This window comes from Lagopus muta, chromosome Z (assembly GCF_023343835.1).
Source record: "Lagopus muta isolate bLagMut1 chromosome Z, bLagMut1 primary, whole genome shotgun sequence".
NCBI classification, from domain to species: domain Eukaryota; kingdom Metazoa; phylum Chordata; class Aves; order Galliformes; family Phasianidae; genus Lagopus; species Lagopus muta.
In genome coordinates, this window is record NC_064472.1 from 30,857,619 (window position 1) to 30,929,707 (window position 72,089).

Consider the following 72,089-nt stretch of genomic DNA (forward strand, 5'->3'; position numbering starts at 1 on the left):
TAAAGAATTTCCCGTTGACATCCAACCTAAATCTCCCCTCCCTCAACTTAATACCATTTCCCCTCGTCCTGCAGCTATCAACTCTTTCAAAGAGTTTATTCCCCTCCTGTCTATAGGCTCCCTTTAGGTATTGAAATGCTTCAGGGAGGTCACCCTGCAGCCTTCTTTTCTCCAGGCTGAATAAGCCCAGCTCCCTCAGCTCATCTTCATAGGGGAGGTGCTTCAGTCCCCAGATTATCTTTGCATCTCTCCTCTGGACCCTCTCCAACAGCTTTCTGTCTTTTTTGTACTGGTGGCTCCACACTTGGACACACTATTCCAGACGGGGCCTCACAAGAGCAGAGTAGAGGGGGACAGTCACCTCCCTGTCTCTGCCGGCCACCCCTCTTTTGATGGAGCCCAGGATACCATTTGCCCTCCAAGCCGCAAGAGCACACTGTTGGCTCATGTTAAGTTTTTCATCCATCAGGACCCCCCAGGTCCCTCTCTGCAGGGCAGCTCTCAAGGACCGCTCTTTCCAGTCTAAGGATGGCTGAGATTCCTCCAGCCCAAGTGCAAAACTCTGCACTTTGCTGTGTTGAATCTCACTGGGTTCACCTAGGCCCAACTTCCCAGCCTGTTGAGGTCCCTCTGAATGGCATCCCTTCCCTCCACCATGTCAACTGCACCACTCAGCTTGGTGTCGTCAGCAAACTTGCTGAGGGTGCACTTGATTCCATCATCGATGTCATTGATAAAGATCTTAAGGAGCACCAGACCCAAGACAGACCCCTGGGTGACGCCGCTATTACCAGCCTCCACCTGGACACAGAGCCATTGATGACCACCCTCTGTCTGCAGCCTTTCAACCAATTTCTTGTCCATCGAGTGGTCCACCCATCAAATCCACATCCCTCCAATTTGGAGATAAGAATGTGATGGGGGACCATGTCAAACGCCTTGCTCAAATTCAGGTAAATGACTTTGGCCGCCTTTCCCTTGTCCACCAATGCCGTCACATCATAGAAGGCCACCGGATTGGTTCAAGCATGACCTTCCTCTGGTGAAGCCATGCTGGCTGTCTCTGATCACACACACATTCCTCATGTGATCAAGCATGTTGTCCAGGAGGATCTGTTCCTGGATCTTCCCAGGTACAGAGGTGAGACTCAGTGGCGTGACCCTTCCTCCAGTCATCCGGGACCTCACCTGGCAGCCACAACTTTTCAAATATGATGGAGAGTGGCTTGGCAATCACCTCAGCCAGTTCCTTCAGAACCCTGGGATGCACGCCATCCGGCCCCATAGACTTGTGCACATTCAGTCTCATGACGCAGTCTGAGACTTGCTCTGCCCCAACAGTGGGGGTGGATTTACTGCCCTGGTCTAAACCTAGAGGCTTAGGGATGCAGGGCTCAGGGACATGAGAAATACTAGAATCCTGGCTGCCGGTGAAGACTGAGGCAAATAACTCAGTCAGTACCTCAGCCTTCTCTTCATCTGTTGAAGCCAGTTCTCCTTTTACATTTACCAAAGGAGGTACACTCACTTTGGCCTGTCTCTTCTGGCCAGTGTAGCTGTAGAATGTCTTCCTACTGTTTTTCACATCCCTCACCAAATTCAGTTCTGCCTGTGCCTTGGCTTTCCTGATCCCACATCTGCAAGTCTGGATGGCATCCCTGTATTCTTCCCAGGTGACACGTCCTTGTTTCCAGAGCTTGTACACACCTTTCTTCACCCCTCTCAGGGTCCTGATGCCACTCTTTGCCAGGCCCACATCCCTTGAGATCATGAACTTGACCAGGGAGTGGTCACTGCAACCCAGGCTGTCTCCAACCTTAACACAATTAATGATTTCCCCCACATTGGTGAGCAACAGGTCCAGAAACTCTTCACCTCTGGTCGGTCTGTCCAACACCTGGACCAGAAAGTTATCATCAACACATTCCAGGAGCCTCCTAGACCTCTTGCAACTCGTTGTGTGGTCTTTCCAACAGATACCCAAATGGTTGAAGTCCTCCATCAGGACAAGAGCCTCCTATGAGCACGAAGTCTCCTGCATCTGAAGCAAGAAAGCCTCATCAACAGTCTCCCCTTGATCAGGTTGCCTGTAATATACTCCTATCACCAGCTGGCTTTTGTTAGACCCATCCCTAAATAGAATAAGATCACTTTAACTTCTCTTAAAAATAGAAGACATCTAAACTAATGAACACCCTGCCATACTGCACAATGATGAAGTGAGGAATTGAGCAAATGAATGTGTAATGCTTAGCTACCTGCCTGTTAAACAACACCACCTTGGATTTTAAGTAGTATTTTAAGATAAATCATATTTTATCTTAAAATAATGGTTTACTTTACAAAAAAAAAAAAAAAAAAAAAAGACCAGGTCTCTTGAATGTCTCACATCTTGTATAAGCCAAACTCATGAGATATATTCTATGGAACATGAGGCATATAGAAGGGAATTGAAGAAGGCCCAGTTGGGCACAGAGGGTTGTCAGACCATGCAGAGTCTCAGCTGGACTATGTTGAAGGTAAATCAGAGCCATTTGAGATCCTTATTATATTTAAGCACACTCACAAAAAAAAAAAAAAGTATGCAAGTAATTTATTCAGTACTGAGATACACAAATATTTGGACAATAGAAAGGTGAACAATTATGTTGGTTTAGTAATGCTAGATAAAGGAACATCACCGCACCGCTACCACTACTCCTCCTCAACAGGAGGAGAAAGAAAACATGATGAAAAATCTTCTAGGTTGAAATAAAGACATGGCAATTAGTCATCAATAATCAAGGGCAAAACAGACTCAACATAGGGAGATTAGTGTAACTTATTGCATACTGATAACAGACTAGAGCAGCGAGAACTGAAAACACGCTAAAAACACTTTTGCTAAATCCATTATCTTCTGCTTTCTCCCACTAAGCAGCACAGGTGAATGATGAATGGGGGTTGTGGTCCATCAGTAACACCTTATTTTTGCTGTTACTTCATAGCCAATCTCTTCCTCTGTTTCACTGCAAAGTACCTCCCAAAGTCACAGAATCACAGAATCACCCGGGTTGGAAGGGACCCCAAGGATCATGTAGTTCCAACCCCCCTGCCTAGCAGGGCCACCAAACATACACATTCAGATCAGGTTGCCCAGGACCCCGTCCAACCTGGCCTTAAACACGTCCAAGGACGGGGCATCCACAACCTCCCTGGGCAGCCCGTTCCAGGGCCTAACCACTCTCCTAGTAAAGAACTTCCCCCTAACATCCAACCTAAATCTTCCCTCCTTCAACTTGGATCCATTTCCCCTAGTCCTGCTGTTGTCAGCCCTTCTGAAGAGTTTACTCCCCTCCTGGGTGTAGGTTCCCTTCAGGTATTGATAGGCTGCAATGAGGTCACCCCGCAGCCTTCTCTTCTCCAGGCTGAACAAGCCCAACTCCCTCAGCCTGTCCTGATAGGGGAGGTGCTCCAGCCCCCTGATCATCTTAGTTGCCCTCCTCTGGACCCTTTCCAAAATCTCTATGTCTTTCTTGTACTGAGGGCTCCACACCTGGACACAGTACTCCAGATGGGGCCTCACAAGAGCCGAGTAGAGAGGGACAATCACCTCCCTGTCCCTGCTGACCACCCCTCTCCTGATGGAGCCCAGGATCCCATTTGTCATACCCTAACTGATCCAAGGGGACTTCCTGCAGGCTGCTGTTCTTCAAGAATTTTTCCAATATTAATGTCCTCAAGGAAAACAGTTTTCCAGCATAAGTCTCCATGCCCCTCCAGCCCTGGGCTGCTCCTCCAGCGGCGGCTCTCCAAGAACTACAGCTTCCTTCAGGCCACATCTACTGTTGTACCATGTGATCCTCCATGGCTGCAACTGGAGATCTGTTCAGCATAGTGCCCGTAGGACAGACCTGTCTTCTGGTCAATGTCCAGAACACCTCATTCCCTCTTTCTGCACTTACCTTGGATTGTGCAGGGCTGTTTCTCTAAACAGTTTCTCCAAACAGTTACTCCTCTCTCCCTGTTGTTGCTGAATAATCGCATTTCACTTGCTGAATACACTCTCATAGACATAACCACTGTCATTCACTACTTCAGTTTTAGACAGTGGAGAATGGAGACTAACATGGCTATTTCTGGGCACATCTCACAGAACTGATCTCTACAGCTCCTTTACTATCAAAACAAGACAAGGGGAAATGGGTTTAAAGTGAAAGAGGGTAGATTTAAACTAGATATTATGAAGAAATTATTTACTGTGTGAGTGGTAAGATGCTGGAACAGGTTGCCCAGAGAGGCTGTGGATGCCTCCTCACTGGAAGCATTCAAGTCCAGGCTGGATGGGGCTCTGAGCAACCTGGCCTCGAGGGAGCTGTCCCTGCCTACAGCAGGGGGATAGGAACTAGATGTTCTTAAATGTCTCTTGCACCCCAAGCCATTCCACAGTTCTGTAAAACTTCGCCTCATAAACCCAATACAATAAGACATCACCCACAATTTTTAGTTAGTTTCAAATGTTCTGAGAAATACGAACCATGTGATCACACTGAAGTGATTGTGACTGACAGAAAAAAAAAAAAATTATGAATTTCAACCATTAAGACATGCTTTTACAATATTATCTTTTGTACTGTAGATTATTCCATTTAATTGAATGCTTGCTTTTCCTCCTGCTATCTACAAACACTTTTGTACAACCAATGAATGTACAGATGTTATAGTTATGAGGTAAACCAGAGAGCTTGGCTATATAGTTATTACACCAAAGCAGAAAAGAGAGGATGCTTACCCCTATCCTGGGCTTGCTTATGAAACTCCAGCAGAGTGGATCTCCAGAAAAGATCCTTCCCCACTGGTAGTCAGCTCTTAAACAGGTCTAGGAGAGGTGGAGCCAGGCTCCACCCCTTCTGGCAGCACAGGTGAATTGCCTTCACCTGTGCTCCCGTGGCTGACTCATTGCTCGCCTCAGGTGATCAATCAGAGGTTCAGGCCATGATTCAGCAGTTCCCATACAACTTTAATATCAGATACTTGTATAAGCAGTTAGACTGCACTTTAGCAGCAATATGATTCTTCAGTAATGTGGAAGGTGATCATGGTCCTGTGCACACTGAAAATACATGTTTGTATCTTTACATAAGTGAGAGGGGTTGTTGTTGTTTCTTTTTTCATTTTTGTTTTAAACATGTATTCCAACTACTTCAGCAGTTTATGCAAAGTAACAATAATAACTGTCTTAACAATTTTACAAGAGGTCATTATCATTCAGGTAACTTGTCATGTATCTCCTAACAGCAGGACTTCTCTTTAGTAACTTAGCATTAATGAGAGTAAATTAGTAATATACTGTAAGGCTTTTTGCCTGCACTTTCTGCCTTCCTATTTTACTACATAAGCCTTTCTTTATTTTATTTTGTTTACATTGCCCCAGCTTTCTGGTCTTCCATTTTTCTTTCAAAAGTTTATGGACTAACACTAGACATTTCATACACATCCAAATGGATTTCTAGTATTGATCTGCATTGAAAGGTTCCTACATCATGCCACCTCAATGACCACTGTATTCCCAAAGAAATACCAACTTCACTTCCCCAGGAAACATTTTTATATTTAGTGGCAGACAGAAGATTTATAGAATGCTCTGTTGCTTTTCTGTGATATCTTTATACGACATAGGTTGGGATGAAAACTTTCAAGCTATATTCCATGATTTGTTATGTTACAAAACATAACAAATTACTAGTTACTTCATTCTGTGAAATTTCTGTTACCACACTATTTTCAAAACTGTTGTTTTAATAACCTGGAAATTTTAAGGCTAATAATCTTTTTTTTTTTTTTTTTTTTTTTAATTTATAAATTCAAAGTGGATTATACTTGCTTGTTTTGTTTTGTTGTTTTGTTTTCATATTTTATGACACCAGCAACAATATACTATTGAAAAATGTCTTTTCTGTGTTACTTTGGACTTTTCTGTGTTACTTTGGATCCATTAGTGGCAAATAAACATTAATCAGATCACCTCTCAGTCTTCTTTTCCCCAGGCTGAACAGATTCAGGTTACTCAGCACTTCCTCACATAGGAGATGCTCCAGGCCCTTTATCATCTTTGTGTGCCTTCGCTGTATTACTTCTAGGAGATCCCTATCTTTTTTGAACTGGGAAGCCCAGTAACGGACACAGTAGTCTAAATGTGGCCTCACTGGGACAGAGTAGAAGGAAAGGATCACCTTGCTCAACTGCTGGCCATGCTCTTCTTAATGCATCCCAGGATGCCACTGGCTTTCTCGGCCACAAAGGCATACTGCTGGCTTATGGCCAATCTACTGCCCACCAGAACACCCAGATCCTTCTCTGCAGAGCTCCTCTTCAGCAGGTTGCCTTCTATCCTGTACTGATGCATGCAGTTATTCCTCTTGTATGCTCAAGACTCTACGCTTGTTCTTGTTAAACCTTATCAGGTTCCTTCCTGCTCAGCTTTCCAGTCTGTCCAGGTCTTGTTGAATGGTAGCACGGTCTTCTCACAGCTTTGTGTCACCAGCAAGCCTGCTGAGGATGGACTCTCTTTTCATTCAGGTTGTCAATGAAATGCTGAACAAGACTGGATCCAGTACTGACACCTAGGGAACACTTCTAGTTACAGGCTTCCAATCAAACTCTGTGCCTCTGTTGACGTCCCTCTGAGCTCTTCCAGTCAGACAGTTTTCAATCCACCTTATTGTCCGGTCATCCACCAGCTCGAAATTTCATATGAAGGATTTTGTGGGAGATGGTGTCAAATGCCTTGCTGAAGTCACCCAACATCCACTGCTCTCTCCCCATCCACCCAGCCAGTGATGATGTCACAGAAAGCTACCAGGTTCTTTGAGAATTATTTTTCCTCGGTGAATCCATATTGACTATTCCTGGTAACCTTCTTGTCTTCCAACTCTTGGAGAATGTAGCCAGAACAAATTATTCTATCACTTTTCCAGGGAAGGAGGTGAGGCTGACTTGCTTGTAGTTTCCCAGATCCTCCTTCTTGCCCTTTTTGAACACTGGTGTGACACTGACTACCCTCTAGTCTTCAGACACCACTCCCATTCACTGAGACTGTTCAAAGATGATAATTTCAGCAACTACCTCTGCCAGCTCTCTCAGAACACATGGTGATATCCTATCAGGGCCCATGGATATGTTTGCATTGATTTTGGCTAGACAGTCTCTGACCAAATCCTCCTCAATCAACAGGAAGTTTTCCTTTCCCCAGACTCTCTCTCTTATCTTCAGAATCTAGGATTCCCATGGGCTAGTTTTAGCACTAAAGAGTGAAGCAAAAAAGGAATTTATAATCACTTTCTCAGTGTCCCCTGTTGCCAAAGCACCTACCTCATCTAGTAGGGAACCCGCATTTTCCCTGGTCTTCTTTTTACTTTTGATATACTTAAAAATCCTTTCTTGTTTTCTTTTACCTCCTCTACAATATTTAATTCCAAGAGTGCTTTAGTATTTTTATCCCTACAGGCCCTGATAATTTTTCTGTATTCTTCCCAAGTGGACATGCCCTTTTTCCACATTTCATGAACATTCTTCTTTCCTTTTAGTTTATCCATCTGTTCCTTGCTCATCTATGCAGGACTCATGCCATCTTTCCCTCATTTCTTAGGGATGCACAGACCTTGAGCAGATGAAGTGACATTTACATGTCAACCAGCTCTCATGGGCCCCTTTACCTTCTAATGCTCTAGCCCATGGGAAATTTCCAAGTAGATCATTGAAGTAGGTCACTGAAGATGTCAAAGTTGGCTCTCCTGAAAACCAGGTAGCAATCCTACTTATCGCTTTACTGCTTCCACACAAGATCTTGAATTCAATCATCTCATGATCTCTGCATTCCAAGCTGCCCCCATTCTTTACACCCTTGATCACCCTTCCTTGTTAGCAAAAACATCAAATAGCACAAATCTCCTCACTGGCTCCTTAAACAGATCAACAGTCCTGCATAACCTGGTGTAATCTGCAGACTCTTTGATGAAGCACTCATCAAAATCATAGATAAAAGTTTTAAACAGATCTTGCTCTGGGACTTGCCCTCAGTTTTGGGACTGATCTCTTGTGACTTCCTGCCAACCACATTTAACACCATTCATACTGACCTTTTGGGCTCTTTCGTACAGCCTGTTTTTATCCACAAAATGGTGCATCAGTCCAACAACAGGCAGCTAATTTCTCCAGGAGAATGCTGTTGGAAACTTTATCAAATGTTCTGATAAAATAAACAGCATCCATAGCATTTCCCTCTTTCACTAAGCAGATCCTCTTATCATAGCAGGAGATCAGTTTAATCAAGCAGGGCATGTGATTCATTAATCTATGATGACTTGGTGCAATCACCTGATTGTCCTATGCGTCTTATGTGATGGATGTCAAGATTATTTGCTCCATGACCATCCGTGGCACTAAAGTCACAGTGACTTTAAGGCCTTAGATCTTCCTGTCCTTCATATAAACAGGTGTCACATTTGCTAACCTCCGCTCAAGTAAGACTTCCCTGCTTAGCCAAAACGGCTGGTAAATTAATAAAAGTGGCTTGGTGAGTACTTCTGACATTTCCTTCAGTACAATTAGATGGATCCTGTCCTGCTCCATAGAACTGTGCTTATGTTACCTTCTTTGTGTTCCATATGATGTATAATAATTAAGTAGAAAAGGAAAACTAAATAAAAAATACTTTGCTAAAAGGCAGATAACGTGAGAATTACAGCAGTGAAGGCTTTCTATTTATTCACAGCTGCTTCATGATACATCTGACCAAATGAAAAGTTTGTTTGGACCTTAATAAGGTACTCTATGTTAGGTTGAACTACTTTAAGGGGAAAAAAAGCTGCATTGCTATCTGGCACAGAGAACAAATTGTAATATACTTCAGGCCTTTTCTGAGAAGAACTTGCACAACTCCAAAACAGATTTATCCATTGCCAATAGAAATAAGTAAGTAAGTAAGATTTCACTCATAAATTCAGAGTTCTTTTCAAGTAATTTATTCTGATTCAAACATCACAGTGTAGCAGCCTGTAGTACAACCACTTGAACTGACATATTAATTCCAGTCTTACATTCCCACGTAGTCCTTTTTGTCACAAATATCCATTGTTAATAGCTAAAGATGACCAAATTATTCATGGCAGATTCTTCAGAAAGCTTTATTCCTTCTCTCATTTCTATATTACATACTTATTTACTTGTTTATACTTGCCACACAATTTCCGATTGTCATCCTTTGGGAATCTCTAAATGGGGAGATAACAGTGTATTTAGTCAATTTCTACCAATATACCATTTGTACTTGAATTCCATACTGTATTTAAGGCCACAAAAATAAATATAAAATATTTCAATGCTCTAAACCTTGATCATTCCGAAGTTTTCTATTACCTTACTTAATATACATCATTCTCAGAACCAGAGTTCAAACTGAAATGCTTAATTTTGTGTATATAGTTTGTATAATGAATCTACAATATTCCCTTTAGCCAAAGTCATCATAAAATTTAAGCAACTTTTTTGTCAGTCTGGAAATTAGTCAGAATTAATGAATTGTGAATACTGTTAAGAAGTCATATTTTGCTTTAGTTCCCTAAAAAAGATAATTTTTCCAGAATTCTGCAGTTTTACTGACATTTCAGAATTTAATTCAGTATTCATGGTTAACCTCACAGTGTTTAAGCAATTTAAATTGTCTTTGTTCCTAGCAAATGATTAAGTAAAATACCCCAGAAAGTCCAATGTATTCATTTTTCACACACCCACAAGAAACTTCCTGAGAAGATACAGGTTCAGTTTTGCATACAAAACTTTTCCTAGAGATTTCGTGCCAAGTTTGTTTAATTATCGCTTGGCAGTGATAGATCCCAGCTGTTACATGCCAACACAGCACATGGATTGATCTATTCAGCTTATACAGAACTTATATTATTTTTTGTCAGGCAAATGATCAAGAGAATTTGCAAATATATTAAAAAAGAAAAAAAAATGTAATGTTATAAGTAATTTTACTGAGAACAATGAATTGGCTAAACGGGAAGAATAATTTGAATTGCCTCTTCCAAGAGGAAAGAAAAAATATTTAACTGAAACCATGATACAAAATCTTGAAACTATAAAGGGAACATACAGACTTCTATGGCAGCCCAATCACTGCTAAGAGAAAAGAAAGCTTATGCTGTTGTTGTCTGTGCTGTATATGTGACTTGTGTAAAAGATATATTTCCTAAAGATACCTTTCCTATTAAGTCAGCATGTTCCACTAACATATCATTTAAAATGAGTGTAAAATGCTTCTAAGGACTAGTGAAAAGGCATTTATATTTCTTTTTTGTTAAACAAATTCAGAGAGTTTACTTTGTGGTTGAAAACTCCCCAGCTTCTTCCAGCCTCAGGATCTTATCAACCTGATCTAAATTCAAGTCTTCTGCTTTACAGTGTGTTGTGTTGTTAAAGACAAGAAGGCTGGATATCTTAGAAATCTGTTTTAAAGAGTTCCCCAACGATGTGTATTACACAGTGTTGTTGTTAGGGGAGTATTTATGGGCTTCTAAGTCAATAACTGAATCCAGGCTCCATATGCCAAATATAACCCTGCACCAGCTGGTTGAAAAGCTATTTCTCTCCCTCTCAGGGAGCTCTGGGTAAAATATTCATGACTTGAAAGGAGGCCTTGGAAAATATTGCTTTTGTAAATGGACAGTAAAATTAATCCTATGCTTAAAGGACAAAAAAAAAAAAAAAAAAAAAAAAAAAACAACCTGTAACTTCTGCTTTTCCCATATGAGTTTAATTTAAATAGTCAATTTATGATTTTTAGCCACTCCTATCTTTTGTCTAGGAATAGCTTTCATGTTACTTCTAATTTGTGAAATAAACAACTGTGTGTTTTAACTAGAGTATAAAATCCATGATTTGTTATGGGTGAATCTCCAAGTGTTCATATAGTATTCAGATCTGTAAAAACCTCACTACAAATGTTTAATCTACATTGAGAAAAAGAATGGGAAAATTGTTCAGAGTAGAACTTCCTGAGTTTTTCTATTGACCTAAACTGATGAAAATAATTTTAAACAACAAAAAGTTGGGTAAGAATACCCATAAATTTTGGTGCTAATATTTTCTTTCCTTGCGTATCATTTTATTTATTCATTTATTTTAAGAAAAATCAGTCATACAAGAAAAAAAAACAATTATTTGGGGACAAAATAATTTTAGCTCTTCAAAACCGCTGATTCCCCATCTGTGTTTTACATATATTTATTGTCGGGAGTTGCAGAATGTCCCCTGAATTGTGTTCTGAAAACTCTCAAATATATTTTCACAAACTAGTCTCAGCAACTCAAAAATAATTCAAAACTCTGAGAGATCTAATTTTTATGTGATTTGTTTTATTTTTTTTTTCCAGAATCCAAGTACAGATAGCTTTTCTCTATCAGCTATTGTAAAATAGTGGTTCTGAAGTGTTGAGATATCACAGAGAGGATGTGCCTAAAATAAAAGAAATAAATACTGAATAATATGAAGATTTTTTTTTAGCTGTTCCATCAATGAAAGCTTTTCATCTTTTAAGAGTCTAATGATTTAATCAGTGTAAAAGTACTGATAACAGCTCTAAGTGTCACTAAACTGGCATTATTTCAGTAGCGTACACAATGAGTACTTACAAATTAATGTTCTATTACATTTATTTATATATCCTTGAGGTAAACAATTAAGCATTTTTTTAGTAATAATAATAATAAACTATAGAGAAGCCAGTTTGCTTACTAATTACTACATATGTTCTATAATGTAATTTACATCCTTTAAAACATATAAATATCACACACATTTTTTGTCTTCAGAACAAAATATAATTGGAATACATCTTCCTTTCTCACACCCTATGCTGCAATGTCATCTTGCATACAGGATGACAGATTTGAGATCTGTCTTATTATATACATATGTGTAATAATCAGCCTTTGCCACATATTCTAGATGCATCTGTGGCACTTCCAGCCATTGTGACATGACTATAGAGCTGCTTCTCTCCAGAGAGCAGTGTAGTATTATTTTGCTCATTCATCCATTTTGAATTCTGCTGTGGAAGTTTTCTACCTGTATAAACAGCATAGCTCAGACCTGCTTTTCACACCATATAGGTGCAACAGCATGATTTTTAATTCAAAATAAAAACAGTTTTTGTAAACCAATCTTCATAAGCGGAATATCTGAAGTACTGGTAATAAGAAATCTTGGGCAATATCTTCTTGAATTGGCATACTGTTGCTGGAAGAGGATACTGGAAGACAAAGCCTACAGCTTTGTTTTGTTCAAATCACATGTGGGAATTTGAAGGAAATAAAATGGTAGAATTTGGCCAAAAGAAAGGATGCAAGTTCCCTGAAGCTTACAGAGCATCCTTATTGATATAAAATGTTCTTGCCAAAAGGAATCTTCAGTCTAAATTAGAAATGAAGGAAAACAGGTGGATGTGGCAAAAAGGAAGCTTAAAACAAAAATGAGCAAACAATAGATTCAAACAGTAAACAATGGCTGCCAGCTGTCTAACTACAGTGTATTGTTCTCAGAAATGCATTTCCTCAAGGATTCATATTTTCACTACAGACTAGAATTTCTCAGATGCCATGCTGAATTTTTAATTACTTGTAGATGCTGTCTCTACTATTTATAAATTTTTCTGCTCTCAAAGTTATTTTGTCCTTCTGATAAAAGCAATAAAAGATAAATAATTAGTTGAAACGATGAAGACAATAGTGTTGTGAGAAATGTTCTTAAAAATCAGACCCACCTACCTGCAACAATATAATTCAGTGTGCAAAATGGGAATGAATGTGATTGCCAGGGATCATTAGCTTCAACGTTGCTGTATCTGTGTAATCCACACTATGGAAACAGAATCTTGAAAATGATTGACTGAGTCTTGTCTCTCTACTGCTAGCAGAAGCAATGATAGTACCTTGCTTTGGGATAGCACACCTTTGCCTCAGTGAGATTTTGAGCAAATATCTGGCTGCCTTAGTAAAAGCAATATGTATTGTTTCTAACTATTCTTTATGGTCAGCAGTATTTGCAGATTGGCTGCACAACTCTAAGTGCAGCGCTAGATATACGGTTCTCTTTGTGAGCCTTTGAGTTGGTCTGCCAGACTGAAATTACTTAGCCAAAATCCTAGCATATTTTCTGAGAAAGTAAGAATTTTATCCACTAGGGAATTTCAAATATATATGTCAGTTAAATTACCCAAAGGTCTCATGAAATCTCAATCCACACAACATGTTCTACTCCCAACTCATCTGTCAATACATATTTCAGCTATGCAACTGGCATGAATATACCACTGGAAACAGAAGCAAACAAAATAGCCCATAACTTTTGCAATACCATTTGGCTCTATTCATTTGGATTTGGAAGTCTTTCAAAATGTTTTTTTTTTTTTTTCAAATGCTGGTATTTTATCACAGAGAATCAATTGTTCAACAATTAAAATTAAATATAAAAAAAAGCAACAAAAAGAAAAACACAACAAAGGATGCAGTCTCCAGTAAACAAACTTTAAATTCTATCATAAAAAGCAGTCTTTTGTCAGGTGATAGGAAATAGAATGCTATAGCCACCACCAGACAGTTGCTATCTTTCTCAGAAGATACCTACTTGAAAACAGATTACAAGAGATTTGGGAGGGGATTGATCTGCAATATGGTGAAAGTTGAAAGAAAAGAAAATTCCTTGCTTTTCTATTTTTATTTTTACCTTATGTTTACTTTAGCATACTTTTGTGTTTTATTATTATATATATCAAAAAGAAGTTATCTGATAATAACTGTCTGCTGTAATTTTATCTTTACTCCTTTATAACTCCTTTTCTTTTAATTTTTCCTGCTTTAATATGTCTTCCCCTTCATTTTCTTCAGATAAACTGGGGAAAAAAAAAAAAAAAAAAAAAAAAAAAAAAAGAGGAAAGTCATATATATATATATATATATTTGTATATATATATACACAAAAGAAAGAAAATGCCAATGCTCACATTTACTTGAAAAATGTAAGTAAAGAAGAAAAGAGAAAGACCTTTAGATTGTTTGGGGAACAAACTGAAATACAGAATGTTAAATCAGAAAATAAGAAAACACCTTTTGATTATGAGGATAATTGAGAAACTGTACTGGTTACCCAGAAAGCTTGTGGAGTTTCTATTCTTGGAGATACGCAAAAATAATCTGTACATGGTACTGGGCAAGTGGACTTCCAACTTCAAGCATTCATGACTCTGTGAATAAACAAACAAACAAACAAATAAATAAATAAACTTGGTAAGACAATAAATTCATTTGACACTTTTTTAAGTTGCAAATGCTAAGTTTATTGGAGTATTTGGATTTTCAGTATATTTGAAAATGGACAACATTTTGAAAATACATCTGCATCTGTATTCTCAAAGTTCTTTTGTGAAAAGGGAGTTAGCTTTGAATAAATTATTTTTAATTGTCATATTAAACATGTTATATTAGAAAATAATGAGGAAAATTTAATCTATAAAATCTAGGGTGACCTGCTGTATGAAAGGAGGACAAGCACTACCTAATCTTCCATTTTGTAATAAATCAAATGCCACTTTAAGTACTGTTGAAGTATTACTAACCAAAAAGAACCACAAGAGACAGTGGAAGATTTGTAGAAGTCAACAGCAGGAGCATTATCTAAATAAAATCTCAAACATATTACATCAGATGATTAAGATAATGCACGTTAAGACAAAAGCTCAGAAAGATAAATAACAGGACATGGTTTCTGATGCCACAATAATATTTTTTTCCTTAGATTTACTTTCTTATTTCAGAAGAAAGGATAAAAGTCTTTGTGACAGTTGGACACTAGATGACTGGTAAATCCCAATCCAGCCATTTGCTCACTCTCTTACAGCAGGATGTAGAAGAAAATCAGAAGAGAAAAAGTGACAAAACTTGAGGGTCAGGATACAATTCAATAAGTGAAGGAAAAAAATGGTAATTAATAACCATAAGACAACCAGTGCTAAGCAAATTATACCTTGGAAAAAGGCTCCCCCACTATTTTACTGCTGAGCATGAGGTCATAAAGCATGGAGTATCTCTTTAGTCTAACAGGGTCAGTTTTCTCATCTGTATAGTCTTTCAGAGTCTTGCCCCCCTGACTAGGGGGGAGGCACCCACCCCCAGCCCACCCCCAGCCAGCTCCCTAGCAAAATGGAGGTGGAAAAAACCTTGATCCTACTCAGCAATAAATAAAATATGAGAACATCATTAATAGTGTTTTGATCACAAATCTAAAACATAGCACCATAGCAGCTGCAACTGTACCACAGCCAAACCCAGAACAATATCTGCAAGTTAATTAGTGTACTCTTACTGTTCTGCTGTCTGATACACTTCTTACAGCAATCAATAAGTAGAGGCATTTATCATTTTAAGAGAGGAAAGAGAGGAAAAAGGGAAATGGGAAGAAGAAAAAAAAAAAAAAAAAAGGAATAAGGAAGAAAAAAAGGAAGAAAAGCAAAAGGAAATATTAACTTATTAACTTGATCATTACCGCACAGTCAGAGATTTAAGAACCAGCTAGAAATCCTAAAATCACTATAGAAGATATACTTCATATGTCACACAAACATGTTGATCCATATCATAGTTTTCACATTCAGATAACAGAAATTAGTAACAGTCTCTGTGAAATAATGTAAACGTTTTTAAACAAAGTTAGAGTCACATGTTCATAGATATGTGGAAAGACTGAAATTCGAATCTTGTGCGTAAAAATTAGGGACCAAACCAATAAAGGTCTGTCACAGAGCTAACGAGATCAATCTATGCCTGTGACTGGGGGCAGTAGGCCCCGCCCACTCCCCTTCCTTCCCCTCTTCCTTCATGCCCTCCTCTCAGCCCCACAAAATGGGAAAGAAAAGAGAAAAGGGATAGGGAGATGAGAGCTGGCTAAAGGAAGGAAAAAAAAAAAAAACGATCTATGGAGGAAAAATATTTTACTATGATATCAGTTGTGTTATAAGCAAGATAACACAATATAACTAAATCTAATTGAAATTAAAGCCTAATAAATCAAATAAAATCACAGAATCACAGAATCACAGAATCACAGAATTGGAGGGGTTGGAAGGGACCTCCAGAGATCATCGAGTCCAACCCCCCTGCCAAAGCAGATTCCCTACAGCAGGTCGCACAGGTAGGCATCCAGGCAGGTCTTGAACATCTCCAGAGAAGGAGACTCCACCACCTCCCTGGGCAGCCTGTTCCAGTGCTCCGTCACCTCACTGTAAAGAAGTTCTTGCGCATGTTTGTGCAGAACTTCCTATGCTGCAGTTTCCAGCCATTTCCCCTTGTCCTGTCTCCACTCACCACTGAAAACAGTCTGGCCTCGCCATTCTGCCCCCCACACCTTAGATATTTATAGACCTGGTGAGATAGAGAGCTCCTGAGACCAAGTCAAACCTGAAAAGCTTGGTATGGCTAGGAAAGCACCCTCCAGCACCCACTACAAGTTAGTAAGAGACCGTCCAACCAGGAAGATCCAGATTCCATGACTTCTGTGATGCACAAGGAAAGGTACATGGAATTGGAGTGTTAACAACTTAACTCCCAGTGCTCTACATGATGTGATGATGTGGAATACCAAAAACCAAAAATCACAAAACCATGACAAGGACATAAGGCAGCGTCTAGTGCAGGCCAACAGATCAAGGGGAACTTGTGGATGAGGCCTTCTTTCTTCTGCTACAACAAGCACTGCATTCACAAATTCTCATTTTCATGGAGGTTTTCAGTCCACTGAATCTCTTCTGGGAAATCAATGTGGCGGGCTACAAAAAGTCCTTGAGATTTCAGGAGTGCATTGAGGATAATACACGTATTAGGTCCAGGTATTAGAAGAACAAGCTAGAGATAAAGCATTAAGTGGACTACTGCTCACTATTGTAGATGAGATGAGTTGGAAGCAGTCCAGGCTATAGTAACCATGTCGTGGTTGAGTTTGAGATATCAAGGAATAAGGGCCTGGCAAAAAGTCAGGATCTGTAACTTCAGGAGAGTGAAATTCTAGCTGTTTAAAGAATTATTTGATGAGGTCCCCTAATAAGATGTCCTTAGAGACTATAGAATATAGAACAAAGCTGGAATAAAGGTCAGGTTGGAGTCCAGTCACAGTGTCCCTCAGAGGTCGGTGTTGGTACCAGTGCTCTTCATCATCTTTATCAACGACACAGACGATGGCATCGAGTGCACTCTCAGCATGTTTGCAGATAACATGAAGCTGAGCGGTGCAGTTGATACATTGGAAGGAAGGGAAACCATCCAGAGGGACAGGCTGGAGAAGTGGGTCTACGAAAATGTAATGAGGTTCAATACGGCCAAGTGCAGGGTATTGTACTTGGGGCAATCTCAGGTATTTATACAAACTGGGGGAAGATCACCTTGAGAAGAGTCCTACAGAGAAGGACTTGGGGATCCTGGTGGATGAGAAGCTGGACATGAGCCAGCAGTGTGTGCTTACAGCCCAGAAAGCCAACTGTGTTCTGGGCTGCATTAAAAAAGGGGTGGCCAGCAGGGAAAGGGAGGTGATTGTCCCCCTCTATTTGGCTCTTGTGAGGCCCCATCTGTAGTACTGCGTCCAGGCCTGGGCCCCCAGTACTGGAAGGATGTGGAGCTCTTGGAGTGGGTCCAGAGGAGGGCCACTAAGATGATCAGAGGGCTGAAGCACCTCTCCTATGAGGAAAGGTTGAGGGAACTGGACTTGTTTATCTTGGAGAAGAGAAGGCTCCAGCGAGATCTCATTGCAGCCTTCCAGTACTTTAAGGGAGCATATAAACAGGAAGGTGAATGGCTGTTTAACAGGGTGGATAGTGACAGGACAAGGGGGAATGGTCTTAAACTGAGACAGAGGAGGTTTTGTTTAGATATTAGGAGGAAGTTTTTCACACAGAGGGTGGTGACACACTGTAACAAATGCCCTGGGATGCTCCATCCCAGGAGGCATTCAAGGCCAGGCTGGATGTGGCTCTGGGCAGCCTGGTCTAGTGGTTTGTGAACCTCCACATAGCAGGGGGATTCTAGCTGAATCTCATTCTAATTGAAACTAGATGAACACTGTGGTTCTTTTCAACCCAGGCCATTCTATTATTCTACGATGCTATGATTCTATGATTCTATGAAACAAAGCTGGCAGATCTCTAAGAACACTGTTCTGATAGCACAAGAGCTCCCTGTCCCTCACCAGATGAAAGCAAGAAAAGGAGACAGGAAACTGGCAAGGTTGAACAAAGCTAGTTAAACTGAGGATTAAGAAGGAAGTGTACAGGCAGTGAAAGCAGGCATGGATGGCCTAGGAAGAACACAAGGATGCTCTCCAAGCATGGAGAGCTGGGATCAGCAAAGCTAAGGCACATGTGGAAATTAGCTTGATGAAGGATGTGAAAAATAATAAGAAAGGATTATACAGATACATTGATCAGAAGTACAGGCCAAGAAGATTGTAACCCTTCTAATAAACAAGAAAGGAAAAATGGCCACAACAGACATGGAGATGGCTGAAGTACTCAACAAGTTCTTTTCCTCATGGAAATGGGGCAATTTACTCAGCACAAACCTGCTCACAACAGATGGGGTCTGCCTGTCTCAAAAGAAGGAAAAGATTCTAGTACAGGAGTTATCAGGATTCACTGAGAGGAACTTAAACTAGGCTTGAACAGGGAGGAAATAAAATCAGGTTTAGCAGAGATGAACACATGGACAGCACACCAGGATGGAGGGCAAAACCAGTAGACCAGCTGAAGTGCACTTATACAAATACATTCAGCACTGGCAACAAACAGGAGGAGCAAAAAGTCATTGTGCAGCAGAAAAAAATTTATTCACCATCACTGAAACACTGTGCCATCATTCTCATGACTAGAGTGCTGCAATGGAGGACTATCAGCTCTTTAGGAAGGATAGACAAGGAGGAGCAGCAGAGTAGCTCTCTACATTAGGCAGTGTTTTGATGTTGTAGAGCTCAATGCTGGGAAATTATAAGGTGAAGTCCTTAAGCATAAGGATTGGGGGAAGGCCAATGAGGCAGACATCCTGTTGAGAGTCTGTAACAGACTGCCCATCCAAGATGAAGAGACAGATTAAGTGTTGTACAAGCAGCTAGCAGAAGTTACACAATCACCAGCCCTTGTTCTCAAGGAGGACATAAGAGAAAATGGGGCCATTATTTACTGGAAATGTACTACAGCAGAGTAAGCAATCAAGAAAGTTCCTGCACTGGGTGGAAGATAACCTCCTGAGGCAGCTAGTAAAAGAACCTACCAGAGGAAGCATCTCATCAGACCTGCTGTTTACAAAAAGAGAAGAACTGGTGGGAGATGTAGTGGTCAGAAGTTGTCTCAAGCATAGCAACCACAAAATAATAGAACTATCAATTCTTGTTGAAGTCAGGAGGATGGTCATCAAAACTGCTACCTTGGACTTCAGAGATCAGACTTTGGATTGTTTAGCACAGTGGCTGGGAGGGCCTCTTTGCAGTCAGTCCAGAAAGGCAAAGGAATCCAAAGGAAGGTTGGATATTCCTCAAGAAGAAAATGTTAATGGCACAGGAACAAACTGTCCTTCTGTTCGATAAGATGAGCCAACAGGGAAGAACAGGCAGTTTTTGCTGAGACTCCAGGAAAAAGTTTACTTTCTTTGGAGGAAAGGTCAGGCAACTAGGGGAAAGTACAAAGATGTTGCTAGGATACACAGAGGAAAAATTAGAAAGGTGAAAGCCCAGCAAAAATTAAATCTAGCCGCCATTGTTAAAAATAATAAAAATTGTTTTTACAAGTATATTAACATCAAGAAGAGGGCCAAAGACAATCTCCATCCTTTACTGGATGTTGTACTGAGCATTACCACTGAAGATGAGGAAAAGGCTGAGGTTCTCAGTGCCCTCTTCTGTCATAAGTAGTAAGGGCAGTAATTCTTGGGTTATTCAGCCTCCTGACTTGGATGTCTGGGATGAGGAGCAGAATAAATGCCCCAAAATTCAGAGGGAAAATGTTAGTGACCTGCTACTCTACCTGGACTGTTACAATTCCATAAGACCAGTTGGAATACAATTAAGGGTACAGAAAACAGCCCAAGTGATTGACAAGCCACTTTCCATCATTTAAGATCACACCTGGTCAACTGGAGAAGTCCCAGACAACTGGAGACTTGATAATGTGACATCCATCTATAAGAAGGGTCAGAAAGATAATCCAGAGAAATACAGGTCCATCACCTTGAGTGTCCTGACCTTGAGTGTCAATCCAATTTATAGGAGGGAGAAGAGATTCTTTATGTATACCCAATGTGAGATTAAGAAAAAACGGTTCAAGTGTTGGCTGGATCAGTTTACTACAAATCTTAATCAGAGAGACGGGGAAGGGGAGACTATTATGAGTTAGGGTGGTGGAGAAGGGAAAGCGGGTGATAGAAAAAATAGGAAAGAAGCAAGAATTACATAAAGCAGGGCTAGTCACTATCAAGATCCAGCAGTGTCCTGCTGCATGCCATTCTGATAGTCCAACGCAGAAGAACCGGAGAGAGAAGCAGCAAAGTGGATGGCCTTAGGCAGCAAGCAGGTACAGTGACAGAGCAAGTCCAGGAGACAAACGCAGGTCTCAGGTAGCAGGCCCAGGAGAGTCCATCAGCCCATAGGCATCACTCTGTGAGGCATCAGATGTCAGACACCTACCCTCATGGTTGTTGGTCCCTTTTTTATTCTTCTTCTGCCAACATGGCATTCCTGGGCACTTTGATAAGAGTCATGTGCAAGTAATCCTGAATGCTTGGGTAAGAGTCACATGCAGTACCCCCTAAGATGGCTATCTCCCTCGAGATAAGCCCACACGGAAGACTGCTTCCTGGCTGTTAAGCTGCTGCTTATCTCTCTCTCTCATTGCCCCTGGCCTGCAAATCTTCAAACAAAAGATGCTGCGAACTTTGACCTGGACTTGTCCATCTGTGTTCCTTAGCGAGCTTTGAGACAAAAGTGCAAAAGAATGATCTCTTACATCTTGGTATCCAGGAAAGTCATGAAGCAGATCGTCTTGAGTGTGATTACATGCACAGGACAGCTAGGGCATCAGTTTTAACCATTACGAGTTCATGAAAGACAGGTCCTGCTTGACTGACCTCATCTCCTTCTATGACCAAGTGACTTCCCAGAGGATAAGGGAATGGCTGTTGATGTAATCTACCTAGAATTTACTAAAGACTTTGACCATTTCTCCAACAGTATTCTCCTGCAGAAGAAAGTAGCCCATGATATATACAGGTATACACTTTGCTGGGTAGAAAAATGTCTGGACCTAGAAAGTGGTAGTGAGTGGAATTAAATCCAGCTGGCAACTGTTCACTGATGGCATTCCTCAGAGAATTACAGAATCACAGAATCATAAAATCACCAAGCTAGCAACACTATTTCAGATACAAGACAGGATGCCATTGGCCTTTTTGGCCACCTCGGTACACTGCTGGCTCATGTTCAGACAAGCATTGACCTATATCCCCAGGTCCGTTTCCTCTACGCAGTTTTCCAGCCACTGTGCCCCAAGCCTATAGTGTTGCCTATGGTTGTTGTGGCCAAAATGTGGGACCTAGCACTTGGTCTTGTTGAACCTCATCCCATTGGCTTCAGCCCACAGATCCAAACTGTCCAGATCCCTCCGTAGGGCCTTGCCACTCCCAGGCAGATCAGCACTTTCTGCCAAATTGGTGTCATCTGCAAACTTACTGAGGGTGCACTCAATGCTTTCAACTAGGTCATCAATAAAGATATTGAACAGGACAGGCCTCAGTACTAACCACTGGGGGAAACCTCTCCTGACCAGTTGCCAGCTGGATTTAACTCCATTCACCATCACTTTCTGGGTCTGGCCCTCCAGTCAGCTCCTTACCCAGAAAAGTTCACCTGACCAAGTCATGGGCTGCTAGCTACTCCAGGAGAATACTGTGGGAGACAGTGTTGAAGGCTTTGCTAAAGTCAAGGTAGACCACATCAACAGCCTTCCCCTCACCTTTATTTCAGCAAGGATCTCTGCAGAGAAGTGTTCTGGTAGACAACAGGTTGACCACAAACCAGTAGTGTGCCCTTGTTCAAAAAAGGCCAGTGCTATCCTGGGATGCATTAAAAAGATTGTAGCAGCAGTCTGGGAGGATGCTATTTCCCCTCTACTCTGCCCTGATGAGGCCAAATCTCCAATATTATCTCCATTTCAGAGTTCCTCAGCTGAAGGACAGAAAACTCTTAGAGAGTATCCAGAGGAGGGCCAGAAAGATGATCAGGATCCTGATGAGACATAGAAAGGTTAAGTTGCAGAAGTAAGTTAAGTGAATAAAGTGTGAAGGGACCATATGCAAAGGATTTCTTGGAAATATAATGAATATGTATATAAATTCCAGGAAATCTGTTGAATATGTGTGAGCTTGGCTTATATATGTAAAGAACTTTTGCTTATTGGTATGCAAGTTAGGCGGATCTATCCCCCTTGCAGCTGGCGTATGTGCATCGCTGAAACAAACATACCTTGTCTATATCTCTCAGACTATAGTTTGATTTCCACACATCACTGAAACATTCCCCTTATGAGGAAAGGTTGAGAGACCTGGGACTGTTCAGCCTGGAGAATAGAAGGCTGAGAGGGAGCAAAAGCCAAGAGAATGGTGCCAGGATCATTTTAGTGGGGATCAGTGACAGAACAAGGGGCAATGAGCACTCACTGGAACACAAAAATCTCCATCTGAACCTTGAGAATTACTTCACTTTGAGGGTGATGAGCATGGAACAAGATGCCCAGAGAGGCTATGGATTCTTCACTGGAGATATTCAAAACCTAGTGGAAACTTTCTTGTGCAATCTATTGGAGGGAACCTGCTTTAGCAGGTGAGCTGGACTAGATTATCTCCAGAGGTCCCTTCTAAACCCCGTGATTCTGTAATTCCACAATCTCATCCAAATCAAAGGAGAGTATGAGATCAGGTAGTACTATGGTTCATTAAGTAGTATAATTAGTTCTGAATAGCAACACACACTTTTGGAATCAATGAACCACTTCCCTTTCCTTTACTAGACTTTCATTTATTACTATGAATATGAACAGTGACAGCTGATGGCACAATTTATTCTGTTTATATTATTTATGGTATTAGTTTAATTAGCACTGTAATTCATAGTAACTAGGCATAACAAGCAACTGACATCCCTGATATTAAGTATCAGTAAAATGCAATTTATATACATACATACACACACTCCAAAATTAATGCCATGTATTTATTTCCATAGAAACAGCATCAGATACAAAGAGCACAATAACACTATTTGATAGGGCAAATTCTCAGCTACAAACTATTTTTCAACACAGTGAAGATCATAAGTTATGCATTTTCACCAGTGATGAACAAGGGTTTGTGTGCCATGCTCATAAAAATATGAAATAGCAGAGGTGGTCTGCTATCTCACAGTTGCTATAATCGTGTCACTGATAGGAAATAATTACCATGCATTCCATCTATCAGTCTGAATAGATGGAATTCAGAAGGCACCAAATCCAGAATGTATTTTGGATATTCAGGCTAGTCCACCCAAGATTGGCTATGTACTCCACACTCTTCAAACCAAAATGGGGCCTAGCATTGCCATTTTGCAAGTAAGTGATTGTCTTCTTCTCTGGCCTGACTCTGAAAGTTCATGCCTTCAGTTAAGCCAGCACTGAAATGCAGCTGTCAGAGTAGATTTTTTGTCCAGGTTCCAGGAAATCATAGAAATATAGAATTGCCTGTGCTGAAAAGAACCTCAAAGATCATCTGGTTTAAATTGCCTTACTGTGGGTAGCGTCAACTACCACTAGACCAGGCTGCCTAGAGCCACATCCAGCCTGGTTTTGAATGCCTCCAGGGATGGGACATCCACAGCTTTTCTAGGCAATCTGTTCCACTGCGTCACAACCCTCTGGGTGAAAAACTTCCTTCTAATATCTAAACTAAATCTCCCTCATCTTAGTTTAAAACCATTCCCATTTGTCCTATCACTATCAACCCATGTAAATAGTCGTTTCCCATGCAGATGATATGCTCCCTTCAACTACTGGAAGGCCACAATTAGGTCTCCCCAGAGACCTTATCTTCTGGGCTAAATGAGCCCAGTTCCCTCAACCTTTCTTCATAAGAGAGGTGTTCCAGACCTCTGATCATCTTATTCACTCTCCTCTGGACCTGTTCCATAATCTCTGCATCTTTCTTGTGCTGGGGGCTCCAGGCCTGGATGCATGAGGCCTCACAAGAGCTGAGTACAGGGGGACAATCACCTCCCTTTCCCTGCTAGCTGCCCCTTTTTTAATGCAGCCCAGAACACAATTGGCCTTCTGGGCTGCAAGTGCACACTGCTGGCTCATGTTCAGCTTCTCATCCACCAGGATCCCCAAGTCCTTCTCCTCAGGGCTGCTCTTAAGGAGTTCTTCCCTCAGTCTGTATAAATACCTGGCATTGCCCTAGACCAAGTGCAATGCCTTGCACTTGGCTGTGTTGAACCTCATTAGGTTCACATGGGTCCACTTCTCCAGCCTGTCCCTCTGGATGGCTTCCCTTCCTTCCAGTATATCGACAGCACCACTCAGCTTGATGTTGTCTGCAAACTTGTTGAGGGTGCAATTCCACTGTCTATGTCATTGATGAAGATGTTGAAGAATACTGGTCCTAAGACTGACCTTTGGGGGGATACCACTTATGACTAGCCTCCACCCAGACATAGAACTGTTGATCAAAAGCTTTTGGCTGTGACCAGCCAACCAGTTCTTAATCCACAGAAAAATCCATCCTTGAAATCCATACCTCTCCAATTTAGAGAGAAGGATGTGGTGAGGCACCATGTCAAAGGCTTTGTAGAAGTCTGGGTAGACAACATCTGTTGCCCTTTGCCAGTCCACCAATGCTGCCATTCTACTATAGAAGGCTCCCAGATTGATCATGCAAGATCTGCCCTTGGAGAAGCCATGCTGGTGTCTCGGATTACCTCTTCCTCTTGTATGTGCCTTAATATGGTAACCAGCAGGATCTGCTCCATGATTTTCCCAGGCACAGAGATGAGGTTCACTAGCCTGTCTTTCCCCAGGTAATCCTTTCTCCCTTTCTTGAAAATGAGAGTAATATTTCCCTTTTTTCAGTCACCCAGGATTTCACCCTACAGCCATGATTTTTCAAATACAATGGAGAGCAGCTCAGCAACCACATCAGCTATCTCTCTCAAAACCCAGATGCATGACATCTGCCCCATTGGACTTATATACATTCAGTTTCATGAGGAGGTCTTGGACTTGGACTAAAATGATCACTCTTTCCTACCCCAAAGACAGTACATATCACCTTACCTGCTGAGGACTGCATCTTAAAAATTTTCTTCGATGAAGAATTCACATCAGCACTCCATAGGCTGCCATTTTGATTCCAGTAGTGGTGACACCATGTGTTGTTAGTCATGATGGTGTAATCCAGGAAACTGTCACTTTCAGCCTTGTATTGGTTCAATAGGTCCTGACAAACTAGTATATGGTATTCTTTCTGTTCTTGTGTGAGTATTCATTGTACTTATCTGTTGCAAATTTTGCAGTATTCCAACACTGGTGTAATTGCTTCCAATGCATTGAAGCTTGCTCTGGCACCGAGGTGAGACTGATATGTCTGTAGCTACCAGGATCATCTTTTTGGTCCTTCTTTCAAGATGGGCATCACATTTGCCAGTCTCCAATCTGCCGAGACATCCCCAGTTAGCCAGGACTGCTGAAGAATGATGGAGAGGCTTGGCAGCAATATCCACCAATTCCCCCACCACCCTAGGGTGAAATCCATCTGGCCCCATGGACTTGTGAGCATCCAGCTTTCAGAGCATGTCCAAAACTATCATGGATCATGCAGGGCCTATTCTGTTTCCCATCCCTATCTACCAGCGCAGGGGGTTGTTTGCCTATGGAGTAATAAGTCTTACTATGGAAGACTGAAGCAAAGAAGGCATTAAGCACCTCAGCCTTATCCTGATCCTTGGTCACCAAGATGCCCTCGACATCCCACAAGGGATGGAGATTCTTCCTAGTCCTCCTCTTGTTGCTGATGTATTTAAAGAAATATTGTTTTCCTTTACCTTAATAGCCAAGTTCAGTTCTAGGTGGGCTTTAGCTTTTCTAATTTTCTCCCTGCATAACTTCACTACATTACACTACCTGTAATCATCATAAGTAGCTCTCCCACTCTTCCAGAGACTATGAACTTTCCTTTTGTTCTTGAGTTCCAGCCAAAGGTCTCTGTTCAGATAGTCTAGCCACCTTGTCCATCGGCTCATCTTCTGAGATTTGGAGATGGTCAGCTCCTGTGCCTTTAAAATAACTTCCTTAAAGTATTCCCAGTCTTCCTGGGCTCTCATGCCCTCCAAAACATCCACCCAAGGGACCCTCTCAAGCATGATCCTAAAGAGGTTAAAGTCTGCCCTCCGGAAGTTCAAGGTAGCAGTTCTGCTGACTCCCCTCCTTGGTTCAGCAATGATTGAGAAGTCTAGCATCTCATGATCACTATGCCTCAGATGGCCTCCAACCTCTATATCCCTCACAAGACCTTCTCTGTTAACAAACAGCAGGTCCAGGATTTTGCTTCCCCTTGTCAGCTTCTTCACCAGCTCTGTCAGGAAGTTATCTCCCACACACTCTAGGAATCTCTGGGACTGTTCCCTATCTGCTGTATTCCAGCAGATGTCTGGGTTTATAATATCTATATATATTATAATCAAGGTAACAGCTCAGGAAAAATTTATCTACTCTTTGAAAGGGTAGATAACAGAAGGAAAAGGGAAAATCATTTTAATTTGAGGGAGGGAAGATTTAGTTTGGATGTCAGGGGGAAGATCTTTACTACGAGAGTGGTAAAGTGCTGGAATAGGCAGCCCAAGTCCTCAGGTTGTGGATGCCCCATCCCTGGAGGTGTTCAAGGCCAGATTGCATGGGGCCCTGGGCAGCCTGGTCTAGTATTAAATGAGGAGGTTGGTGGCCCTGTCTGTGTCAGGGGGGTTGGAAATTCATGATCCTTGAGGTCCCTTCCAACTGGACCATTCTGTGATTCTGTGAGAAAGAGGCAGAAGAAGACAGGTTTGGTATGAAGTAACCATGATGAGTAACATTAAAGTGAGCAATATTCAAAATAACCCATCTTAAAGGAAAGATGTCATATATACAATTTAACATCTACATTGCTAATGTAAAAGAAATCCTCCTTTGTATCTTGATTTAATGAATATTCTTAGGTATGAAAAATATTCTTTCTCAAGCTGTAGTAGAGTGACATTTTTATGACCTCTGGGTATCTTAAATTCAGACCTTTTAGGAACTGTTACTCTTTTTTTGTAAATATGCTTTTAAAATAGGTAGTCTATATATATATACTGAGTAGAATAATAGCATAGTGGCAATATTGACTGTATACGTAAGGATTTTCTACACTCCAATAGGGCAGAAAATTCTCCTCTTTCTCCAATCTTGATTTTCATAGAAAGATAAACCTACTTGCTTAAACTACTGCATAGACAGAATAGTAAAGCTCATTAAGATCACTAAGTAATAGTAAAGATTGCTAAAAGAATCTACAAATGGGCTGCTGGAAAAAACAAAACAAAACAAAACAAACAAACAAAAAACAAAACAACAACAACAAAAAAAAACGCCACATTTTGATTTACCTTTTCCTTGAACAGCATAAACAGGAACAAAACTATTGAGTACTCAGAATGGACTTCCTTTTTGCACTGAATTTACTCATATATTTAGTAGAAACTGCAACACTTTGGGATTTATATTTCCTAACTAAAAGAGGGGAATAGAGAAGAACAAAGACCAGAATAGCTGAAGTATAGATATTTCACTTGGTAAATTTCTTGTCAGAAAAAAATATTGTAGGACCTACCTATAAGATTGTTTATTAAAGAGATTTGTTCTTTATTAAGATTAAACTAGAGCTAATGTAGACAATGTTAATTCTTCTAGTGTATTAGAAAACTCTTCCTAATGTTTCTCATTTGTTTCATGCCTCGTTGGAGTAGAGTTAACTGAACTTTAGTTTCATAGCCTTATAGTTCAGAGTGAGGATAATTACTATGAATGATTAGAAATGAAAAATTGCAAATCAGATTTTAAAATAATAATGCAAAATGTTGCTTATAAAGAAACCATCAGCAGATTATTAAAGGAAACATACACATACCTTACTAGACACCAAAGAAATACGGTGTAATTTTAAAAATTTTAGAAGTTGATAAACCAGCATTTGGGAAGATCAAATGTTTATGTCACTCTAAAAGATATGCTTCTTCTTTATTTCCATGGAAACTGTAACAGATACAAAGAGCACAATAATAATATTTGAGAGAGCAAATTATCAGCTACAAAACCCTGTTCTACAATATAGTCACTTCCCTTAACTATACATTAATATTAATAGTAATATTCATCAGTGATTAATAAGAGATCGTATGCCATGATTGCAGAAATCTGCATGAGCAGAGGTGACCCACTATCAATGTCACAATTGCTGAAATACACCAACCACCACATCACTATGCTCACATCCATTTCTTGGTATCCATAAGTGTTCAGCAAATACTGATGAATATTAATGAGTGCCATTTTTTTCCACATGGAGGAATTTAATTCCACACCTTTTCTTCAGATGCACTTCCATGTCAGATGCCATTTTGTCAGACTGCCCCTCTGCTTCCATCCGTCAAACAACAATAACATGTAATGGAATAGTGGTGGGAATGTTCAGCTTTTGCCATATCACCAACAACTGCTTCTGACATCGTGGGCCAACATAATAAAAGAGCAGGCTTTTATTTTAAAGCATTTCTCATCTATAACAGTAGAAGTCACTTTTGAAATGTGCCAGCTGTGCACTTCTACAGCTTTTGAAAATTTAAAATAATTTTAAAAATTATATCTTGTATGTCTTTAACTGGCACACTTGCACATAAAAAATAAAAATAAAAATAAAAATGAAATACATATATACATTTTCAAATATTCAAAACATTGAGCTATTTGTGCAACATGTACATCCATGTGAAAATTGTGGTCATACGTAAGCAAAATTTAATATGAAAAAAAAGTCTGTGAAATTCAAGATAATATTTCGATGCTTGTAATTCATAAATGATTGCATTATTTCTTTAACTGAAAAAAAGAAAAAAGACTGAAGCAGTTATAATCTACAGATATCAGAATGCTTTTTTTTACATCTCAATATGTAATAATGTCTTACTGTATCAGTAATTTTTGTGATCTCAGCTGAGATGATCGTGGAACAAGTGTAAGAGATTATTCTTTAACATCATTGTCTCAAAGCTTGCTGGGGATACAGATGAACAAGTACAGGCAAGTCCTGAGCAGGGGTTGAGAAATCCTTTGTCTGGAGAACTTTGATGGCCAAGTTCTGCGCAAGGGTTGTGAAATCCTTTGTCTGTAGGACAGGGACGGACAAGGCCAGGGGATAAGAGAGAGAGAGAGAGAGAGAGAGAGAGAGACTGACAGAGACAGAGAGACAGAGAGACAGACAGAGAGACAGAGACAGAAAGAGAGACAGAGACAGAGACAGAGACAGAGAGAGAGAGACAGAGAGACAAAGAGACAGAGAGCTGCAGTTTAATGGCCGTGAAGTGGTCCTTTGTGTGGGCTTGTCTCGAGGAAGATGGCCATCTCAGGGGGTACTCACATGACTCTTGCTCAAGCACCCAAGGATGTCACATAGGCAGAAAAAGAAGAAGGATAAAAGAGGAATCAAAAACCATAAGGTTTTAGGTTTTCTGGCAATAGATTCCTCATGAAGAAGAAGAGGTTTCTGCCATGAGAAGCCTCACAACCTGCCTTTCTCCCTCCCAGACTTGCTCTACACTTTACCACAGTGCTGAAGAAGAACTGTCATGGTTTTATGATTTTTGGTTATCAGTATTCCACATCATAACATCATGTAATGCACTGAGGGTTTGACTGCTGATGCTCAAGTTCTGGGTGCCTGTCTGGAGGAGAAGAAGAACTACATTTCCCCAGGGGGCTTTGCGGTCAGTGAGGAGATATAACTCCTGGCAAGGTCACCTGATATTCTCTTCTTCGCCTGCTCTTCTTTGCCTGCGCTTCTCCATCTGCTTTTCTTCATCAGCTCAACTGGACTGCACTTCTCACCTCAGTGTTGTGGTGAGGCCTATCCACCTTTCAGACACACTCCCTCTCTATATATTTTAATTAAATTTACTATATTTAGTAAATTAGTTTGTTTCTCCTCAGATTGTTGCCGCTGTTTTCAATTATTTTGGGGGTCCCCTGTTTCCCTTTTCCAGAGGTGCGGATCCGTGGATCCCTCTGCCCTGCTTGTCAGAACCAGCCGGTAAACCGTTGACAAGAAAGAAGGTGTCTGCCATCAGATTCTTCACTGCGGAATTCCTGCATGCTGACAGACTCTCCTGGGCCTGCTACCTGAGTCCTGCTGCTTCCTCCCAGATTGGCTCCGCTACCTGCTTGCTGCCCAAGGCCAGCCACTCTGCTGCTCTCTCCCCCTACTTCTTTTGCCTCGGACCTTTGAAACGGGACTGCTGCTGGATCCTGGTGCTGATTATCCTCGCTTTACGTGATTCTTGATTATTTCCTATCTTTTCTATAGCCGTCCTTTCCTTCCCTGTCTCCCTGATAAAGATTTATAATAAACTGGTTGGACCAACATTTGAACCATTGTTTCTTAAATTCACGACGGGTATACAGATATTAAAAGAACCTCATCTCTCTCCTATAAATGGGAGCGAGACAACAAGATACAGCCATTTATGCAAAAAATGATGAACAATTTTGAAATATCTCACAATTTGGTGGTAGTTCTTTCTCACAGTGACCAGTATCTTGTAGGCAAATTATATGCTCCTTTTTTAAATTTATTTATTTATTTATTTATTTATTTTTAACATGAAATGCCTAGTTCATTTCAAACTTTCTTGAATGGTGAAAAACCTTTGTCACAAACAAATTGACGGTGGAAGTCTTAAAGCTTCTGTATATCTTCAGGTACATTTGCCTCTTCATATATGTAGAAACTGAAAGAATTACTTCAGAGGAAGTACAGGGCAAACATTCACTTAAAAAGATTAAATCATTTTGTTTCTAAGGAGCCACACCCAACTGGGCCTTGCACACCTCCAGAGATGGGTCATCCACCACTTTTCTGGGCAGTTTGTGCCAGCATCCAACCACCCTCGGAGTAAAGAATTTCCCCCTAACCTATGGCTACAGAGGTGAAAAAGGAAACAATTCATTGGTGACTGGAAAAAAAGAAACATTGAACCTATTCTTAAAAAGCATAGAAAGGATGACTCCGGGACTTAGTGACCTGTCAGTCTCACTTCTGCTAAGGGGAAGATCATGGAACAGATCCACAGTCAAACTATGCTAAGGGACATGGAAGGCAGGGAGGTGATGTGGGAGAACCAGTATGACTTCACCAAAGGGCAAATCCTGCTTGACTAACCTCATGACATTCTTTAGTGGCCTTTTATCAATGGATAAGGGAAGAGTCACTGATGTAATCTATCTCAACTTCAGTAAGGCCTTCGACACAGCACTTCACAACATCCTTCTCTCCAAATTGGAAATACATGGATTTGATGAATGGACTGTTTGAAGGACAAAGAACTGGCTGAGGACTGAGTCCAGAGAGTTGTGGTCAATGACTCAGTGTCTGGATGGAGACTGATGATGAGTGATGACCTTCAAGGGACAGTGCTGTGACCAATACTTTTCATCAATGACACTGACAGTGAAATTGAGTGCACTCAGCCAATTTGCTGATGACACCAAGCTGTGGGTTGCAATTGACATACCAGAGGGATGGGATGGCATCCAGAGGGACCTAGACATGCTTGAGCAGTGGGGCCCAGGTGAATCTCATGAGGTTCAACAAATCCAAATGCACAATCTTGCACTCCAGTTAAGGCAACCCCCCATTACTGATACAAGCTGAGGGATGAAAGGATTGTGCACAGATGGTAGATTTAGTCTAGATACAAAGGAAAAATTGTTTGCAGTGGGAGTGGTGGGCAGGTTGCCCAACGATGTGGCGGATGCCCTGTCCCTGGAGAGTTTCAAGGTGAAGCTAGATAAGGCCCTGGGTAAACTGATCTAACTGTGGATGTCCCTGTTAATTGCAGGCAGTTGGACTAGATGGTCTTCAGAGATTCCCTCCAACTCTAAGAATTCTCTGATTCTCTGATTCTATATCTATATAAACTATGCTGGTTAATACACAAACTTTGATAGGTATAGCTCAAATCCCATCTAGCACTTACATATTTCTAACCAGGTCTCCCTGTCCACCAAGAATTTTTAACATCTTTATAAGGATGCTTCTGTGACTTTGCAGAACTTCTGCTTTCAACAATTTAAACTTTAAAAAACACTTGAACAAATGCTAATTTTCTTGAGAATTACAGTACTCAAAACCAATGTGATTCTGTCCCATATATGCTGGGATCAATGTATGCAGCAATATGCCTAGAAGTACTCTATGATCACTATGTTTAGAAGAAGGCAAAGAATGAGAAGTCTTACACAAGTAGAACTTATTAAAATATAATTCTCATGAGCTTGATCTGCAGCAAAAATTTTGGAGATTAACTCAAGTGGTTGCAGAATGAGCATGCTCAGAAATAGACATAAAAACTACTACTGATTGGAATGACTCCCTGTAGCTGATGCTGTACTATGCTGTTTATGCACAAGATTGTAAGGCAATACTTCCAGATACTGGGGAAGAAAAGAGTCCAAAGGCAATAAACAACACTCAAAAGTATCATATGCTCAGTATAATTTCTCATGCCAGAATTGTATTTCAGTCCTCTTGGGCCTATTTTGTGGAATTTGCACTGATTAGTTTTTATAGATCTCCAAGAGGCTATCAAAAAATACTTAAAAATGAAAGTTTTGTATTAAAGAATATTGACAAGTTTGTAGTATTTTTTCATGATATTATATTTTACTTATTTTGCAAATAAATTTTATGATCTATCCAACTGTTATACAACTAAAGCACTTTTGAAGTTGGGAAAAGAGGAAACAAAGAAAACGTAAATCTTAAAAAGACTACTTAGTTTTGAGCCAACATATGTATATATTTTCATAGATTATATGTATTTCAGTTCTGAAAACACACAACTAATGTACTTTAAAGTATGTGTTTTTAATCCATTGCTGCTGGTCAAGTTTTCATAAAACAAAGATGCAACCCATTAAATTTAACTTTTTCTAAATTCTTTCTAGCATTCATATACTGACTATGTAGTTGACAAGTAGTTCACACTAGCAGTTTAAAGAACTGTGATTTTACAGCTTTCTGGTAAGCAGATCACTTAGAAAAGTCCAATCATTCAGAAATAGCAAAATAATAGAATCACAGAATCATAGAATGGCTTGGTTTGAAAGGGACCTTAAAGATCATCTTTTTCCAACACCTAGGTGTGAAAGGGCTTGCCACCTACTAGATAAGGCTGCCCAGGACTTCGTCCAACCTGAACATGTTCAGGGATGGGACATTCACAGCTTCTCTGTGCATCCTGTTCCAGTGTCTCACAACTCAATAATGATTTTTCCTCTAACATCTAATCTGAATCTCCCCTCCTTTAGTATAAGATGATTCCTCTTTCTTCTATCACTATTAGATCATTTAAAAAGCTGACCTCCACCCTTAATAAGCAGTTCTTAAGTAATGGAAGGCCACAACGAGGTCTTCCAGGAGTTTTTCTTCTTCAAGCTGAGCCAAAGCCCAACTCCCTCAATCTTTTTTGTTAGAAGAGGTGCATGAGCACTCTGATCATCTTTGTGGCTCTCCTCTGGACCCACCTCAAGAGATCCACATCTTTCATGTGTTGGGAGCTCTGGATCTGGAAATAGTGCTCTTATAGTACTAGTATAGTAGTACTAATATACTAGTAACAGATTCAGTAGCCTTGTATTTTATTCAAATACCTTAATAGACCTTCTGAAATCTTTTACAGTCTTATAAATGAAGTATATTAAGCAAAATGGAATATATAAATATTTATGATTACTGTAGTTTCCTGATATTAATATTTTATTATCTGTAAAGGACAAATCATGAATGAAACTATCAATGATTTATTAACAGTACTCTAGTGACTAGAGGCTATTGGCAACATTTGAAATAATTTGAAACAAGAGTGTATTTCAAACAGTCACCAAAGTGTAGGAATCACATTTAGAGATTATGGAATTTAATTCAGAGATTGTGGCTTTTATTTCACTACAGTTTAGGCAGAAAATTAAGGCTGTTTTTTCTTCCTTATTAACTTCTACATCTTTCCCTGTTGATTACTGGCAACATAGAAAGCAAGCCTCAGTTTGGAAAACAGCTTACAACTACTTACTTTTTCCTGTCCATTTCTAATTTACATCAAGGGAACTCAATATTTCTCCTAATTATGATTTAACACTTTACAGAATCATGTGACAAAATCCACTCATATTGATGATCATTGGTGCAAAATGTAAAACTTACATGCCTTTACATTACATTTCTTAATCATTTCTTAATCATACCATGATGTACAATTAAATGGAGTCAAGCAATAGTAAAATCAAATTAACTTTATGTCCACATTTAAATTTTTTCATCTCATTATTAGAGAAAAAAAAGAACATAAATGAGTAGTACTGAAGTAAAAAAAAGTCAAGGGTAATTCCATAGCAGAGCTAAATTTGGAAGGACTTAGAGGAATAAGAAATTGAAAAGTATAAGAAGAAAACACAACAGCAGCCTTCTGCCTCTGCTGGCATATCATGTTAATAAATTTCCTGATAGATTTAGTATTCAGCAACAAATGAGAGTTTAAACAGAGAAAAAAAAAAATAAAATCCAATGCAGCTAATCTGTAACTTGTATTTAAAAAACAAACAAACAAACAAAAAAACCCAAACCACTTTATTGCCTAGTCAACCTTGGTAGATATGTTTTCCCCCTCCCTGGAGAGAAAAATGCTTAGAAAAAGATTTAAACTTTAGCCCCCACATATTAAGCAGAATTAATGATCTATTTGCTTTGATGTCATATATTACTTCTAGTTTATCCATCCACTGGGTAAACGAGAGGCATTATTTGGTCACGATGATAAATTTGAATGCAGGCTGGGACATCAATCAGTGCTGGCAACTGATTAGTTGTTTGTGTCTTTGACAAGCTCTTCCATCTAACTGAGTGAAAGCTTGCTGATTGCTCTACCTTCTCTCCACATTCATTGCCCTCTGCTGCCACTATATTATATGGTTAATGCTGATGGTGAAAATTCTCCTTGACAGGTAACAGTGAATTTCTCCCATTCCCTTATCATTACATACACATTATTGTATTTTCTGCTAGGGACTAGAATTTCTAAGTGAGGTCATCCATACTATCAGATATACACAGGAATGACTCAGTAAGGCCCACATCACAGAATCATAGAAAGGCTTGGGTTACAAGGACGTCTAAGACCATCTAGTTCCAGCTCCTTCCCAGAAGCAGGGTTGCCAACCACTAAATCAAGTATTATATGTGGTTGCCCCAAGCTCCATCCAACCTGGCCTTGAATGCTTCCAGGGATGGAGCATTCACAACTTCTCTGGGCAGCCTGACCCATCATCTCACCACCCTCAGGGAATGATCTTTCCCTGACATCTAATCTAAATTTCTCCTCTTTTAGTTTAAAATGGTTTCCCCTTGTCCTATCACTACCTAAGTAAAAAATTTATTTCCCACCTGTTTATAATCCCGTCAAGTACTGAATGGCTGTGATGAGATCTCTCCAGAGCCTCCTCTTCGCCAATCTGAACAAGCCCAGCTCCTTCAACCTGTCTTCAAAAGTGAGGTACTCCAGCCCTCTGATAATCCTTGTCAGGGCCTTTTCCAAAAGCTCCACATCTTTCTTGTTTTCTGGGCTGAATGTATAGCTGAATGCAGAACTCCACACAGGGCCTCGGGGGAATAGAGTAAAGAGGAACAATAATTTTCCTCTCCCTGCTGACTACCCTTCTTTGACACAGCCCAAGATGCTTCTGGTCTTCCAGACTACAAGCACACGCTGTTGGCTCATGTTAAGCTTTTTACTGAGTTTTTCTCCCAGGCTGTCGACACATGTGGAACTGCCCTGACACAAATACAACACTTTTCACTTGGACTTGTGAACTTTTTTTATTCCCATCGGTTCACCTTCCGAGCTTTTCTTTGTTCCTCTGGATAGCATCTTATCAACTGCACCACTGAGCTTCGTGTCTCTACAAACTTACTGAGGATGTACTCAATCCTATCATTTATGTTAGTGATAAAGAGTACTGATCTCATGGTCGTTCCTTGGAGGACACCTTTTGTCATTGGCCTTCATCTGGACATAGAGCCATTGACTACAACCCTCTGACTGCAGACCTCCAACCAATTTTTTATGCATTAAATACTGCATCATTTAAACCCTTCTCTCTCCAATTTAGAGACAAGGTTGTGATATGGGACGAAGTTTTTACAGAAGTCCAAGTAGACAGTGTCAATGTCTCTTGATTTGTCTACCTATGCCAATACCCCATCATAGTTCTGCAGATGAAATAAGTATTGTGTATAATTACATTAAAAAGAGGTTGAATAATGGCATAACACATGTATGATTGGTTACAGGTTAAGACCAGGTAGCTAACACCTAGTTATGAAAAACAGAAAATTCCTGAAAATTGTGCAATAGGAAGGTTATGTAGCAGGGTAGCTGTGCAAGATGTGAAGAGCTCAAACAAAATTTCAATTTTCTCAAGTGGCTACAGACAAAATTCAGGAATTTTGACTCAGATTTTCAAAGCTGCTCACAGGACTTATTTAATTCCTATCAACATTCTAAAGCAATTGAACAGATTTAACAGATAACTTCAGCATTTCTACATTATCATATCTATAATTTTCTGCAACAGATGGAGAGAATACATTAACTGAAGTGTTTGAGGAAGTACAGAAAATACAAGTGTTGACTTTTTTGAATTCCGACTTTGTCTTGCACATGTTCAACATGTGTGATTAAGTACTGGTAGAAATGGAACACCAGTAATCAAGATCAATGATATTTTAATCACTTATAAAGTGCTTGTTGAGGACAAGACAGCAGCAGTAAGTTGTGAAGATTCTTTGATGCTTGTGATAAGAAGAACAAAGTGTGTATTTACACATATTTAGATGATAGCAAGTGATATTTGGAATAAGCTTTTTTTTGTTTTGTTTTGCTTTTTGTTTTTTTTCTTTTTCCTCTTTGGTAATCTTTCCAAGACTTTCATCCAAAATACCAAAATCTTTTTCATATATGAAACCGTAGACACCGCTAAAAAAAAAAAAATAAAAAAATAAAAGAAAAGAAAAAGAAAAAGAAAAAAAAGAAAAAAGAAAAAATGTCTTGCAAATAATTGAATATTTAAGCAAAAACAAGCACAAAAACAAAGAAATAATCTTCACAATGTCTTTCAGGTGCAAAAATCAGTCTTGTGAATAAAGTGAATAATATTCCATTTATGCAAAGGTAAAACTAAAGAGAACAAAGAAAGAGAGGCTCAAATCCATATATGCAAAAAAGAAGTGCATGAGTTTTCAAGATAAGTGTATTCTAATGCAAGACCACACTTAGGTTTACAGTATTGTTTTCACCATAATAGACACACACAGAAAATACAGTTACAATTAATGTGCCTTTTTATTCCAGGCACATATAGAAAAACAAGACTAATGCTGAATCCTCTTTTGTAGACACACGCTATCTCACACTTTGCTTGCTTATATTCTGGTTGTTCTGGTTGAAACTGAAAAAATAAGATCTCTGTGAAGAGAAATCTATCTGATGGTGATTTCTGATTTACCACAGTTCTTTTCAATATATTAGATTATTGAAGGCTGTGTAGCCCTTCAGAGTAGATGTTCTCACTAGATGATAGTGATTTATACAGACATTTTATATGATGAGATATTTGGACATAATTATTTGCTCTAATTCATTTAAGGTCCGACAGAAAGTCATGAAAATAAACTGACTGCAAGAGCTTTAGAATATAAGATCCCATTTAGTAAAAAACAAACAAACAAACAAAAAAAACCCCCAAACAATAGGAGCTGAAGAAATCAGTTTCATAGCAAAGTAAGTAATGGTCAGAAAAAAAAAATCATCTCTTGTCCTGTATTCATATTTTGCACAGCATTAAATGAATAAACAACAGTCTATGCCATTCATACCATACTTTCTGTAATTTTTTGTCTAGCTGAAGTCCAGAAATTCAAACATTTGTGTGATACAGTCTTTTCTTAGATTTATCTTTAATAAAACATGGCAATGATTTTATACAAGACATGATTTTCCATAAAATGTTTGTATATTTCTGATCTTGATCAACTCATATCTTTTCTGAAAGAAAAGAAGGTTCTTGAATTCTGCAGGCAGTATAAGAATCATAGAATCACAGAATGGTTTGTGTTGGATGCGACCTCAAGGATAATCATGTTCAAACTGCTTTGCCACAGGAAACATTGCCAGCTGCTAGATCCAAGTCCTAGATCAGATTGTCCAGAGCCCCATTCAGCCTTGCCTTAAATGCCTCCAGGGGATGGAGCTTCCTCAATCTCTGTTGGCAACCTTTTCCAGCATCTCACCAATCTCTCAGTAAAAGACTCCCCCCTGATATCCAATCTAAATCTCACTTTCTTGAGCTTAAAACCATTCTCCCTTATCCTATCACCATCCACCAGTGTAAAAAGTTGATTTCCTTCATGTTCATTAACTCCTTTTGTAAGCCACAGTGAAGTCTCCACACAGCTTTCTCCTCCCAGAATAAACCCAGCTCCTTCACTTATGTTCACAGGAGAGGGGCTCCAGCCTTTGGATCTTATTTGTTGTCCTCCTCCAGAGACTTTCTCCAAAAACTTCATGACTTTCCTGTGTTGGAGACCCCAGACTTGCATGTAGTACTCCAGCAGGGGCCTCATGAGGGCAGAATAGAGAGGGACAATCATCTCATTTGCACTGCTGGCCATTCCTCTCCCGATGGAACCCAGATACCCTTGATCCTCTGGGCTTCAAGAGCACACTGCCTGCTCATGTCAAGTTTTTAATCAACCATGACCACTAAGTCTTCCTCAGCAAGGCTATTCTCAGGGAATATCTGGGATTATCTCAACCCAAGTGCAAAACCATGCTCTTTGCTTTGTTGAACCTCATTAGGTTCACAAGGGCTCATCCTTTGAGTTTATCAAAGTCTCTCTGGATGGAATTCCTTCCTTCTGTTATATCAATTGTACTGCTCAGCTTGGTGTCCACCAAACTTGCTGACTGTGTATTCATTCCTATTATCTATGTCACTGATAAAGATACTGAAGAGTACCAGGCCCTAGACAGAGTCTGGGGGACAGTGCTTGTTACCAGCCTCTACCTGGACATAGAGCCGTTGACCACAATTCTCTGGCTGTGACCAAGCAACCAATTCCTTATCTACCAAATAGTCCACCCATCTAATCTTTATCTTTCCAATTAAGACACAAGAATGTCATTAGGATCATGTGATAGATAACATCACTTGTCATCCCTTTGTGCATCAATGTCATCACACCATCATAGAAGGCCACCAAATTGTTGAAGCCATGCTGGCTGTCTTGGATCTCCCACTCATCCCTCATATGCTTTAACATTTCTTCCAGGAAGATCTGTTCCATGATCTTCCCAGGCACAGAGGGGAGGCTCATTGGCCAGCAGTTCTTTGAGCTCTCCTTCCGCTTTTTCTTGTAAATGGGAGTGATTTTTCCTTTTCTATAGTCTGAGACCTTTCCTGACAGCTACAGTTTTTCAAATATGATAGAGAGTGGCTTGGCAAGCACTTCCCTTAGGGCTCTGAGGTGCATGACATCCAGCACCATGGCCTTGTGTACATTCAGTCTTTTGAGTCAGTGCAATGGTTCTATGATATATTATTACGGGTTCTCCACATCACAACATCACGTAATGCACTAAGAGTTAAAGAGTTAATGCTCCAGTTCCATGGACTGCTGATATTTCTGGGTACGTGGTTCTGAGAAAAGAAGAGGAACTATATGCCCCAGGGAAATTTGCATTTCCATTTTCAGTTCAGAGGGAAAGATAGAACTGTTCACAGATCACAAAATGTCCTCTCTTTTTCCCTTTCTGCTTATCTTGGCAGCATGTGTGTTTCCTAGATGTCTCGCTTTCAGCATCAGAGTAAGGCCTTTGATTTTTGGACACTATCTCTCATTTTATTTGATTTAGTAGCCTTGATTCTAATTATATTGTATTATATTGTGTTCTCTTACATTTCTCTACCTTATTTAGTAAATTAGTTTACCTCCTCAGATTGCTGCTGCTGTTTTATTTTTAGGCCCATCTCCCTACCTTTTCCCCTTTTTACCCTTTCCTCTTTTCTGTTGGTCAGTCCACTCCATTAGTCACAGAACCATGCTGAACCAGCACGAACCAGCCTGTAAGCTGTTGACAGCCAGGCTTGGACTTGCTCTACTCTTACAGTGAGGATGAATTTTCTCCCCCAGTTTCTATCTACAGGTTCAGGTTAAGGGCAGTGAGGATCTGGAAATTGAGCATCCTGGCTACCAGTGAAGTCTGAGGCAAAGAACTCATTTAGTACCTCATCCTTCTCCTTATCTGTTGTAGCCAGTTGTTCTTTCCCATTTAGCAGAGGTGGTATGCTTTCTTTGGCCTATCTTTACAGGCCTTTATGTACCTTTATGTACCTTTATGTAGAACTCCTTCTTGCTGTTTTTAACTTTCCTTGCCAAGTTTAGTTTTATCTGTGCCTTGGCATTCCTAATCCCATCTGTGGAAGTTCGGACAGCATCGTTGTATTCTTTCCAGGTGACGCATCCTTGCTGCCACTGTATGTACTTGCCTTTCTTTTCCTATTTGGCCAGCAGGTCCTTGCCAAGCCATTCTAGTTTTCAGCCTCCTCTGTCTGCTTTCTTACTCTGAGAGATAGTTTGCTCTTTTGCTCTCAGAAAGGCACTCTTAACAAGTAGCTAGCTTTGTTCCACTCCCTTGCCTCTAAGTTCTTGGCTAAATTCTTGGTTTCCCGGCATCTAAATTCTTGGTGTCCTGGTTAACCTGAAATGTCCTGGCGGACTGGAGACTAGCAAATGCGATGCCCAAAAAAGAGCCAAAAAAGTTATCCTGGTAGCTACAGACATATCAGTCTCACCATGGTGCCAGGGAAGGTTACAGAATGCAAAATATTGGGTGCTCTCATTGACCAATTAAAGTATAACCAGGGGATCAGGTCCAGTCAGTATGGGTTTACAAATGGTAATGGAATGTCCTGTTTGACAAACCTGATTTCATTCTATGACAAGGTGACCCGCTGTCTCGCTACAATTTATCGGAGGGAGAGGAGGTTCTTTTAGTATCTGTATACCCGGCATGAGATTAAGAAACAACGGTTCAAATGTTGGTCCAACCAGTTTATTATAAATTTTAATTAGAGAGATGGGGAAGAGGAGGACAGACACTATCATGAATTAGGGTAATGGGGAAGGGAAGGAGAGCGATAGAAAAGATAGGAAAGAAGAATCAAGGAGTCTTGATAGGAAGCAAGTGGGAGATAGTCACCACCATGGGTCCAGCGTGGTTCATAAATCAGTCATTGATCTTCAGTAGTGGTGGGTTGTCGGGCACTGTTGCTCCATTGTCAACAATGACGCGATGACGGCCATGGCATTGATGGCCCTTTTTCAGTGGTTCCAAAGTGGTTGAGTCAGCTGTCTTTGGAGTGACAGCTTCTGGCTCTGGGATCTCAGCAGAAACTCCTTCATTCCTATCACCCAGGCCTTGCCAGAAGATAAGAGGGACCAGGGATGCTGATCTGCATCCTGTTTTTCATAGGACACAATGGTATCATTCCCCAGTTTTCCCATACCAAGCTGGAGCTATTTAATCACAAACCAAATCTTCCACCAGTAAACACTCCTGAGCACTCTCTTCTGAAGGCAAAGAACTCCAAATAAATGCTTTCAAATGTAAAGTTGTCCACACAGCGATGTTGATTGCCACATGGCAACATCCATCACTTATCTCCTAGACAAGTCAATCTTATCAAAAGAAATACCTCAGGAAGCAAGCTTTGAGCCAAAAAACAAAGGATTCTCACATCCACTTAGTGGATGAAGGTAAGGCTGTCAATCTGGTCTACCTGGACTTCACTTCACTAAGGCCTTTGACTCTGTCCCTCACAGCATTCTCATGGAGAAACTGGCTGCCCATGGTCTGGTTAGGTGTACACTCCACTGGGTGAAACACTGGCTGGATGGCCAGGCTCAAAAAGTTGTAGTCAATAGAGTTAAATCCAGTCACAAGTGGTGTCTCCCAGGGCTCAGTACTGGGGCTGCTTCTATTTAATATCTTTATTAACGATCTTGATGTGGGGATTGAGTACACCCTTAGTAAGTTTGCAGACAACACCAATTTGGGAAGAATGCTGATCTGCCTGAGGGGAGAAGAGTACTACAGAGGGACCTGAATAGACTGGATTGATTGGCCAAGGTTAACTGTATGAGTTTCAATAGGGCTAAGTGTTGGGGTCCTGCATTTTGGACACAACAATCCCAGGCAACCCTACGAGCTTGGGGAAGAATAACTAGAAAGCTGCCTGATGGAAAGGTTCCTTGGTATACTGATGGACAGTCAGCTGAATATGAGCCAACAATGTGCCCAGGTGGCCAAGAAGGCCAGTGGCATCCTGGCTTGTGTCAGGAATGGTGTGGTGAGCAGGACTGGGGAAGTAATCCTGCCCCTGTACTTGGCACTGGTGACACCTCACCTCAAGTACTGTGTCCAGTTTTGGGCACCTCAGTACAGAAAGGACATTGAGGTGCTGGAGCAGATCCAAAGAAGGTCAAGAAGGCTGGTGAAGGGCCTGGAGAATATGCCCTATGAGGTCACACTAAAGAAACTGGAGCTGTTTAGTCTGGGAACTTGAACCAGAAAATTATCATCAGTGAACATCAGGAATCAATTTCCCTCTCTGACTGCCGAATGCCTCTCTCAGCCTGGCGACCTCCTCTCTCAGTCTGATCACTTGCTCAAGAAGCTGATCCAGTTGGGCCCATGTGCACTCATGACATCCCTTGCGTGCTTTGGTCCTATAGATGGCCTCTAGATTCCAGAGGTCTCCAGAGTCAAAGGTCTGGGCAGCCTTCCCACTCCTTGTGAGATCTGTCTGGGTACATGTGTCAGACCAGAGAGGTTGTGGGCCTTTCCACTGCATTTCTGTGTCTGCCTGTCTGTCATGCCAGATAATAGCCATGGTGACACTGAGGACGTTACCATAGCATCCTGGGATGAGAAGAGCAGTGAGCAATGCTCATCCCCTAGCTGAAATACCCTGTGCAAACTGTCCACACAAACTGACACACACCTTTCTCATGTTTGCCTACTTGCCTACCCAGTTTCTTGTGCTCTTGGGTTATTCTCCTCACTGCTAGCCACTTTTTGATGTGCATGAATTGATACTGACACTGCTCCTCATCAAAAAGGCTGTTAGTGGCATTTTTTCCAGGCTTGAATCCCCTGCCGATGTTTCTGGTTCTGCTCCTGATGGTGCTGCTGCCATGAGGTGGTGCCAAGCTACTTCTCTCTGACAGGGGCTACCCCTCAGGCTTCTGAGGCAATTCCTTGCTTCTGTGCAGAATGTGCTGAGCTTGAATTGCTACATTTATGAGTTTTGCATACTTCCTGTGTACTCTTGAATCCATTTTATTTATATTTTCAGCCTCTGAAAACTCCAACTACATTTTTGAACAGGAAAAATATAGCATAACTCAAGCAGTTGTTTCATATTACATTCAGCCAATATTGGTGTCATTATACAGTGCTTAGATAGTCAGCTCTGACATTCTTTGTAGTAGTTGATGTGAAGTATGAGGAGACATGCAGGTTTTGAAACTGGAGATGGTTATGTACTAGTGTCTAACTGGAATAACTTAATGTCATCATCTATTGAAAGAAAGTTGTATTGATTTCTTTTGTGTTGACTTCTTTAACAATCTCCTAAGACACTGAATTCATGCCATATAATACTTCCTACATTCCAGGGAACTGCACTGCACAACATTACATAGAAATTGGATGCTTAAGACTTATTATTCTAGTGTTTGTACAAAAAAAAAGAAAAAAGAAAAAAAAAAAGAAAAAAAAAAAAGAATATGAAACTGAAGGGAAAGTGATAAAATGTGTCACAAAGAAACTGCTATTTAAATTACTAATTGACTAATGTTTGCAAATTAACAACTTCAGTATCTCTATATATCCAGGTAAGGAATTATAAAGTGATTTTACAGTCATTTTTAATTCAACTTCAGTTAAATTATTGTTCTTCTCTACTGTATCTTATATGAAGGAATATTTATGACTTTAAATTTAGCATTCATTTTGGATAAAACTGAAATTCCATTAATCACTTTTACTGGCTCTTTTAAAATCTGCCTTAGGTTTAAAAGCTTTAGGACAAAGAACAGAAAGGGTGCCTTCCCTTTATAATTATAATGTAGATTATCTACTTAATACTCCATATTTATTAAACTATACTTATGGAATACTGAATGTTATCAGCTACTTTGGTGAAAGTACTTTGCTTAACTGCTGTTAATAAATTAATCCTCTGCTATTCTTTAGTAGAGCTATAGATCAGGTACTTACAGGAGAGGTATTTAGAATACAATTTTTTCAAATGATCAATACTTCTATTGTTTTGTACTGTGTATGGAACAATTAGAAGGATTCTTATTATAAGGAAAATAATCATAATGTATACTGAGCATTGAATAAGAAGGGTTATGCAATCATTGTAAAGATTTAATAGGAATGAGCAGGGTAATTTATTTGAGTAATTATAACTTTCACTACTTTGACATCAAGTCAGTGTTTTGTTGTTAACTTCGGAATCTAAAAGGAACAATAAAAAATACTTTATGTATAAAACATGTAAATATTTACAAACATAAAACAAATAATGTATAAATAAGCAATAGCACTGACAAAACAAAACAAAAAAGAAAACATGTATTTATATATTTTATTCCTGGCTGTTATCAACCACTACAAATTAAGTGTTTAAAACATTGAAGTACAAAAGCATAACAATGGAGATTCAGTTAACATAAACAGCACAGGAATGCAACGTAGTATTAATGTTCAGAAAGATAATTAAGAATTGTCTCTCTCACTGGGATGACTGGCTGCTATCTTAGAATCACATTTCTACATCAAGTTTAAGAAATTTGTTTCAATTTGTTTGACAGAAACAGGCCTATGTCTTCAAAAATTGATTGATGCAGTGGTGAAACAAATATTGAGGAACCATGAAGCAGATCTCACTCCTCTGTATAGTTCACTGAAAGTAACAATAGTCTTGTCAAAGTTCAAATCATACCACATTGCAAATAGGTAAAACATAGGTGTCTCCATCAGTGCCCTTAGGTAGTTATATATGAATGCAATTCCACAACACGTAAGTGTGAGATGGATTATTGGCCAGTAGGTTGTGACTAACACCATTGCTTTTAATCCTTTACCCAGCACCCCCACGATAACGAGAGGGTTCATCACTGGTGCTTGCTAAAAAGGGTTAATGAATTGAAGCTAACAAGAGGAGGGAAAACAAAAAAAAGAAAAAAAGGCACTACTCAGACTAAGTAGTGCTCAAAGTTTACAAATATCCCAGAACACTGGCAGTACGCCTAATCTTTCAAGGTCAGGTTTTCCAGCACAGAAACATGAACTACTGATAATGCTCCCTAACGAAGCTCTCCAAGAGCAGAGAGAAAAAGAGATTCGTTCTAAAAGCTAAAAAGCAGTCTTGCCCCACGTTGGGCGCCAAAAATCTGTCACGGAGTTGACTAGATCAATCTATGTCCGTGACAGGGGCGACAGGCCTCTGCCCTCCCCCCCTCACCCCAGTCCCACAAAAATGGGAAGGAAGGAAGGAAGGGAGGAAAAAAGCAGCGGCAACAATCTATGGAGGAAAACTTATTTTACTATAATATCGGAATACAAAATAACACAATATATACAATTTAATTGAAATTGAGATTAATAAATCAGACAAGATGAGAGAGAGAGAGAGAGAGAGAGTTCCCGGGACCGATTCAAACCTGAAAAGCTTGGAACGGCTAGGAAAGCACCCTCCAGCACCCACTGCAAGGCAGCAAGAGAGTGCCAACCCCCACCCGGAAGGGCCAGATCCCGTGACTTCTGTAATGTACAGGGATAGGTACCTGGGATTGGGCAGTGACACTTTAATGCCCCATACACTACATGATGTTTTGATGTGGAATACTGAAACCATAAAAACATAGAACCATGACAAGTCTCCATGAAAAATAATATGTGCCAATGAACTCTGATAACAAACTGCACAGTAAGCCAGTTGGCATATCTTCTAAGAGGTACAGAAGCTGAAATCCTACGTGCTAATTTACTTGTAATGAACATTTCAGCCAGTGCACGTCAGAAAGAAACACAGCCAGCAGTGTCATTGCAAATTTTATGCAGTAGATTGTAGCCATTTTTTATGAATTACATTTTCAGTTTAATGTCTTTGTGAATGGAAGAAACATTCTCATGAAGAAATTCTCTCTAAAAGTTAACCTCAATCACAATGGACTAAAAAAGTCAGTAAAATTGGAACTCTTCATAGCAAAATCAGGAAGCTATTGTACACAGTGCAAATGAAGAACTGCTGAAAATTTTCCCAGTGCTTTTATTCATGATGATATACTTCCTATTGTCTCTGTCAGCTGCTAAAACAATTCAATCAAATCATAGATACGCCTTTTGTTGGCTTGATCTTCAGATAGATTCTGAAATACTTACTGAAAGGGTATTTATCATTTTCAGTAGAATTACACCTCTGAGTAAAGTCTATTTCACTAAAGAATCTCCTTCCAGCTGTAACTATAGCTGTAATTTACCTATCCAGGAACAAATCATAGACAACTACAGCACTCACTTCCCTCCTCCTTCAAATGTAGAGATACTTTATTTGCCATTGGCCCAAGACATATTGTCAGTCAAATTCTTCACCATGCCTACACTCATTCTTTTTCTAAATCTTTCTCCATGTCAGATATCCAGGTGTGTTGTTGTCAGAATTGTCAGGAGGTATCTAAAACAAAAAGATTGTGTTGCAGAAACAAATTTTTTGTATGCTAACACTACCTCATAGAGAAATGTAACATTTATATCTAAATCCTCCTTCCTACTGCCTTTCTTGTGGAGTAAACATTTATTAAATATAATTCTTACCCATAGTGTTAAAGCAGCTACAATTTCTGACGTCATTTAACAATGAGAAAAGAGATAAAAATTTAAAAATATGTATTTTTCTTAAATCAAGAAGTGTTTTTTTTTCTTTCTAATATAAGTTAAATTTAATGAAACACCACTTCAAAAAGGTAATTAATATAAAAAGCTGAGAGGTTAGAAAAGGTGATAAAATACATCCTCAGGGATACATACTGGTGATTTTGAGGGTTTTTTGTACAATTTAAGTATTTACATCTCCTCCATTTATGGAAGAACAAAGAACAGGTGTCATTTGATAGGTGCAATTTGAATACTGTAAGAGAGATATCACGATTGATAGTTTTAGGAATAACACACCAATTATAATATGTAAGATCAGCATGACAAAAATGAAAAAAAAAAAAGTATAAAGACTGCTTTTACTTTTTACTGGCATAGAAGAAGGAATCAGAGAATGAGAAAAGTAAAACAAGTCAGAGAAATCTAAACAAACTATGAAAAGCCCAGACTGAATGAGCAAGAAAAACAACAACAACAACAAAAGAGCACATACAATGAACAATCCAAAGAAAACTATATTTTGCTTCTCTTTTAATAGCAAGCAAATTACTTAGCAGTGGCCATTCAGTGTCAAAAAGAGATCAACTTTTAATAAATACCTGAATGTCGTTGCTGATACTGTTGAAGGAAGTCATTGTTCCTTGATCTGGGTCAGAGCCAAGGCAAATTCATATCACTGTTAAGGGTATGACCTGCTTGCTGATAATCCAGCACAAAGTCACATTTCTGTGACAGTTATCTGTATGCACACTATCTATCATGATAATGTACAAGGACTTCACCTGAAATTGACAGCAATTAAGAAACTTGAAAAAGAGCTGCAAAACTCAGAGAAATGTGATTAAATTAAGAGTGTAGGAGACCATCATTTCTCTCAACACTGCAGCTCCTGTGATTCTTCTAGATGCTGCATTTATGAAACACCAAAGAAGACTAGTTCAGTTCCTGAAAAATCTGTCTTCCATGTAGTGTTTGATTTTGTAACTGTTATTCTGGAGTTAACTGTTTTACTATAAGTAAAATTGAGATGCTTAACATAAGGGCTTAAAACAATGAAGTTCTGTGATTGTTATTAACATTCATTTGGATTGTTAATGATTAATTTAAATGAACTTTACACAAGTGACATCTGACTCCATCAACAAAAGGATCAGTTTTGCTCTAGGATGACTCCCATAAAGCTACAAATACAGAACTTCAAGACAAGCAGTCTCAGGTTCAAGTGAATCCAGCTCACCTTACAAAACAATTTATTATATGAAAAGGTGTCTGAATTTCCAACTAAACCTAGCATTATGTTTGATGGGATACCTGTGCATCTTTCTCAAATGCTTAATACAGAGTGATGAAACTGAAAAAAAAATAAAAATGCTTTTTCTTCTGCCAGGTTCCCATGGGAAGATAATGCTGCCTCTAACCATGTATTCACAATGTAATAGGTTGAAACAGATCTCAGAAGAACACCTAGTCTAATCTCTTGTTTGAAGCCAGACTAATCAGGTTAGATAGCTCTGAATCTTACCCCTCTGCATATTGAATATCCCCAGGGATGGAAATTTTACAATCTCTCGGTCCAATTTCATGGTAAAAAATGCCTTAATGGATGGAAATTTCCTTGGAATTTCTCCGAATGAAGCATCCTACTACCACTTTTTGTCTTTTCACCACACACTCCTAATTAGAGACTTGCTCTGTTTCCTCTGGGTCCTCCAATAAGATAGTTGTAGACAAAAATAAAATCTCCCAGATGCTATTTGTTCTGTAATGTGCATGGTTCCAGGTCCTCCAGCCCTTCTCTTTCTGGACCCTGAGGGCATTAATAGGCCTTTATAGACCCTGGCTCACCTCACATGGGGCTTCCTTCACCCCTACCTATAAGCCCAAGGCCACTATTACAGCTCAGTCCAGGGCCACCAGTCCGTGCCCCAGCAACACTTCAGCAGTGCAGGTATCTAATACTATCTCTTGCCCTACCTTTTCTGCTCTTATCTGATGGCCATGGTACACTCACTAATTTGACTCATCTCTACTTTTGCCTGGGTATATCAATGTCCCACTCCTCCTACTTCCTTTTTTCTTTAGCAGATCCTCCTCTAGAGTACAGGCTTAAGTCTTTGCTTCTGGCTTTTCCACTGGTGCTAAGTTTCTGGGATTGATAAATTTGGTTCTCTGAAGGAGTCAAATTCTATTCAAGAAAGGTTTGCAACCGCAGACTGTTGGCTCTCACTTCAGTGGCCATTCAATCCAGTTCTCCTTTAATTCAATCACTGGCTCCCAAGGGCTACAGCAGCAGCCAGGGTAATAGTTTGAAGACCAGACAAGCCTCATCAGCCTTTTCATTACATCCTTCATGATGATTATGGACAAACAACAAACAGAACTGAATTGACCTGCCATGTTTCCATGATAGTAAGTAGGTTATAATTTCCTAATTACACCAGGATTTTCATTTCTTCCTGCTTACTTCTCATGCCGTGTGCATACATATAGATGCAGCTCAGCTCGGCTGCTGGTCTCATTACATTATTGGAGTATCCTTCCCAAAAACCTCTGGGGGCAAATCTGTGGTTTTTCCTCACTGTTTCTTAGACTAACAGTGTTCTCTTGCCATAGCTACTGTCAATGTGCAATATTTATACTAAGCTGAATGCTACCACTAGATCTGGAGGGAGAGTGACTGTTTACATGGGTTGACAGTGATAGGACAAAGGGGAATGGTTTTAAATTGAGGCAGGAGGTTTCTGTTAAATATTAAGAAGAAGTTTTTCGCTCAGAGGGTGGTGACACACTAGAACATGTTGCTCAGAGAAGCTGTGGATCTGCCATTCAAGGTATGGCTGGATGTGGCTCTGGGCAGCCTGGTCTCGTGGTTGTTGGCCCTGCCCATGCAGGAGGGTTGAAATTAGATTATCTTTGAGGTCCTTTTCAATCCAGGCCTTTCTATGATTCTATAATGATTCTGTTATCTGATTATTAGTTTTCTTTAGGAAACTATAGCTGTCTCAATACTTCAGTAAGCATGCAGAAAATAGTCTTTGTTCATTGATTAATGTATTGTTATTTTAATCATAGTCAATATCTTCGAAAGGAAGAATTATGAAAATAAAAAGCATAAATTATCTTTTCATTTAGAAAGTGCATGGTTCATTTTTAATTTTGGTGCAAACTGAAAAATAAAGGACTACCATAATACCTGTATACAAAACACTACAGGATCGGACAACGCAGCTGTCTTCTCTTCACAGCCAGTTCTAAAGCTCTGGGCCCAGTGAAGCTAGCAGTGCTTTTTGGTCTTCTATACATATTTTGCTATCATTATTAGCATCTTCAGTAGATCATTACACAGCTGTGTGTCAGTAACTGGCCAATTGTGTGACCGGTTCTAGGATCTCTCACTATCACCTTGTTCCTGAGATTTCCAGTCTCAGCCAGGCTATGGTTCTGGAGGCCCTTAAAGGGTCTCCAACAGATCAGTGTTACAGGCAGTTACTACAAAGGGGGAGGGGTACAGAACGGGGGAGAGGGAGGGGAAGGGCAGGGAGAAGAGAAAGGTAAAAGAGAGGGGGAAGGGGATGCAGAGGGGGAGGGGATGGGCAGGGAGGGGGGAGAGGGAAGGGGGAAGGGGAGGGAAGAAAAATATCTGTAATCTAATTCCTTTGTATGCTTTCCTATTAAGGTTTTAAATAAGTGAGAAATTCATTTGGAGAGCTAAAATAATGTATTCAAATGACTTATATTTTTCTTTATCTCAGAAGAACATGGATCATTCAGCTCTTTGCTGAGTAGATGAGACAACTATTTTTTTTGAGCTACTTGTTTCCTTAACAGCTTTTCATTGTTTCTTCTTTCTTTTTATTACAAATTTAAAACTAATTTGCCTGGACTTCCAGTTGAGACTGAACTCTCAGACTTGCAATCTTCCTTTACTTTTTGTTTCGTTTGTGTCTGCAGTCCAGTCCACTACTTTTGTAAATGTTGGCCCCTATCAGGCTTGGGACTGTGCAGAACTTCTGTGCAGAACCACACATTGTCTCACATAATTTGTACATAATTTGAGAGATGTATGGACTACACAGCTTTCCTTATTACTCAGAGACAGCATTAGGAAGCACCATTTATTTATCAGATTTTGCCATTGGCTTTGGTGCTTCAAAGGCAGTTTGTCAAAAAGTAGGCATATTTGCTCACTAATAACAAAAACGAATAAGAATAATCTGAGGAAAAAAAAATGGAGGAAAAGGAATAAACGAAGAGAAGGAGAAAAGGAGAAGTGGAGAAGGGGACAGAAGGAAAGAAAGAATGACAGAAGGACAGAAGAAGAAAATGGACTTCTGGAGATTATAAATGCATATTCATAAAAGTATACATACACACAAGTGTGCTCTCCCACAATTGGCTCAAAGTCCTGCTAGATATAAAAGTCAGCTGGATTAAAATTTACAAATTGATAATTTATATTTTCAGATAGTAAGCACAAGAGCATTTAGGATAGACTAAATATACCAGATATACCAGCCAAAGGGGGGAGAGGGGAAAAAAAAAAAAAAGATGTGGCTTACTTAAATTTGATCATCAGTTCTATTTGTGTGTGTGTGTGTGCATGTGTTTTTTATGTCCTGTATCTCATTTAAATATTTTAAAATAATGATGTAGAAAGATCAGCAGTTACTAGGAGGCTTTTGCACTTAAAAATAATCTATCCACACATCTCTGCTTTTTAAATGACATTATCAGACATTGAGAAATAAAAGCATATTGATTGACCCAGTAGTTCTGAAATGTAATCTCTGCTTGTGTAGCAACACCTTGCTCCTGTCACTTATGCCTTCTCCATTTTCCTCACCTAAACTCTCCAGTCAGTCCAGGAAAAACTTCTATTAGAACTGTTTGCATATTGTGATGGTTAAAGGCCACTGCCCTGGTAAAGTTAATTTTCTTTTAGAGATTCATACGATGTTGTGTTTCAGATTTTTGGTGAAACGTACTATCTGAATAGTTGCAGAGTGGTACCTATATGGAGACAAGGACTTTTTTTACTTCTTGTGCTGCCTTGACAATGAGGAGGCAAGAGGCTGGAAGGACCACAGTAGGACAGCTGACCCAACAGACCAAAGGAATATTCCATACCATATGACATCGTGCTCAGTAATAAATACTGCAATAAGGAAGGAGGAACTGGGAAGAAGTACAGACTGCATTTTTCTTCCCAAGAAATTGTTATTGTACAATGACCTCTGCTTTTCTGGGAGTGGTTGAATATCTGCCTGCTGATGGGAAATAGTGGATGAATTCCTTGATTTGCTTTGTTTGCATGCACAGCTTTTGCTTTACCTATTAAACTGTCTTTACCTCAACCCATGAGATCTCTCACTTTTACATTTTCAATTTTCTCCCTCATCCTGCCTAAGGAGAGAATGCAAATGACTGTGTGATACTTAGCTTACTGCCCAAGTTAAACCGTAATAACTGCTTGCAGTACCTCTGCTTACCTATATTTCACTCAGGTGTACTATCACAATTTGTGCTCCTTTTTTTACTCCAAAGAACCAGATGAAAAAAGCATTAAATTAACACATCAGTCCTCTCTCGTGTATCTCTATCTAGTTCAACACGTAATAATCAGTCTCAGGAGGCATAATAGGAAACACAATTTGGGAAAAGTTACTTCCATCTTAAAAACTTATCCCAGACAGAATCACATGATTAGAAGCTCAGTAAATGTACACAGCTGTTCTGCTTTGAGGAAAAAAAAAAAAAAAAAGACAATACAGCACTCAGTCATAACATGAACTGCAAGGATTAAAAAATAAGAGTGAATTCATGAAGATAATTTTCAGTAGGAAAAGAATTCCTTCACAACAATCCACTTGGGGAACAGAAAGCCAGGACAAAGCTTTTCTTTTAGAGGTTTATCTTAAGGACAGGAGGAGAGATATCAATATCAATCAGAAATATGAGGCAAAAGTAGAGGATAATGTAATAAAAAGATAATAATCATTAATCCTGCCCTGTAAAATCACAGATAACAATCTAGTTACTTCTACATTATCAGTTCCCTGGGGCCCTCACTCTATTGTGCTACAGTATACTAGACTCTGTGCAAGGAAAGAGAGGCAGAAAAAGTTGGCGAGTGATAGGGAGTCAAGCTCCTATGGAAATACAAAATCTCTTGTAAGATCAGTATTCAGGAAGACCCGTAGATCCTGCTTTTAATAGTATTGTAAATTTCACCATTTTCTCCTTTTATTGAGGGAAAATAATGAAAGAAAGATGGGAGATAATTCCTCTTCCTTTGAAAATTTTATCATGATCTTTCAGATAGGCTGATAGACTGTGGAACATAGCACATTTTCCTCCATTTTCTTAAAAAAAAAAAATTAAGTATAAAAAAATTAGATAAAAGGATAAGACAAAAGATACTAATGACATTTACCCTGTTATTTGTTGTCTATTTGATATGAAAAACACATAAGCCTTGCTAATAAAAGTCCCATTAAAATGCAGAAGTACCCAGATGTTTACACAAGTCTGCAGATTCACAGAGAAACTGAAAGATAGTATTGCATTGATTCCAAATAGAGATCAGCTGAACATTTTTTTGACTGCTCTGTGAAATGCTGGAAAGTTTTGGTTGCACACACTTATTCCATGGCTGTTAGCTATTCATCACCTTTGCTTCCCCAGTTCTGAGAGACGTGGCAGAGGTCTCAGGTTAACTGAATTCCAATTGACTTTTGGATTATAGGAAGCAGAGTCAAGGTAGAATATTTAACATAATTTGACTCACTAAAAAAATAATGGCAGTAATAATAACAACTAAAAAAAAAAAAAAAATTCATTTGTCTTAAATGGAACACATACAACTCTTCACAGCAATTTCATATGAAAACCTAAACTGGCAAATAAGAAAAAAATTCTGTTAAGAACAAACTAGAGTCTTTCCACTTTCCTGGCAATGATTTTCTACTCCTCGCAAAAACCATGATGCTTTCCTTCTGACCTGAAACTGTCTTTTTTGTGGAGGTTCAAAATTAGTTGCTGCTTGAAGATATTTCTCTGCCAATCCCCAATCCAATTAATATATTAAAAAAAAAAGAAAAAAAAAAAAAAAGAAAAAGGAAGTTGCATACAGGAGTCTCACATTCAGGATTCTTAGCATTACAAATATGTATTATTTTTTCTGTCTAAAGAAAAATCTATTTATGATAGTAGGAAAGGCTATCTGTGACCTAGGAAATTATACCATTACTAAATATCATCACGTTATTGAAATGTTAGGAAGTATTTGAGTTAACTTATTACAGTATCTTCATTGATTTATGTTGAACCCCAATGTTTTTATTAAAACCCTCTTGAATAAATTTTTCTTATCATCCAATCTAAACCTCCCCTGATGCAACTTAAGGTCATTTCCTATTGACCTGTCAGTCATTTCCTGGGAGAAAAGACAGACCCTGGCCTCACTACAAGCTCCTTTGAGGTTGCTGTAGAGAGCAGTAAGATCTCCTTTCATTCTCCTTCTCTCCAGGCTAAATAACCCCAGTTCCCTCAGTCACTCCTTGTAAGACTTCTTCTCTAGACTCTTCACCAGCTACACAGTCCTTTTTTTGGACACATTCCAACACCTGATTTGCCAGTACCTCTTAAAACTGGTTCACTAACCTTGGGTTTGGGCACAAGGAAAAACATGTAGTTACATGTTTACCATAAACAGTGCATCTGAGTCCATATAGGATAGACTGGAAAATGACGCAAAATAATACTAACGCTCAAACTTAACATTTTACCTCAACTGACTTGTTTCATCCCACACAAAAAATGAAAGCAGGCATTTCCATTTTGTCCTGGCTACGCAGATTAGAACAAAAGGACTGGAAATTAAATGTAGCACATTACACTGAAACATAAATGCTGACTTCATCCTGGTTTATTAAGAAATATTTACAATTTTCCAAGTAATCACAGAATCATAGGGTTGTTTGAGTTGGAAGGGACCATTAAAGGTCATCTTCTCAACTCCCTTGAAATCAACCTACAACTAGATCAGGTTGCTCAGAGTCCATCCAGCTGACCTTGACTGACTTCAAGAATGGGGCTGTCTCTCTTGGCAACCTGTTCCAGTATTTACCTTCATCCTAAGAACTCTTTTCCTTATACGTAGTCTAGATCTTCCCTCTTTTAGTTTGAAACCATTTCCCCTTTTCCTATCACAACAGAACATGCTAAAGTGTCTATTCTTTTCTTTTCTATAACCCTCCTTTAGATACTAAAAATCCACTATTACATCTCCATGAAAGATTATTAAAACTCTTTGAGAAGTATTAACTGTTCAAGGAAACTGCCAGTTCATGTGAAATCATGTGAGCAATTTGTTTTACTGAAAGTCTTAAGAAAATGTTTCAAGGTATTCATGCATAGATGGTGATCACTGGATAAAAGTAATAATTGAGAAAAGCAGCAATTTCAGATGCTCATTAGCTGAAGAGTTTCATTCTATACAACATACAAATAAAGTGACCTTTTCACAGGAACCAGAGTAGAAGATGCTGGCATAAATGCTATATAATGTTTTGTAGTCACTTCCAAAAATTTTCTGAGAGCACCTCACAAGCAGCTTAGTAAAACATTCTCATTTAATTGATCTTATAATTAAAATTGCATAGAATCTCACTGGCCATGGGAAGAAAATCGTTCAACATGCCTTTATCATTATTTGTAAGCCAGCACAGTGCAAAAACATTATGTTGTTGATTTATATTCTAGTGAAAATCTGACAAGGAGGATCTATATAATGAAATTATACTCTAATTATGATCTCTAACAGGAAGTTTGCATAATGTGAATTGTTTCACTTCAGTACCACAGTGTTGCCATGACTGATTATATAGTGAACCTAGTAGCTGAAGAACAGTGTTATTTTTGAAGATGAGAGCCAAACTATGCCTGAGGCTGAGATCTTATGCTCCTACATATCCAAAATCTTATGGGAAGATGCATAAAGACATTTAAAGATCTAGCTTAAGATTTTGATGAGTCAGTATTTCATGAAAATGGTTCAATTTGCAGTGCCTGATGTAAGCTAACACAATGAAAGGAGCAAAAATGGTAGAAGCATTACAGGTAGGGATCACTGAACAACTCAACAGCTTAAGTTCTAGGGAAGCTTTTAAATGGTAATGGACTGATCTAGAGCTCGATCACAGCCCAGGCTAAGAACAAGGAAGATAAATATTTTAAGTAAATCTTGAGAAAGTGCTACAGTAAAATAATTTTGTTCTGAGGGTTACACTTTGATCAGTAAAACAACCTTTGCAACTAGAAAACTGGCCATTAATAATGGGGGAAGTGACTAACTGGTACATTTAGTCTTATGTCTGACTGCCCACAGATTTCGTATGAGAAAAGTAAGGTCTTTCTAAAGTTACTTCACAATTAGCAAGTTAAACACAATTTTTTTATGCTTCAGAAACTTTAGATTACAACTACTTTGTAGAGAAGGAACCTGCTGTTCCCACTGCAGGACAGTAAATACTCGATAATAGAAGTGGAATTCAAAGACCCCATGTGAACCTACGAATCTATTTTCCTTTTCTTTTACCATACAAATTGGAAGATGTTGTTTCATTCCTTTGGCACTTTGGAATAATAGAAAGTTTGATTTTCATTATTATAGAACAGTATGGCTTATATTTTTCATATATATTTCACTGAGTAAGACTCATAAAGGTAATATAAAAAAATAGGTTTTTTTTCTTTGTTTTTTTGTTGTTGTTGTTGCTGTTTTGTTTTTTGTTTGTTTGTTTATTTGTTCCTGATAGATTGGAATGTCCCTTTTGCCATCTCCAGGGAATTGGAAGAGAAGAAGGTTATCAGGAGTAGAGGAGCAGTACTGTGATATCATCACTGGCTGGGTGGATGAGGGGAGAAGAGTAGATGTAGTCTACCTTGATTTCAATAAGGCATTTGATACTGTGTCCCATAACATCTTTATACTAAGGCTGAGGAGGTATGAGATAGATGAATGGGGGTGAGGTTAGTTGAGAATGGCTGGCTGGCAGAGCTCAGAGATTGGTGATCAGTGGTGCAGACTACACTTGGTGGCCTGTATCTAGCAGTGTTCCCAGGGGTTGGGCTGGATCTGTTCTTGTTCAACATCTTCATCAGTGACCTTGATAGAAGCTCCTAGACAGTGAATAATGTCCAACCTCAGAAAGTTTGTTGATGAAACGAAGCTGGGAGGAATGGCTGACAAACCAGAATACTGTGCTGCTATTCAACAAGACCTGGACAGGCTGGAGAGTTGGGCAGAGGAAAACAAAAGCAAGTGTAGAGCCTTGCACCTGGCGAGGAATAAATGCATGCACCACTACAAGCTGAGGGGTGACCTGCTGGAGAGGAGCTCCGCAGAGGGGGACCTGGGCATCCTGGTAGACGACAGGTTGGCCATGAGCCAGCAGTGTATCTTGGTGGCCAAGAAAGCCATTGGCATCCTGGGATACATTAAAAAGAGCGTGGCCAGCTCAAGGGAGGAACAGGCTGCCCAGAGAGGTTGTGGAGACGTTCAAGACTCACCTGGAAGCCTACCTGTGCAGCCTAGTCTAGGGAGCCTGCTTTGGCAGGGGAGTTGGGGTAGATTATTCCTGGAGATACTTTCCAGCCCCTTCAATTCCGTGATTCTGTGATAGCTGAGCATTTTTATTTTTATTTTTATTTTTATTTTTATTTTTATTTTTATTTTTATTTTTATTTTTATTTTTATTTTTATTTTTATTTTTATTTTTATTTTTATTTTTATTTTTTTAATTTATTTTTATTTTGTAAGCAGTTAGTGAAGGGAATTCTATCTAACATCACGTTTAGAATACCAGTCTCTGGAAAAATAACATTTCCTTCATCTATGTTCTGAATTACATGCAAGTATCTCTTTGTGTGTTATGGTTTCTACACCACTTATTGAAGTGCAAAGTTTGGAAATTATTATAAGATTATAGAAATGATTATAATTAGATTATAAAAAAATACAGATTTGAAAGCTTTGCATGAAAGGTAATTTTTTTTATTGCTTTCTATGCATCATATGGTTACCAAAAATTCTACTTCAATCACAGTGAAATGTCTTCAGTTAAATGGAATCTTAAAGTCAAGAACAGCAGAAAAGTAATTGCTTTTTACAAAGGACTATCAGTTTGAATTGTCTTTTGAAGTTCTGTGCATGGATTGCCATTGTTACCTGAATCAGCTTATTTAGAAAAATTTTGACAGACTTCACAATTTACTGTAATGTATACCTTATGCATCTAGTCTATGAATTAGGATGCATTGTAAATATTATGGGTTAAAAATACTTTCTGTATTGTTCTATTATTGTTTTAAATCTGCAGATTAGGGAAAAACAGCAATATGCTGTTAGATTCTTGGTGTGGATGCTACTGCAGGCACAGCATTTGTTAACCAGACAGTGATCACAGGGTTACACTACTGTGGCATTTTGTTTTGTTTTGTTTTCCTTTTTAAAAAATATATATTATATTTCTGCTATATTTGTAATTTTTATATAAATTACTATATATTGCTATACATACTTATATATATATTATTATGTGCGTTTATAATATTCAGTGAATATAAGATGAGAAAATATATTTCTTTCCAAAGGAATACGATTTTATCTTGTATTTAATCATTATTTTCTGAAAATCAGAATGCCTTTAACCATAACAATAAAAAGTGGCTTCACACAGCTCACAACACTACAGATTTCCAAAAATTTTTCTTTTGAAATAATGACAATCTATAATGGTATGAAACATTACTTAATGTGGAAAAGCATGGTCTGCTTCCTTTCAGTACAGGCCTTCAATAGTCTTTTCACTTGTCTTTTTTTTTTTTCTTTTTCAGTTCTCTCCTACAACTGCCTTTAGAGAAAAACAAGCACATTTGTAGATCTCAGAATTCAGAAGAACTCCTGTACTATTTTCACATTTATGCAAGTTAAAAAGGTGAAATCCAAAGCATTGAGAATCAATTCATATAATTCAAAAAAGGAGGGATCTTTAGAACAAGAAAGGATCTTTTAATAACTACCACAGAATGACAGTTCAGAAGCATGACTCTCCTTTCTAGTCACATGGCTCTTTCTTCCCATGTTTCATGTGGCACCTTCATTAAAGAAAAAGAAAATAATGACTTTTAAAACTGGTTTTATCTCCAAGGAAAAAGTATAAGTAGTGTCATCCAATGAGAATTTACAGTTCAGATCAGAATTCTTCATCTTTGAATGTCTTGCTGAAAAACTGGGTTACAAAACAGCTGCATACATGTTTAGGCTGAAATCTTACCATATTTTACATACTTTATTGGGTCAATTTTTACTGAGATCACTGTAATGTTTGTTGAAATTTATGCCATCATACAAGGGGAAAAGTTCTTTGTTTTATTAACTCTTTGTCTTTTACCCCTCTGGTTCTAGCATTTGTAGGTCACTTGCAACTTGAAACTGAAAGAGTCTCTGAAGGATTTCCTGGAGAATTTGAAGTGGAATGGCAAACAGGCACTCATATGTATCTTAAAAAGTTATTGCAAAATAAAACTATGGAAATACTAGAGCAAAATAAGCACAAAACCACAAACAAGAATTGTGAATATCTATATGGAGAAAAAATACAAACATATAATAATATAAATATTGTTCAATATAAAAATATTTAAAATATAAAAATAAATATAAATAAGACATATTATTTTCTTAGATATTCAAGCTCTCACTCTTCAAAGACATTCCAAGTGATTTATAATTCTTTGACAGATTTTTTTCTATGATAGCTTAGAGCTTACAAAGGTAAATAAACAAATTTGCCAATGCACATTTTATCTGCAGAAATTTAATGTATGAATGTTATACATATACAATACAAATCATGCAGTAACATTGAAAGTCTTTCATTTTTAAAATATTTTTTGAACATTGACATTTACAATTGCAGAATCACAGAATGTCAGAGATTGAAAGGGACCTCAAAAGATCATCTAGTCCGTTCCTCCTTCCAGAGCAGGAACACCCAGATCACACAGGAATGTGTCCAAGCAGGTTTTGAATGTCTTCAGATAAGGAGACCCCACAGCCTCTCTGAGCAGCCTGTTCCACTGTTCTATTACCCTTGCTGTGAAGAAGTTTTTTCTCATATTTATGTGGAACCTCCTATGTTCCAGCTAGCACCCATTGTCCCTTCTCCTACCATTGGATGTGAATGAAAAGAACCTGGTTCCATCCTCCTAACACTCACCCTTTACATATTTGTAAACATCAATGAAGACACCCCTCAGTCTCCTCTCCTCCAAGCTAAAGAAACCCAGCTCCCTCAGCCTTTCCTCATGAGGCAGATGCTCCAATCCCTTAATCATCTTTGTGGTTCTGTGATGGACTCTCTCAAGTAGAGAGTCCTTGAATGAAGGGGCCAGAACTGGACACAATATTACTGATGTGATCTCACCAAGGCAGAGTAGAGGGGGAGGAAAACATCTCTTAAACAATTATCCACATCCCTTCTAATATACCCCAGGATGCCACTGGCCTTCTTGGCCACAAGGGCACAGAGCTGGCTCCTGGTCATACTGCTGTCCACCAGGACCCCCAGGTCCTTTTCCCCTGTGCTTCTCTCCCAGATCTACCAACACTTCTTTAAGTAATTAATTAAAGTAATTTGTTTCAAAAGCTGTTGCTAACAAGGAAAAAAAAACAAAAAAAAAAAAAAAAAAAACACAAGACTATTACAAGTATTAGGTGATAATATCCACAAGCACTGCCTGTTTGGATTGTTTCTGTCTATTTCCTGCTTGCTCATGCTTCCATATGATTTAACAATCTTCCTTTCTGAGCAGCTAGATAATAGCCAGAACAGCGACAACAGCAGCTCCTGGGCTTTAAGTCAATACAGTCTTGTCTGGTCTCACTCCTATCTAAACATCCTTCCTGCTGTTTCTTTGTCCTGACTGAGTAGCTATCACCTGTTATTTCTCTTCTGAATGAGTTCAACTCGTACCATTGTAAGTAAAATCCACAAGTAAGATAATATCATTTAGATTTTTTTTTTCATCTCAAATAGAACAGTCCTTTCAGACACTGAATGTGTTTGACATGAAACACTGTGAATGTGTTTGAGTGATTGAGTGACTGAGTTATCAATGAATACCTCAGAATAACAAAGTTTTCACAATTTTTAATGAAATGTCATGCATAGCCATAATAAAATTAAAAGTGACAGGTTTAAAAAAAAAAAAAAAAAAAAAAGAAAGAAAAAGAAAGAGAATCTGAACAAATAAAAAATAGAACAGACAGATTTTCAGTCATTTCAAAGCCGGAGAAATTTTTAACAAAAAACAAATACATCAGCTGCAAGTCCAGTTATTTAACATAAAAATAATATTCTCTAAACAAATGCATTCTTTTAGCAGGTCTTTTGTTTTGTTCAAGTAGCAGGATTTTTGTTCATTTCTCCATACTTGTCACCAAAGAACCATCCTAATTTGTAAAACTGCAACATCATCCTATGATCACTTTCACATTTGTATAATTATGTGATTATGTGATTATGTTCCCCCAAAGAAACACTCCTGGACACCAACAAATACACTGGAATATTGGAGTATTTTTAACCTTCTTATTGACATATATCTCCACACTGCATCAGTATCACAGAATCACAAAGTGGCCAAAGCTAGTCAGAGCCTCTAGAAATCAACTACTTCAGTCCCGCATCAAGCTGAGTTGATTGAGGTCACTGTTATGCAGTTTTAAATACCTATAAGGATAGAAACTCCCACATCCTCTCTCAGAAACATATGCCAGTCTTCTATCACTCTTTCATCACTGAAAAAAAAAAAAAAAAAAAAAAAAAGTGCACTGAGATTAACCTAATTCTAAACAGTTAATGTGTGCTCCAGTGCTATACTGTTAGCACCATCATTGTTTCTGTTTCTTACCTAGGCATATCATTTGTCAGTTACGTATCCATCTCCCAGTGTCTGGCCAGCCCTTATTGTGGACCTTCTGAATGACTGCATTTTTGCTATGTGACTTCACGTAAGTTTGCAGAATTTTCAGTTTGAGACTATTGTACAAGTCAAGACCTTGAAGGGGTTTATTTTTATTTCTATTTTTTGTATATTCTTCTCAATCCAAATAAGAGAAAATTGTCTTAATTCAGTTTTGGAAGAAAAAGTATGCTTACAGAGGCAAAAAAAAAAAAAAATCATGTTGTGAGAGACTGAATGATACATGAATCAACATTGAAACCAGTAGACATTCAAAAATATAAAATGTGCTGTGGTTTGAGAATTTTGTTCAATGATACTATAAAACAATAAGTACATTTCATAGTTATCCTGCAACATGTGTGATACATTGATAATATCATCATATGGGACAACACAGCAGAGGAAGTTTTTGAAGAAGGGGAAAGGATAATCCAAATCCATCTAAAGGTATTTTTGCTATAAAACAAAGTAAGGTAAAAAGACCTGCTCAGAACATGCAGTTTTTAGGAATAAAATAGCAAGACAGATGTTGCCAGATCTGTATGGATGTGATCAACCGTTGAAGACAACACTCAGAGTAACAGGTGTTGGGTCATGCAAACATTGGGATACACATGTAGTAAAGTCATTTGGTCATCCAACACTCTGAGATCTGACAATTGAGCTCTCTCTGCCCAGACAAAATTCTCATATATCTTAGAAGGAGATATTGTCTTCCAATACACATAAAAATCCAGCTGGGCAAGACAGGCTGGATTATTCCTACCTTGGGGAAAGGCAAGCCCATCTGTGGGATTACTCAAGAACCTGGGTGTACTTGGTAAGTAATGAAGAAGAATGGGGAAGTCTGGTTGAGTACCACAAGCATTATGTGATGTTGGGTGAAAATAGACAGTAATTTGAATTGTATCTTAGTTGCTACATAGTACCACATTCTACCACTACCATGACTGCTTTATAATCAGAAGTATTACAGTTGGAATGACTGAGATTGTTGAAAGCAGAATTGGGTTTAGCATTCATTAATCCAATAAGTTCTAAAGGATTGTTGTGGCAGATAGAACCCAAAGTCATGGACTCCACATGGTTCTCCACAGATAATTTAGAGAGATGGCCATAGACTACTGGAATAATATCTTTGTATTATCAAAAAAAAAAAAAAAAAACCAAGGAAGAAGATGGCAATTAATTGAGAGGTGTGGGGAAGTTTGAGACTTGAGTGTGACACAAATGATATGGAATAAGGGGTGCTTACTGTCTTTTTTTCAGCTGGGACAGAGTTGATTTACCTTGCCTTGTATGACGCTGTGTTTTGGCTTTAGGAGAAAAGCAATTTTGATAACATACCAATGTTTCGGTTGTTACTGAGCAGCCTTGCAGAGACAAAAACGTTTGAACTGTTCTGTCAGTGAGTGAGGCTGAGGGGGAACAAGGAGATTAGAGGGGACAAAATCAGGACAGCTGATCTAAACTGGTCAAATGGATATTCCATACCATAAAGCATAATGTGAAAAAAACTTCAAAAACTGATGAGTTGGCCAGAGCACACACTCTCTGGGGACTAGCTGGGCATTGGTCAGCAGGTGGTGAGCAATTGCAGTGAGCGTCACTTTTTTAATAAATATTTTCACAAGTGTCATTTTCCCTTTCTCTTCATTTATTGACTTGGTAAATAGTATTAATCTCTACAAGTGAGTTCTATATTGTTTTTTCTTTATTCTCTTCCCGTCAACCCACTGGGAGGAGGAAAGTGAAAATGATGGTGTGGTAATTAGCTGTCTCCCAGGTTCAGTGGAAGCAACAGCCCACACTGTCACTGAATGCAAAATCAGATATGAAATAAGAATTTGAATTCAGTCTGGTTTAGAATGTGTGTCCAGTGTCCATGGTAGTGATGGGAGCCTGTGACAAGCAAAAACACAACTAAAAGACAACCTGACTCAGCTTACAAAGATCACTCCCACTGACTATTTCACTGCCTTTTTCAGCAACACTTATTGAAATATAGTTGAAATTTGTGCAAATTCTCCTTTCACTAAAACAAACAAAACAAAACAAAACAAAACAAAACAAAACAAAATAGGTAACTGCAGATATAGGAGGCAAGTATATATAGTATGCTCAAGGGAGACCTTATTGCTCTCTACTACTAAATGAAAGGAGGTTGTGCTGAGGCGGAGATCAGCTTCTTCTCCCATGTAACCAACAAGAGGATGAGAGGGAATGGACTCTCGTCAAGTTGCACTAGAGGAGATTCAGGTTGGGCATTTGGAAAAATTTATTCTCTGGAAGAGTGGTCAGATGGTGAAACAGGATGTCCACAGAGATGATTGAGCCACCGTCCTTGGATTTGTTCAAGAAACATGTAGATGTTGTAGTAAAGGACATGGTTTAGTAAGGAAATATTGGTGTTAGATGAACAGTTGGACTGGATGATGTTAGAGATCTTTTTCAACTTTGAAGATTCTGTGATTCTATAATTCTCTCCAGAAGTTTGCTTCACATCTGTACTGATGTCCAAAAACAGTAAAATTATCAATACTATTGTCATAATATTTATTCATTTACCTTTAACATCTGATAAGATATAAATTCCTGTAAACAGGAACAAGAAATCTGGTGCCTTTAGGTTTTATTGCTGCTTTCTAAGCTCTTTATAATTATGTGTTGCTTTGTAGGGAGGTTAGATAGGTCACAACTACAGATTTTCTACCAAATTGAAAGAAAATGAGCCTGTAAAGTTCATAAAATAAAGTGGTTCAGGTATTAGTGAGTTATACTGCTATTTTATGAAGGGGACTAAAAGTGAACACAATATAAATGAAAAACAAGATATCACTCATTGCCACTTGAAATTCTAACATAATTGTTCACAGTACACATATTGTATTTTAATCAAACTATAAGCAATGGATTTATTATTATTATTATCATTATTATTATTATTATTATTATTATTATTATTATTATTATTATTATTTAAACTGATAATTAAGTCCTACATTAGAATGAACCACAACATCTTACAGGACTTTCATGGTTGGATAGAAAATTTTAACTTCTTTTTAAAAAAAAACAACTCTTGTAGGGAAATGGTATACAATAATTTCAGGCTTTGGGGATATAGATAAATTAAAGGAAGGCCATGTCAGAGAACGTTTTGGAGATATTTTCTTTTGTAGGGAGAGGAACTGCTGCACCAAGTATCACACTGTGTAGCACTGAGAAACAATGAGGCAAAAAGTTATTTTCTATAGGTCTGCCAATGCACAGATAGAACCATGCTTCAGTCATGAATATAAAAGATCAGACAGAAGAGAATGAGAAATGCATGAGAAATCTTGGGTCAGGTTCATTTCTTGCTATTAGAAATTCACATTGACCATAGGCCATCTTCTGGGAGCAGTACACTCCCAGGAGTGTAATGTTGTCTTAAGTTTGATTTCTGTATGTGAGTTCTCACAATTCAACATCTCCGTGTTTTTACATTTTAAAGGCTGCAGCATTTGGCACACTCATTGTAGACGAGAAGTAGTAGTGGCATATGTATGACTATGTAATCATTTACTGTAAGGTAGTCTTAGGTGCACTACCTTCTTATACAACTATTTTGATCGCTGATGAATATTTATTTATTTATTTAAATTATCATATTATAACTAGATGAATGTGATTAATTTGTCTCTGTCAAATACATTTATGTGGAAAAATATTACTAATAATTACTGACAAACTGCAAATACAGTATAATTTTGAGAAAAATATCTAAATTATGCCTGTCTCCAAAGAAAAAGAACAAGTATAAGGTGAAAATTGAAACTCATGAGACAGTGCTGTAAAGATAAGAGAAATTAAAAGATTAAACAGATGAAAAGTGAACAAAGAAATCTCAGCTGACGTTGGTTGAGACAGTCTGGGAACCTCAATGTGAAAAATCAAAAGCCAAATGAAAGACAGCCTTTGCACATTTTTATCATGATTATATGCAGGTTAGTTGAGTTATAACCTGAAACCATCCTGACTTAAAATAACAACATTAAAGACTCACTGTTTTCAAGTTAAAAAGGAACTACCAGAACATTTAATATAAACTTTTCTGTTTATTTATACATTATTGAATAAGATCTATCATAACCTTCTTGTTGAAAACAAGGACTGTCTCTTTAGTTCTGAAATGCAGTCAGTACAGTAGGGGGACAAAAGCACTGAACACAGCCCTGTTGAAAATTACTTGGTGGTTCTTGGCAATGTGCCTTTGCAGCCCAGAAATCCAGATATATCTTGGGCTGCATCAAAAGAAGTGTGGTCAGCACGTCGAGGCAAGTGAACCTACTCCTCTACTCTACAGTGATGAGACCTCACATGGAGTACTGCATTCAGATATGAGTCTTCAGTACAGTAGACAACACATGGACCTGTTGGAGTATGACCACAGGAGGGCCACAAAAATAATCCCAGGGATTGAATACCTCCCTTATGAGGACAGGCTGAGAGAGCTGGGGCTGTTGAGTCTGCAGAAGAGAAGGCTCTAGGGAAACCTAAGAGTGGGATTTCAGTACCTCAAGAAGGGCTCTAAGAAAGAAAGAGGCATACTCTTTAGGCAGTTCTATTGTGGTAGGACAAGCATAAATGGTTTTAGACTGAGGGGAAATTTAGATTGAATGTAAGACTTTTTTTATGATAAGGGTGGTAAGGCACTGGAACAGGTTGCCCAGAAAGTAGGTGAATACTCCATTTCTGGAGGCATCAAAATCAGGCTGGACAAGTCTATGAGCAACTGTTCTGCCCGTAGATGTCCCTGTTGATTGCAGGAAAGTTATACTTGTTAACCTTCAAAGATTCCCTCCAACTCAATCAACATTATGATTCTATGATTCCATGATTCTATTAAATGGTAAGCTTATTTGGAAGGAAAAAGTCACAGGATATTTCTTAGCTCAGTTTTTACTAATTCAGAAATAAAGTTCATGTCATTATCTTCTCTGCGTTGGTGAGCTGGACTAACATGTCTATTTTCATGTCATCTTTTGTAGTACAAATGCCTGTCAATTGATATGTAGACTGAAAACTGAAAAATGTAACTTCTTTACGGGAACTAATCAGATAGAAATAGTTATGAATTTTGATTGCCTCAGGTTTATATTCAACTTATATTGTTAATTAAGACTTGAAAAGGTATAAATCTTTAAAACATAATGTTCTTCATCATCTAGTCAACATTATATCATTAAGAAAATATTTTATTTTCATTTCCTCACCAGTGGGATCTAAAGTTAGTTACCGAGTTGGTCAAAGGTTTGTGTCTTAAGGTATCAGAGGCCCCTATTGAGTTGTGTGGTGCAGAATGGATCCCTTTCATTTGCAAACTAATTGAACCAAAGAAGTAAGGAGCATTGGTGCATCTGAATCCACTCCTACTCTCAAACGTGGACAAAAATTATGTCTAAAGAATTATATGTGCACAATGAAAGACATAATCTTAGAAAAGCTTTCAAAGCTTAGCAAGCTATTAGTCATTTATTTAGCTAAAATCTGTATAATCAAGGAATTTCTTTACATCAAGGCGTAAGGAATCTCTATTAAAGGTGTAACCTAAAGAAGCATTTACTCTCAAAAGTGATTAGGCACTGGATCAGATTGTTCAGAGAAATTGAGGACGTCCCATGCCTGGAGGTGCTCAAGGCCAGGTTGGACTGGGGCACTGGGCATCCTGATCTAGTGGACAATAGTTCTTTCCAAAGCAAATGAGTTAGAACTATGTAGATGATTATTAAGTGTTCTTTCTAGCCAAGCCATTCTGTCATTCAATGGTCTTGTCATTCAGCCTGTTGTTGTATAACAGAACTCAAGAGGCTCTTGGGATATTCACTATTTGTGAGGTAAGATAACTAACTCAATGCCATATTTTCTAGAGCTTATTCAACTGGCCTTCAACTGTTAAACAAGACACCTACTCAGCAGTTCATCCAGCACCAACTAGGAGCCATTATTTGAGGTCCCTATCTGCTGGAGCAGGGACCCAGGTAATCAATACTGTATCACTATTTGCAGGGCAAGACCCTTGCTGTAATGTTGTAGTTGCTATGTGCTTGAGCAAGGTCTCAGTTGCTACAGTCAGTATTTAAGCAAGGCAGTGTCAAACTGAAGGTGGAAAAGGGTAGGAAGGAAGATCTCTAACACAAAAGAAGAGAAAAAGAAGCCTGTGGATTTGGTGGTAAACCCTATATTTCACGGACCTATGCTGAAATAGTCCCTGGAGGGTTACAGCCCATGGTACAGATCCATAATGGAGCAGTTCTTGAAGAACTGCAGCCTGTGAGAGGCCTTCTTGGATCAGTTCAGGAAGAGTGACATCCCATGGGAGGGACCCAGCTAAAGGCAGGAGAAGATCAATGAGCAGCATATGGCCAACTCTTATGAAATGACCACAGCCCCTCTCTCCATTTCTTTGTGACGCTCCCAAGGCAGGAGTTAGAAGAGGATAGTGGAGTGGAAAGTGATTATAGTTTAGTTTCTCACAGCTCCAGTCTGCTAGTAATACAAAACAAATTACACTCCCTACACTAAGTCTGTTTTGCTCATAACAGTAACTGGTAAGTGATGTCTGAGTGTATGTCATTGCTTGATATATCTTCACCATTTTTTACCTTTTGTTCCTCTGATGAGGGGAACTTTACCTAGCCATCAGTGTGAAATGGTTACTAGTGATTTCAGTGAAGACCTTGTGTGGACCAGCTTCATAGCAGAACCTTTCACCAAAGGACTCTTCATTGTAAAGAATGGAGTCCCTGAGGAGCAGTGGTGCTGATGCAGTTTGGGCAGAGCCAGGAATGACAGCAGCCAAATCCTCCATATGTTCAAGGGCAGTCCATTCAGAGCATGGTAAACAGAATGGGCAAACAGGGATGACACAACAGAACGGCATAGCCCTTCACAAAGGGTATTTGAGCAGAAGGGATGGCAGAAGGGATGAGCAACTTGGGGAGTGCACATTGTTGCTAGGATGCAGGGAGAAGAAAATTAGAAAGGCAAAAGCTCACCGTGGCCACTAAGGTAAAAGAGAACAAAAATTTTTTTTACAAATATATTAACAGTAAGAGAAGGCCTAATTTCCATTTTTTATTGGATGCAGACGGGACAACTGAGGATATGGAGGCTAAGATTCTCAATGCCTTCTTTACATTTGTCTTTAATAGTCAACACAATTATTCTTGGGGTACTCAGCCACCAGACCTGGGGGTCTAGGATGGGAAGAAGAATAAGATCTCCTTCTCTGGAGATGTTCAAGACTTGCCTGGATACTACCTGTGCGACCTGGTGTAGGGAACCTGCTTTGGCAGGGGGGTTGGACTCAATCTCTGGAGGTCCCTTCCAACCCCTACAATTCTGTGATTCTGTGATTCTGTGAAGAACTCCACAAGAAGCTGGAACAATTGTTGGCTCAAGGCCTGTCTATAAGCATCCATCCAAGATATAACTTGCTCAACAAGCTTTTGAAGTTAATGGTTAATTACCATGAGCACAGCAGTAAGAGGATGGACATGCTGTTCCTCCTGATGAACAAAATGTGGGCACCCCGAAAGCTACCATCACCATGACAAACACGACATGATGCCCCTGATAATTAGGGTAGGCAGGAGTGCCCCTGACAACCAGCTGATGCCACAAAATGGAGAGGACAAAAACCTGGAGAATTTCAAGGAAGAGCAGGTAGCCCCCCACTGAACTGCAGCCATGCAGGTCAGCAAAACATCATTGCCTGACTTGCTGCCTCCCTATGGACCAGTGAAATGATGCTGGATCCTTGGTGGTGACCATCCCCACTCTAAACTGCTAGAGTTTCTCTCTTTACTATCGCTAACTTCCCCATCTTCCCCACATTCCTTAGTAGCTAAGAATTTGTAATAAATCACTGGACAGCATCTGGCCTCATTTGTTGCCACAGTCTTCTTCTGGTTATATATATGTCAAACCATCTCCAATAATTGGATCAAGACATTCTTACAATTCAGGATGAGATTGTTGGAGGACCTGCTACTCTACCTGGACTGTCAAAAATCCATTGGTCCAGATAGGATCCACCCTAGGGTGCTGATGCAAGTGGAGAAAGTGATTGTCAAGATACTTTCCACCAGGGGATCTTGAAAGGTTGGTCCTGCTTGACCAACCTGATCTCCTTCCCTGAGCAGGTGACTCAACTGGTGGATGAGGGAAATGCCATTGATACAGTATACCTAGACTTCAGGAAAGCCTTTGACTCCCTTCCCCAAAAGACTCTCCTGGAGAATCCTGCAGACTGTGTATTGGACAGGTACAGTTTTTGCTGGCTAAAAATACCGGCTGGCTGGGCAAGCCCAAAGAATGGTGGTGAATGGAGTTAAATCCAGCTGGTACCAGCCATAAGTGGTGTTCCCCAGGGATTGGTATTGGGGTCCACATCCTGTTTAATATCTGCATTGATAATTTGAATGAGGGGATCAAGTGCACCCTCAGGGTTACCACGCTGAGGTGTAAGTGCACTCTGCAGGGTTACCACCTAGTACTGAACACCTGTGGTCTTGAATGGTGCCTACACATCTTCTCTGGGCAACTTGATAGAGTCTCCCCACCCTGTCAGTAAAAAATTTCCTTTTAACATCTAACCTAAATCTTCCCTCCAGCACTTTAAAACTATTTTCCCTTTTCCTACTACTATCTTCCCAGTCAGACTTCCTCAGAAGAACAAGCTCTCCTCAGGAACTGGAAGGCCACAGCGAGGTCTTACCTGAATCTTTTCTTCTCCAGGCTGAACAAGCTCAGCTCCCTCAGCCTTTTTTCTTGGAATGGTGCTCCAGTCTTCTGATTATCTTCACTGCTCCCCTCTGGCTCCACTCCAACAGCTCCATGCCGCTCTTGTGCTGAGGGCATCAAATTTGGATGCAGTACTTGAGATGAGGCCTGACATGGTCAGAGATAAGGAAGGCAAAGAAAAACAACCAAACAATGACAACAAAAAATGCTTTAATACACTTGAAAAATGAAATTCTGTTCAGGAAAGTGTGGCATTTTTTAAAGTGCACTGACTCAGATTTAATTCCAAAGTTCTCTTTTGTTTTTGTCTTTCTAAGTATTTCCCATTTGCTTCTGTATCATTTCTTTCTGTTTGTAACTCTCAGTGCGTTAGTATCTCATTACACAACCTTTGCTACATGAATTTTCCCTAACCTATGTATAATCTTGCCTAAACAATACTTTAAATTTTACTCATGCTAATGTATGCATATGCAGAACTTGAAATCAGAGGGATTTGAATTGTTATACTAATTATATTAGACTTGGATCCTATATCATGATCTGTTCACATTCTGTACTTAGTTTATTTGCATACTGTGCCTACGCAAATGCAGTGAGTTTAAATCAGTGAAATATTATATATTCACACAGAAGTTTCTGACTTCTTTTTTTAAAGAAGGTGACTTCTTCAGTAATGGTATTAGCTGTGGTGGCAGCAGCAATTGTCACATTCTGAGAAGAGTGTGACACTCAAGAGTTTCCAAGATCTTTCTGAGGATGTTGCA

At 39.1% G+C, this 72,089-nt stretch overlaps 1 long non-coding RNA gene across 1 annotated transcript; it reads right to left on the reverse strand.

Moving 5' to 3' along the window:
* Window positions 1–14,038: 14,038 nt before the first annotated feature.
* On the reverse strand, window positions 14,039–46,336 carry LOC125686697 (uncharacterized). Its single transcript, XR_007373868.1, has 3 exons — window positions 46,287–46,336; window positions 28,293–28,417; window positions 14,039–14,281 (listed from the first exon to the last, which is right to left on the reverse strand). It is a non-coding gene; the product is annotated as an uncharacterized LOC125686697 (long non-coding RNA).
* Window positions 46,337–72,089: the final 25,753 nt, after the last annotated feature.